General features: G+C 39.7%; 3 protein-coding genes and 1 non-coding gene across 5 annotated transcripts; 3 read left to right on the plus strand and 1 right to left on the minus strand.

Annotated features, from left to right (window-relative positions):
• Nucleotides 1-15,880: 15,880 nt before the first annotated feature.
• Nucleotides 15,881-16,026, plus strand: LOC122892728. The gene has a single exon (XR_006381453.1). It is a non-coding gene; the product is annotated as a U4 spliceosomal RNA (small nuclear RNA).
• Nucleotides 16,027-16,249: 223 nt separating this feature from the next.
• On the minus strand, nt 16,250-27,141 carry OLR1 (oxidized low density lipoprotein receptor 1). The gene is made up of 6 exons (XM_044226923.1): nt 26,984-27,141; nt 24,401-24,502; nt 22,381-22,626; nt 18,613-18,752; nt 18,192-18,307; nt 16,250-17,914 (listed from the first exon to the last, which is right to left on the minus strand). The coding sequence occupies exons 1-6, from the start codon at nt 27,069-27,071 to the stop codon at nt 17,770-17,772; spliced, it is 837 nt and encodes a 278-aa protein (XP_044082858.1). The 5' UTR covers nt 27,072-27,141; the 3' UTR covers nt 16,250-17,769.
• Nucleotides 27,142-34,226: 7,085 nt separating this feature from the next.
• Nucleotides 34,227-42,786, plus strand: TMEM52B (transmembrane protein 52B). Of its 2 annotated transcripts, XM_044226747.1 has the most exons (5): nt 34,227-34,851; nt 37,143-37,186; nt 38,923-38,961; nt 39,502-39,668; nt 41,183-42,786. In XM_044226747.1, the coding sequence occupies exons 1-5, from the start codon at nt 34,798-34,800 to the stop codon at nt 41,422-41,424; spliced, it is 546 nt and encodes a 181-aa protein (XP_044082682.1). In that variant the 5' UTR covers nt 34,227-34,797; the 3' UTR covers nt 41,425-42,786. The 2 variants fall into 2 exon arrangements, with proteins under 2 accessions (XP_044082682.1, XP_044082683.1); XM_044226748.1 differs by lacking the exon at nt 38,923-38,961.
• Nucleotides 42,787-61,812: 19,026 nt separating this feature from the next.
• On the plus strand, nt 61,813-70,912 carry GABARAPL1 (GABA type A receptor associated protein like 1). Its single transcript, XM_044226708.1, has 4 exons — nt 61,813-62,175; nt 67,461-67,539; nt 68,577-68,695; nt 69,565-70,912. The coding sequence occupies exons 1-4, from the start codon at nt 62,086-62,088 to the stop codon at nt 69,628-69,630; spliced, it is 354 nt and encodes a 117-aa protein (XP_044082643.1). The 5' UTR covers nt 61,813-62,085; the 3' UTR covers nt 69,631-70,912.
• The last annotated feature ends 854 nt before the right edge of the window (nt 70,913-71,766 follow it).

Below are 71,766 nucleotides of genomic sequence, written 5' to 3' on the forward strand. Positions count from 1 at the left end.
TGAGTTGAGGAAATGCGTCCTGCAGTGTGTCAGAATCTGGCTTTCTGTTCAGGGGGCCAAATGCTGGTCCTGGGCGTCTGCTTCCGACTTTTTGGGCGGCTGCGGCGCCCAAGGACGGGCTGGCCTCAGTGTGGGCACGTAGGTCTCTCTCGCTCAGAGGCTTCTCCACAGCTCCGAAAGGCACCGTTTGCCCTGGGTTGGTAGAGGGTGTCCAGGCGCGGGTCTCAAGTTTCCCCAGTTGGAGATCCCTGTAAAACGGAAGGCCGTGTAAGTGGGCAAGAGTTTCTGCCCAGGCCTCGGGGCTGTCCTGGCCCCATCTGCAAGAATCAGGAGGCCCCCTGGAGGCTAAGGAGCGGGAGTCATTTCCCTCGCCTGCACCTGACTCGCGGAGGGCTTTCTGGCGGGGTTCGGACAGGACCATTCGCGATCCCAGGACAGGCCCAGGGGGCGGCCCTGCAGACGTGTGGCGCCGGAATAAAATTCTCCAGGCGTTGTACGGCCATTTCTCACGAGCATTTTGCCCAAACCGGGATCGGTGTGGACAGAACGCTCGTGAGAATTGGCCGTCGTTGGGCAGCCCTACAGACCGCCCTGTCCTCCGTGGCTGAGGGCCCTTTCTTGCTCGGGGTAATGTTGCGGCCACTCGGAAAACGCCGAGACGACGCGGCCCCCCCCCCCGGGGGACGGCGCAGGGGAGCTCTATTGGGAACATTGGATGGTGACTCAGAATGGTACAGGATAACTAAAAAAATGAAAACAGATTCCATGGGGTGTGTGATATGAGCGAAGTCAGGACATACTAATCAAAAATATTTAGCAAAATTTGGCAGAATTGAACGTGGTGATAGTGCCATCTGCTGCTTTTATTAGGAATTTCAAGACAAGTTAGAGGAAATGAATCTATTTTATTCACTTGTTTGTAAGTAAAACTGAAGAATCTCTGCAGGTTGGACCCAATTCATAATAAAAATGTGACTTTCACTCTGCTTAAAGGCATCTGTATTATTGCCATGTATGCTTATTTAATTTTTTTTTTTTTTTTTTTTTTAGAGAGAGAGAGCATGAGGACATGAGAGCATTGCAGGGGGATGGAGGGTGGGCAGAGGTAGAGAATTCAGGCAGACTCCCAGCTGAGCAAGAAGCCCAACTCTCACAAACCATGAGTTCATGACCTGAGCTGAAATCAAGAGTGGGATGCTTAACCGACTGAGCTACCCAGGTGCCCCTAATTTTTAATTCTTAACTTCTGCCACTATATAATAAGTTCCCAGAGGGCAGGGACCTTGTCTTTTTCACTAATAATTCCCAACATCCAAAATAGTGCTTGCACATGTTAAATACAAGAATAAAATTGTATACATATAACTATTTTTAATTTGTTATCTTTCTTTAGCCACTCTAGACAGTAAGCAGCATGAGAATAGGCTCTATGTACATTCATTACTGTTTACACTGTTAGTATTAAAGAAAGAAGGCACTCAAGAGAGCTGTTAAATAAATGAATAACCAAAAAAAATGTAAATGAGAAAAATACTTAATCCACATCTCCCTGTGAAAGTAAATTAGAATAACTTGGAGAAAACAAAGTATCCTGATACTATTATTTTGGTATTTAAGATACTGAAATATATAATCAGCTATTTTAAAATTAAATATTAGGTATCCTACATTATTTCCAAAATGTAACACATGTGCTTAATATCATGGTCATAATATTTGGAAAAATTGCTCACTCAAATGTTTTTCATAATGTTTGAGATTTGTTGCAAACAAATAGAAGACTTGGTCCCATATAAGCATATCTCAGAAAAGAGCTTAGTGAAGGCAGATTATTTGACATTTATGAATGTATTGAGGTGGATTTCTGCCTTCAGTCTTATAGGTTACTTTACTGAACTTGAATAATTTATACTACTACTGGATTGTCTATTCTCTAATGGTAGAATTATAAATGAACTGTCAGCTGTGCTCTTAATGGAGTAAAAGAGCCAGGGAAGAGCTTAGCCATGTAACTGTTTACTGACTTATGATATGGACCATTAAGTTTAATTGTGTCCCAACTAAGAACCAATTCAATAATGTTCAAAGCCACTTAGATTTTCTTATGGTCCAGGTACAAGCCAAATGGCTAATACTCCTACTTAGAATTCTGAATTTCCCAACTATGCAAATGCTCGGAACCACTTACTTCTCTCATGTTTAAAATTTGTTCCCAGGAAACATGGTCCATCAAGTCTCTGGTCCATGGAATCCTTGGCAGATTAATACCATGCACACTGTGGGGATGAAGATAAATGATCATGGTGGGGCTGAAGTTGGAAATAAATGTAGGTGCAAAGAAGGTACATTTGGAGATACTAAGTTATGAAGATTGGATATTTAAAATTTGCTCATTTTACTCACTAAGATGTAAAAACTTGAGAGATAGATTCAGGAAAGTATACATATTCTGCTCATGTCTCCAAACCAGGATAGATAGCCTAACTCTGTGAAGTACTCTAAGGTAACCCAATATCTGAAATAATATTCACTTCTATACACCATCTACTCTCATACTGACCCAAATGCTTTGCAGAGCCCTGGTTAACTCAGAAAATCTCTACAAAGTAGAAAGAAAGAAAAGTTGAAAAGTAATTTTTAAATTTAATTAATTATTTTTTTTTATGGCTAAGGAAACAAGTGCCAAGTCAGGGTACATTCTACAGCACACTATTTCAAGAACAACAACAAATTCTAAGCAATGTTTACAAACACAATTAAACCTAGGTTAAGAAAGTCTTTAAGTTATTTTGCCAGAATTTATTGTAAGAGGTTGAGAACCTACTATTAGAAACACTTGTAGCACTTTATAAAGACAGGAAGAAAATGAATAATATAAATAACTAACATTTCTTGAACTATTGACAAATCTTGGGCATGATGTGAAGTTTTATGTAAACATTATCCCATTAAATTCTATCTATAAGCTACTAGATGTGATGTGAAGATCAATGAGTTACTAGCATGATATATCTTTCAATTAAGGAAATCAAAATAATAAGATATCAGTTAAAGATTTCAATTAAAGAAATCAAGGTACTAAGATAACAAGTAACTTGCCTTCGTTACAGAGATGGTAATAGACCAGGATTTGAACTCAGGTAGTCCAAATTCAGGATCCTTGTGCACATCTTTAATGAGAAATAAGGCATAAACATTAAGTTTATAACAGGAGTCAGCAAACTATTTTGTGCAAAGAATGAGAGTAAATATTTTAGACTTTGCGGATCCCTTACAGTCTTTGCTGTGTATTTTTTTTTAATAACACTTAAAAATGTAAAAACCAGCCTTTGATGTCAGGGTATATGTAAATATGCTACAGACCAAAGGTTGTAGTGGTTTAGCAATAACTTTATTGATTAACGTGGTTCAAAGGAAGCAAGAAGCAATCACTTAAACTAAGAAAGAGAGAGAGATCCCAAAATTGACCAGATTAGGTCAATTACCTCTAAATCTAAGGTTTAGGAAGACAAGCCACCAATGTCTGTAAGAACTGGAGACAGAAATAGCAGGTGTGACTGGACGGGTGACTCATAGGCACTGTCAGCTTGGCTGACAACGACAGCTCTGTCATCAACTTGGAAATAGAAACTCTACTAGACACAGAGGCAAGAAAGTCATGTTCTAGAATTTTTTTTTCCCCAGGGATTCTTTCTGCTCAAACTATGTTCTTTCAGAGATATCAGTAGCTCCAACAGAAAGAAAAATGTAAGTAATTAATTATGAAATCCTTCTCTTGGACTTTTGCTTAAAGCCAACACAGATTTACCTTTTCACTTGAAACACAAACAAAACCAGGCAAATCATAAAGCAGCAGTTCTCAAAACACTGCTTATGAGACAACAAGGGGCCGTGATTCATGGCAGATGGAAAACGAACAAGGTAAGCTCTGTTGCCTGTCATGTTTACAGTTTACAGGCCACACGCAGGGAAGGGGAAATGAGGAGGGTGCTGGAAATCTCCTGAATTGAGAAAGAGAAAGACAGGAGTTTGGAGAAGAGTGCAAGAGAAACAGCTGCCCAGAGAGAGAAGACATTTGCAGAGGGTCCCCTGTGAGCAATCAGCAGGAGACAGATCAGAGCATACCTGCGAGGGAACTGCCAGGAAACTGGGAGAAAGAACCCTCCAAGAAGAAGAGGGGGAATACTACACAGTGTTCAGTCAGGACAGGCAATAATGCCCTTTCTCAATAGCAAGGCTGAAAAAGAGCACAGTTCATAAACCACTGAGAAGAATCCTCAGAAAATCTTCCCTTGGTTATGGAGAATAGTTAACCCCAGGGTGAAAACTTCTTTGGTGCTGCCCAACAATCATAAAAAGGATAACTAGGAACATTGTACTCTTTCCATATAACTCAAATGCCTCTCACAATAAGATTTGGAAATGCTTACAGGAACACAAAAATATCTAGCATTGACCTAGGTAAAATTAATGATGCCTGGCTTTCAATTGAAGATTAAAAGTCATGCCAAGAGTCAGAAAAACATGACCCTTATGGGAGATGAGGTCAGAAGGAGAAAAATAATCAAGACCAACTCAGAGGTTAGAATTAAAAGGTCCAGACATTAAAATAGTTCTATGATCTTAATCATGTATTTAAAAAGCTGCATAATGACATGGAAGATATTTTTTAAAATGATAGGGGCACCTGACTGGCTCGGTCGATAGAGCACATGACAACGCTTCATCTCTAGGTTGTAAGCTTGAGCCTCACAATGGGTATAGAGATTACTTTAAAATAAAATCTTTAAAAATAACAACAAAGCACACTTCTAGAAATGAAAACTATGAAGTGTAAGAAGAAAACCACACTGGAAGGTATTAATGACACATTCAGCAGAAGAGATTAATGGATTTGAAGATATAACATTAAAAACTATCAAAGGTGCAACATGAGAGAAATAACTTTAAAAAGGAAGGAAGGAGAGAAAGAAGGAAGGCCACGGGGAGGAAGGGAAAGTGAAAGGAAAGAAGGAAGCATTAGGGTACTGTGAGATATCTTCTGGCCACCTAATATACATGTGATTGGAGTCCATGGCAGGCAAGAGGGGTTCAGGGTGAAGCATAATACATATTTGAATAGATAATAGCTTAATAGCTTCAATTTTGTCAAATGTGTTCAAACAGCAGAAAAAATTCCTCACAAACAGACCTTCTCAACAGGATATGATAAAGGAAGTACTTCAAGACAAATGAAAATGTCACATGCTGATAATGTAGATCTAGGGGGGAAATGAAGAGAATCAGAAATAGTAACTACATGGGTAAATATGTCTTTAAAAGATGATTTACTCCTGGGGTGCCTGGGTGGCTGAGTCAGTTGAGCAGCCAACTCTTGATTTTGGCTCAGGTCATGATCCCAGAGTTGTAGGATCAAGCTTTGCGTCTGCCAGGGATTCTCTCTCCTCCCCTTCTTTCCCCAGAGCATGTGCTCTCTCTCTCTCACAAATAAATAAAATCTTTTTTTTTTTTCAAAAAAAGATGACTCTTTAAGTAAAAATAGTAACTATGTATTTTAGTGTTCATATTATATATGAAAATGAAATATATGGTACCATTAGCATGACAGCTGGGAGAAGAGAAATAGAAGTATCCTGTTGTCGGGTTCTATTCCTATACATGAAGTTGCATAGTCATGATGGTATTATAAATCCTGAAACAACTACAGAAATAACATAATGAAGAGATAGCTGATAAGCCAAAAGGGAGATAAAATGGGATAGTTAATTAATACAAAAGTGGGTAGCAAGGGATGCCTGGGTAGCTTATCAGTTAAGCATTTGACATCGGCTCACGTCATGATCTCAGGATCCTGGGATGGAGCCCACATTGCCCTCCTCTCTCTGAGTTCAGCAGGGAGTCGTCTTCTTGCCCTCTCTCTCCTTCTGCCTCTTCCTCTGCTTATGTGCAGGCACACTCTCTCTCTCAAATAAAGGAATAAAATCTTTTTTTTTTTAAAGGAGACAGGAAAAGGAAAAGGGAACAAAGGTAAGTTGGAACAAATGGAAAACAAATATCAAAAAGATTTAAATCTCATTATATCAAAGTCATATTAAATGTAAACAGTTTAAACACCCAAAGGATAGAAATTGTCAAGTTATGTAAAATAACAAGACTCGGGGCACCTGGGTGGCTCAGTCCTTAAGCCTCTGCCATGGGCTTGGATCATGATCCCAGAGTGCTGGGATCCGGCCCCCCACGGACTCCTTGCTGGGCAGAAAGCCTGCTTCTCCCTCTCCCACCTCCCCCTTACCCCGCTGTGTTTCCTCTCTTGCTGTGTCTCTCACTGTCAAATAAAGAAATAAAATATTTATAAAATAAACAAATAAATAAATAAAATAACAAGACTCAACTATATGTCACCTAGAAGAAATACATCCTAAGTGTAAAGAGAAAAAATATGTTAAAAGTGAAAGGACTGGAGCACCTAAGTGTCTCAGTGGGTTAAGTGTCTGCCTTCAGCTCAGCTCATGATCTTAGGGTCCTGCCCTCAAGCCTTGCATCAGGCTCTTTGCTCAGCCGAGAGTCGGCTTCTCCCTTTCCCCCTATGCTCTCTCTCTCTCTCTCTTGCTCTCTCTCAAATAAATAAATAATAATCTTTAAAAAAAAAAAAAAAGTAAAAGGACTAAAATGGATACACCATGTTAACATTATTCAAAGAAAACCAGGAATGGCTATATGGCTACATCAATTTCAGACAGATAAATAGACAGCAAACATTATTAACAGAGATAATGAAGTTCATTTCATAATGACATAGGGGTTAACTCCTCAAGAGGGAATAACAGTCCACAATCCTTACGCCTCTATTACCAAAGCTTTAAAATATATGATACGAATACTGATTAAACTACAAGAGAAACAGGTAAGACTATAATTTATAGTCAGAGGTTTAGATATTTCTCTTTCAATGATTGATAGGATAATAAACCCCCCAAAATATCAAGGATGTGGTAGACTTGAACTAAGTTATCAACCACTTCCACCTGTTGCACATTTTAGAACACTCCACTGAACAACAGCAGAATATACATTCTCCTTAAGTAGACGTGAAAATTTTAACAATAGGCCTCAATACATTTAAAAGTAAAGTCATAGAAAGTTTGTTTTCTGCCTAGAATAGAATTAAATTAAAAACCTATAGCACATATGGTGAGTGCTGTGAAGTGTGTAAACCTGGCAAGTCACAGACCTGTACCCCTGGGGCTAAAAATACATTATGTGTTTATTTAAAAAAATTTAAAATTAAAAAAAAATTAAAAAAACCCTATGGCACAATGATCTCTGGAAAATCCCCAAATATTTGGAAACTGAATAAAACATTTCTAAATAACCAGTTGATCAAGGAAGTTGTTGGGGAAGGTTATTGGGGAAAAAAAATGTAACTCTTAATTGGCCTGTGAGCTCACCCCATGGGAAACTCCTCACCCCCTCCTCTGTTTCCAGATATGATTCCTCTTGCTTCTCCCACACCCAGAGGTTGCTCCAAGATCATAGGCTTGAGATAGTGTGTCTTGTTGAGAACACCTGCATAGTGTAGGTGACTGGACCTAATTAGAGTCTCTGCACAAACTTTTAAAGTGGTAGGCATGGGGATTCACTGTCTTATAACAGCCCAAGATGAGCTCTGTATCTAAGTTTCCTTTGCTTATTAAACCTGCCCCCTACCAATCTGGAAAGACCTGCCTCTTTCCTTCCTCTCTCTCTGCCCTTGGTGAATATGTGGCTGGTTTCAGGGTACACAGAGGAAACTCCCAAGAGGGTTGCAAACCAACCACTGGTGAACCAGCAAGGAGACTGAAGGAACAAGCCATGGGAATGAGTGATCTCGTGGGGATCCGTTGATTTTTATGTGGGGAGGGGTGGTCAGTATGTCAGATGCTTGTGGACCACTGCATGACTCCAGGGACACCCTCCCACCCCGCCCCGGGGAGTGCTGACTGCTGTAATGGACTTAGTAGAGAAAATGCGGACAGCGCGCTCTGGCAGAGAAGGGAAGCACATGGGTGCTGCATCAGACAGGTCTCTACACTGGGCAGCTCGGCTGGCCACCAATGCCCAACTGGTGAAGCTCGGGTTAGAAAGTTGGAAAAGCGGAAATTAGAGAAGGGTGTGTGGGTGTCCACTAGTCCAGCTAGCATGGGCCAGCTGCCAAAGTGGGAGAGCAGGATAATCAGTTGGAGTGCTTAGCATGGTCTTTTGCAAAGCTAGGAGGGTGCATGCAGCCTCTGATTAAGATCCAGGCAGTGGTGGGCACCTGGGTGGCCCAGTGGGTTAAAGTCTCTGCCTTCGGCTCAGGTCATGATCCCAGGATCCTGGGACCGAGTCCCGCATCTGGCTCTCTGCTCAGTGGGGAGCCTGCTTCCTCCTCTCTCTCTGCCTGCCTCTCTGCCTACTTGTGACCTCTGTCTGTCAAATAAATAAATAAAATCTTAAAAAAAAAAAAAAGGCAGTGGTGACACAGCTTGATTAAGAGGTGGAATTTCTGGGAAAGATGAGAATGAAGAGGAAGCTTTTATGGTGATTGATGAGAGAACAGACAAAATATCCCATGACTTGAGATCCTTTATACAAAGAACATTTTAAATAGCAAGCACCCCAAAAGCCCCAAGAGAAAACTTACATTCTTTCTGTGTCCTTTTGAGTTATAAACCTTATCATGTTTTTGAAATGTAAACAACCAGTAGATAACCTTTGCCCACAGAGACTGAAGGAAAAGGGGGGAGAAGGGTTTTTTAAAATATACAGTGCCGGAGAAGTTCCCTTGCTCCAAAATTAACCCCTAAAAGATCACAAATATCCATGAAAAGCTTAAGCCATGGGAGTGGGTACCCAATTCACAGCTGGAATTTTGGAATGACAGCTGAATGCGTTTAGAAAGTTGTGGAAGGTTTGTGGAAAAGGAATATTGAGAAAAGAATTTTACCTGTAGTCAGGCTAAGATTAGATTTGATTTCTGGAAGGTTTTTTTTGTCTGTTTTAGAAGAGAGTTTTGATTTCACAAATATACCATAGTAAAATTAAAGCTCGGTTTTCTCTCTGTTAGGAGGAAAAAGTTTTTGTAGATTAGTGGTCTGCTTTTAATAAGAAATTATAAACAAGTTTTTTCCTTTACTCGTAATGTAAACTGCCTAGAAAATAAAGATATATGTTTTGTCTTTACCAGGTTTTTTATTACTTAAGAAACTGAGTCTTATCTATTAAGAAAAGTTAAGGTTTTTTTTTTTAACAACTATTTAATTTTTTGTCTATGTTAAACTTGATGAGAAGCATTGCCGACTCAAAAGTGGTGCTAAACTTTCTTTAGGATATATTTGTATACAATTACTAATATCTGATATGTCCTAGTTTAATGTTACCAATCACAATTTTTTTAAGATTTTATTTATTTATTTGAGAAAGAGAGGGAGAACTCAGAGGGAGAGTGAGAGGGAGAAACAGGCTCCCCACTGAGCAGAGAGCCTTATAAGGGGCTTGATCCCAGGATCTTGAGTCATGACCTGAGCCAAAGGCAGATGCTTAACCTGCTGAGCCACCCAAGTGCTCACCAATCATAATTTTAAAATGTATGTCATAGAAATAACCAAGTCCTCTTGTCAATTTCATCATAATGACTTCTCCTCCAGTCTTTAAAGATGGCCATTTTTAAGTTTTTTATCATTTGCAGTTATTGTTTTACTCTGATGCTTGGTTAAAAAAATAAATAAATAAACTATGGTGAGTGCTGTGAAGTGTGTGAACCTGGCAATTCACAGACCTGTACCCCTGGTGCTAAAAATATATTATATGTTTATAAAAAATAAAAAATTTTTAAAAATAAATAAATAAATAAATAAAATTAAATTTAAAAATGTCTTGTAAAAGTGCTTCACCTTCAAGAAGATTCATGGGAAACACTTGGATAAGCATATATTTCTGATAACTAAGATCAATTTGTCTTCATGTGGGAGAGACAATGATGAACTTTTCAGTGCTCCCTCAAGTCTGCCTACACAGCACCACTATATATAGGATGGTAACTGGGACCTGTCCCTGTTGTCCTTCCCCACATCAATAAAATGGGCCCCTTAATGATGATGATACAATATTAATGTGGGAAGACTTGCTTCTGCTGCAGACACTCATAGCCTTTGCTAGAGCATCTGTAAGGGAGGAGATGGGCAATGGACCTACCGAAAATCCAAAGTCTAGGCACTGCTATACCATTTTGGATGTTGCTGGTGGGGTAAAACCCATGTTGCCCCAAAAGCTGTACTTAATAAGGTACAAGCCTTTGTAGGGATGATGGGGTTCTGGAAGACTTTTATTCTCCCCCTGGCCCAGCGCCTCCATTCCTTATACAACCTGGTAAAGAAAGGGTACATATGGGACTGGAGATCAGAGCAGCATTGAAAAAGCAAAAGTTCAAGTTAAGTAGAATAAATCTCTGGGCATCTCTCAAGCAGGGCTTCCATTTGAGTTACATGTGCATATGACTCCAGAAGGGATGAGTTGAACACTGTGGCAGAGGTAACAGAATAGGAAGTGCCCCTAGGATATTGGTCCTGGTTCTGTAAGGGGACAGAAACCCATTATACCCCAACAGAGCAACAACTCCTAGTGGTGTTCCCTGTGTTTCTCCAGGGAGAGCCTCTCACACAGCCAGTGCGCTGAGCTCAAAGCAGTTTGTCTGGTGATCACTCATGAGTCCTGGTCATTAACCCTTTGTACTAACAGTGGGGCTGTTTTCAGAGGGATAATCCTATGGCTTGGACAATAGGAAGCCAAGGGATGGATGATGATATATAAACCCTTGTGGGGGCTGGATATGTGGAAAGACATTTGGGTCCATCTGCAAGAGCCTGTGGCACTCTTTGCTGTCCTCCATGTCCCAGCTCACAAGGAACTCACACCCCCTGGCCAACAGAAAGCTGATACTCTAGTTCAGTTACAAACCCTAACTACTGACCCTTCAGTAGATTCAGCAAATGGGGTGCATAGAAAGAGGGACCACTGGGGCACCTGGGTGGCTCAGTCAGTTAAGTGTCAGCCTTCGGCTCAGGTCGTGATCCCAGCGTCCCAGGATCAAGCCCCGCCTCAGACTCCCTGCTCAGTGGGAAGTCTGCTTCTCCCTCTCCCTCTCCTGCCATTTCCCCTGCTTGTGTACTCTCTCTCTTTCTTGCTCTGTCAAATAAATAAATAAAATAAAATAAAAATGAAAGAGGGACCTCCACAGTGCCTGGTGGGATGGCATATTGCCAAGGATGCTGGATTGCCCTTGAAATACAGTGACTTGGTTAATGAAGTAACAGCATTTCCTGTGAATTCTTCAACAATGCCCAGGACAACTGCCGAAAGATTCTGGGACTGTCCACTGAAGTTTCCAAGCCGTAAGGGACTGACGAACTGATTATATTAGCCACCTTTCTCTGAGTGAGGGTTCTAAGTATGCCTTAGTTTGTGTGAACACTGAATCTGACCTAATCCAAGATTTCCCCTGTCAGTGGGAAACCAGACTACCACCATTAGGAGATGAGAGAAGCTGAGTATTAGGAGAGATGGTAGTGAGGGGTCACATTTCAAAGGTCATGATGTACAAGACTGGGCAAAAGAATTGACATTGGCTATTCCATGTCCTCTATAAATGGCAAGCAGCAGGGTTGGTAGAAAGGAAAAATGAAATATTAAAACAGCAGATTAAATTAACAGGTAAAACCACCTCGACTGAGTGGACTAAAGTACTGTCCCAGGCTTTAATAAATCTGAATGATCAACGAGTAGGGCCTGTCACCCCACATGCCAGACTGGGGACCCTGGCGGAGGCACAAATACCATAAAGGTATGGAAGTCCTGGGAAACAGCCATTGACCTGCTTCTCACTGAGGATCAATGTTCCATGCTGCTGAGACCACAAAGCCATGTTATGACTGGGGGAAAAAAAACTATGTTCTGGAATTTGCCATGGTACATCCCCCAAGATGAGTGAGCTATTTGCACCCTCTCAATGAGGGGAAATTATTCAATCTCCACTGAAATTCTGTTGTCCTGATGCAAGATGGACCTGTTGAAATATATACATGGAATAGAACACACATCACTGAAAGAAAGGAGAAGATAGGGGTTCTGGTCTGACATATCCTGTCCCCAGGCCATCTCCTCATGCCTGGCAGTGCTGCCTCCCGCAGAGGTATGTACAACCAGGTCAGGTTCCTAAAACTGCCAACCTTCCTTTCCTCAAGCCAGGTGGGCACATTCTGTTTTCTACTGGTTTCTTATTTGGCTGCTATCTTTGCTCCCCATTGGTTTAGAGGAGGTTATGGAACACAGAGAAGCCCTTACTAAATTCACCCAACAAGCCTTAAATGACAGTCAACACAGCCTGTTCTTACTGAATGCCAAGATGACTCTAATGAGAGTCTTCAAAAAAATAGAATGGCCTTAGACATTATCCCTATGTCTCAAGGAGGCACCCGTGCCATTATCCAAACAGAATCTTATGTGTTCATACCTGATACATCTGCTAATGTATTATCTTTATTAAGTCAAAGAATGATAAAGTAAATGCCCTAAATGATCCAAATCCCAGTGCAGGGGACTTAATAAACTGGTGGTTGGGATCTTGGTCCCTTAGTTTAAAAAAAAAAAAAAAAGTGTCACTGATTTTGGACTCATTGCTTTCTCTTACATGTACCTGTGTTACTGCTGTGGCATCTGCCTCCAGGACAGCCAGAGGGCCACCAAAGGAGCCACCTGCATGCTAGTGAAACCCCTTGCTGACTGCTCAGGGCACACTGTAGAAGAGGGAAGTACGTGAGATTATAAGATAAGAGACAGTCACAAAGGGTGGAGTTTTGGGGAAGGTCATGGAAAAGGCATGACCTTCAACTGACTTGTGAGCTGGACCAGCAATGTATAGTTCCTCATACCCTTCCCTATCTTTCAAATGTATGTTCTGGGGCACCTGGGTGGCTCAGTGAGTTAAGCCTCTGCCTTCAGCTCAGGTCATGATCTCAGGGTCCTGGGCTTGAGCCTGCATTGGGCTCTCTGTCCAGCAAAGAGTCTGCTTCCCCCTCTCTCTTTCTGCCTGCCTCTCTGCCTACTTGTGATCGCTATCAAAAAAAAAAAAAAAAAATCAAATGTGGATTCTGTTTGCCTTTCCTGCTCCCAGGAGCTGCTCCAAGGACATGGCCTTGAGACAGTGATATGATGAGAACACCTACCTAGTGTGCATGGTTGAGCCTAGTTAAGGCTTCTGTATAAATTTTTAATATTTGGAGGGTGGGTGGGTAGGAGATTAACTAGTCTTGCTGCCACCTGAGACAGGCCTTGTATTGTATGTAAGTTCCCTTTGCTTATTAAACCTTCCACCTAGTAGCCTGCCTGTCTTTGCTCTCCTCTTGTCCTCTCAGTAAGGGAGATGAGGCTGTTTCAGATTTCAACCAAAAACAGGAAGCTCCCAAGGGCATTATGAGACAACAGAAACTAAAGGGAAATTGGGAAGTATTTTGAACTGAATAAATATGAAAAATAAACCAGAATTTGTTGCATACCACTACAGTTAGTGCTAAAGGGGAAACATAAAGCACAGCACAGATGTATTAAAAAAAAAAAAAAAAAAGAAAAAATCCGAAATCAATGAACTGAGCTTTCATCTTAAGAAATTAGAACTAGAAGAGCAAACTAGAACATAATTAAGTAGAAGAAAGGAAAAAATCATTGAAGCTAAAGTTAATAAAATAGAAAACAAAAGTAATAGATTTTATTTTCTACAAGAAAGGTAATTTCAATGAAGAAAAGAGTCTCATCAAGAAGAAAAATGAACTTTTTCTTCTAAACCAAACTAATTTAAAAGACAAAAATGAACAGTGTCGGGAATGAGAGAAGTTGCATTAATACAAATTCTAGAGATATTAAAATAACAATAAGAAAATACAAAGAAAAAGGTAAGGTTAAGAAATTAAATATTTAATAAAGTGGACGAATTCTTTGAAAGACACTAATGCCCAACAAACCACACTCAAGAAAGAATTATTTAAATGGTATTACATCCATGAAACTGAATCTATTATTAAAAATCTTATAAAAAAAAGAAAACCTATGTCCAGATGACTTCAGTGATAAACTATATCAAACACTTAAAGAACAAATAGTACCAATTCCACAAAAACCTTCCAGAAAAGTGACATTGAGGAGTACTGCTCTAAAACATAAACCAGACAAAGCCACTACACAAAAAGCAAATTACAATCAATATCCTTCATTAACACACTTGCAAAAATCCTAAACCAAAGTTTAGCAAAATTAATGCACCAATACATTAAAATGATAATAAATTCCAAGAACCCAAGGTTGGTTTAACCTTTTATAATTATTCAATGTAATTCATCATGTTAAAAAAATTAAAAAGAAAAAAACTAAAATATCGATCATCTCAATAGATGTAGAAAAAGCAGATGTAGACAAATGAATACCCATTCCTGATAAAAATCTCTCAGCATTCTAGGAATAAAAGGAAACTTTTTCAAATGAATAAAGAGCATCTATGAAAAGTATACAGTTAACAGCATACTTAATGGTATTAACACGGATTTCTTCCAAGATCAAGAACAAAATAAGGATGTACACTCTCACCACATTCTTTCAATGCTTACTAGAGAGTCTATTTAGTATATGAAATCTAGCAAGGAAAAGAAATAAAAATCATCCAGGAAGGAAGAAATAAAAATGCTTTTATTTGCAGATGACATGATTATCTATGTAAAAATCCAATGGAATACACATACACACACACTACATACAAATTATTAGAAAAAGTAAGTGTTTCAAGATCTACAGTTGGTATAAAAAATTTTATTGTAATTCTATATACTATCAAGAGACATTTGGAGATTAAAATTACAAATGATGACAATGCCATCTCTAGTAGCATCAAAAATATGAAATATATGCTGATAATCTAAGAAAATATGTAAAACATCTATACAGAAAAAATTACAAAACCTTGCATAAAGAAATTAGAAGAATGCAAGTAAATGGAAAGCTATACCTTGTTTATGAGTTGAACAAATCAGTAATTTTAAAATTTCGGTTTTGCCCACATTTTTCTAATAGGTTCAATGCAATCACATTCAAAATTTCAACAGAATTTGTTTGTTTGTTAAGTTTAAGAAATTAAGCCAATTCAAAAGTTAACATGAAAATACAAAGCTGTAGATTAATTGAAACAGCTTTGAAAAAGAACAACATTGAAGGGTTACCATGAAGGGTTACATGATTTCGAGAAACTGATATTCATGGTGGTGTTGTAAAAATATATTAAGTAAGTCAACAGAACAGAATAGAGAGACAGAAGTCGACCCATCTACATATGGGTAACTAATTGTTGACAAAAGTGCAATGTAGTGAATGTAGTCTTTTCAACAAATGTTGCTAAATCAGTTGAGTATTTATCTGCAAATAATAATAATAGAGAGAGAGCACTTTAATATGTGACTCACAAACTAACCCAAAATAAGCTATAGATTTCCATGTAAAACCTGAAACTATAAAATGTCTAGGAGGAAACACAGGAGAAAATTTTGTCACTTTGAGTGTGGTAACAAGTTCTTAGAAACACCAGTAAAAACACAAAGATGGACTTCATCAAAATTTAAAACTGCTTTCCAGAGAATTAAAGTCAAGCCATAAACTGAAAAACAAACAAAAATGATCAAAACGAAATCTGATAAATTTAGGACTTTTACCCAGCATATACAAAGGGTTCTCAAAATGTAACAATAAAAAAGAAAAAGACCTCAAAACTTCTCTGAAGCTTTGTATTAACATTATCAAAGAAAATATGTAGATAAAAAATAAGCAATATAGCTTTGCGCAGTGGCAGTATCGTAGCCAATGAGGTTTATCCGAGGCGCGAATATTGCTAATTGAAAAAATAAGCAATATAAGCAAACAAAAAAACCTCAAAATGATTTTTCATTTAGGAAATGCAATTTAAACCACAGTAATATAGCACCAATTACAAGACTGACCATACCAAGTGTTACCAAGGGTAGCTGGAATTGGAACATTCATACATTGCTGGTATGAATACCAAATGGTACAACTTTGGTAAATAGCTTGGCAGTGTCTCAAACAGCTGAACATACACCTACTGAGTCATCCTGACATTAAACTCCTAAGCATTTACCCAAGAGAAGAGAAATTCTATGTGCAAACGAAGACTTGTACAGAAATGTTTATAGCACCTTTATTTGCTATAGACAAATACTGAAAACAACTCAAATGGACATCAACAGGTCATTTATCAATAGATTGAGGTATAATCATACAAGGGAGTAATACTCAACATTTAAAAAGAATGAAAAATTGATGCAGGCAACAAGAGGAATGAATCCCAAAATGGTTATGCTAAGTGAAAGGACCTAGACCAAAAATAAACAAAAAGGCATGCTGTTTGACTCCATTCATATAAAATGCTACAAAACACAATCTGAAAGGTAGCTGGTGGTTGTCTGAGGAGAAGGCATTGGGGAAGGGGATGATAAGAGCAGGAGGGATGATGGGAAATATTCACTATCTTAATTGTAGCAATGATTTCAAGGGAACATGTTCATATATACGAAGATTACTGTGTAATTCAAATATGTTCAGTTTGTTATATGCCTATTAAACATCAATAAATGTACTGAGAAAAGAAAATATCTGTCTTCTTAGGAATGATACAACTTTTTGGTTTTTTTATAAAGTTGGTGCTGGATTATGTACAGTAAAATGGAAAGGCTTCCTTTAAAAAGTAAAACAACCTGTGAAGGAAGGTAGCAAGGCAATAAAAACCCTGAAAATAGAAGGAATACTTCTGATTCCACCTGTTTCTATTCAGCTATATTTCCATACCTGGCTCAGTTTGTTTTTTAGTTGAGTATCTTCCTATTTTTGTCCTGTGTGTTTCTGCAGTAACACAACAGAGTGGAGAAGACCATTTACAAATGGTGTGTAGTTAAGGAAAAAAATGAATCTATTATTTTTACATCAGGCCCCATGTTTCTAACAAAATTATTCTGAAGGATTAAAGAGATTAAGCGGTCCTTTGATAAAGGATGAAAAAATAATTACAGATTTCGAAACCAATAATGAATTGTGATTAATTCGCTGAAAAGATCATTCACTTTGTAATTACCTCCTGGGACATCACAAATGCCCCCAAAATGTGATGACGGGGGTGGGGGGGAGTGTTGTGTGCGCATGTGTGTATTTAGTGGAATCCAGAGAAAGATCACAATTGAAAAGACCAACAAGTGGTAGATTTTAACATTGAGAACCCAAGTTTCTGGATTCCAGCATGGCCTTTTCCCCTTTTCTGTTTCTTCTCGGGCTGTGTTCGCATGCATTTTTCCATGCACCCACCAGTTGGGCAAGTTCTCCATGTTCCATCTTCTGTGTGGTTCAAGAGGGTGAGGGGAGGATGGTACTGGGTAGAGGATTGAAGAGGAGTAAGACTTTAAAATAAAAAAAGGTTAGGCAGGGAGACTTGGGACAAGCTAGGTGAAAAACACAGAAAGAGAGAAAGATGGAATTAAAATTTCTGATATCAAAGTGCTAGGCAGCCAAAAGCCCAGTCTCTGCTAAGGCGTTCTGCCGTCAGCTAATAACAAGCAGTTCTCGGGCCTCTCATAGTTTGCACCTCATTAATGAGGGACAACTTAAATTCCAGAAGAGAATTCTTCTTCTCTTCTTCTTCCAGAGTCTTTGAATTCACTGTGGTCTCAATAGATTCGCCTTCTTCTGACATATACTGAATGCCGTTAAAATGCAGTTGTCCGCAAAAACAGTTCCTCTTTGTAGATAGGCACAACTGCCTGAAGGATAGATCTGGGAAACAGGACCCTGGAGTCTGAACCTGCAGATGGAGAAGGGGTGGTGGGGGAAAAGGTAGATTTACTGCCGCCTTTTGTCAGAAATTTAGCCTTATCTTAAAGCTTCAGATCAGTAATGAATGTGGGAAGATAAACTGGAGAGAAGGTCTGAATGGCTAAACGGGCAAGTCCTTGTCTGACAGAAGTGGAGAAGGAGATGTTCCTGAATTTCCCCCAGGCTTCTCCCTGACCAGAAGAGGACATTATGTGGAATGTGGAAGCAACGTCACTAACGCGTTCAGCAAAAAATAGGAAACTTACAAGTGGGGCGTCAAAGGAGAGCCATCCTCCCAGACCCATGAGCTGCTGGGTTTCCTCAGAGACAAGCCCATCCAGAACGGAAAATTGGAATGGGCACTTGCTTGCCGGATGAATTCCTGTGGGGAGGAATGTTTATCTAAAGTGATGATAAAGTTAGTGTGGTCTTTTTAGATTAGATTCACAAAACCAAAGAATCAAAAGAGATCTTCGACATCTTTTCCATGGTTTTACAGAACTATTTACTGAAGCCTAGAGATACTATGTAGCCTCTTTTATCGGAGGTCATACAGTCATTAACCAGATGAGGCTAGAAAATAAGTAATTTGATTCTCAAACATGTGCTCCTCTGCCAAGGGCGTAAACCCGATTTATTTCCCTATAATGCACTACTTCAGCCCAACGTACCACCATAAAAACTCACCAAATCGTCTGTGCTATTAATTTTCAGCATCTGGGCATCCAAAGACAAGCAGTTCTCCCGGCTTTTTTCCCAATTAAATGGGCCAGAGGAAAATCGGTAACAGTTTTCTTCATGCCAGAGCCAGTCTTGGGGACAAGGACCTAGGAAGTGTAGCATATCTGATCAGTGAGTGATGTCTGAGTAAAAATATTTCTACAATTCTTAAATCAATTTTCCCCTCAGGACTGTCACGTGCAAATCATCTTTTCTTAATTAGAATTATGGGGGGGAGCCTGGGTGGCTCAGTCCTTAAGCATCTGCCTTTGGCTCAGGTCATGATCCTAGGATCCTGGAATCGAGCATGGCATTGGGCTTCCTGCTCCACGGGAAGTCTGCTTCTCCCTCTTCCACTCCCCGCCCCCCGCCGCTTGTTCTCCTTCTCTCTCTGTGTCTCTCTCTGTCAAATAAATTAATAAAATCTTTTAAAAAAATTAGAATTATGTCCAGTCTTCAAAGACCCTCAGTAGATCCATAGTCTTTATTTCTCTTAAAGTATTCTGATTTAAGTAAATTAAATGAAAAATAAGGCTGTTCCAAAGCAAAATTTGAGCTGAGATGTAACTATAGAATGTGACATATTTTTTATAATTATGTTTGGAAGAATGTAAGTAAGAGCTCAGGGAATGGATCCATTAATAGTTACACTGCTATTAAGAAGATGTGGGGCCAGGGTGGCTCAGGTCATGGTCCCAGGGTCCTGGGATCAAGCCCCACATCTGGCTCTCTGCTCAGCAGGGATCCTGCTTCCCTTCCTCGCTCTCTCTCTGCCTGCCTCTCTGCCTACTTGTGATCTCTGACATATAAATAAATAAATATATTAAAAACAAAAAGAAGATATGCTCTGGGTACTGAGGTGACTCACTCAGTGAAGCATGCAACTCTTAGCCTTGGTGTGGAGGCGCATATTGGGTGTAGAAGTTAATTAGAAATAAAATCCAGGGTGCCTGGATGGCTCAGTAGGTTAAATGACCAACTCTTGATTTTGGCTCAGGTCATGATCTCAGGGTGGTGGGATAGTGTCTCTTGGGGTCTGTGCTCGACACAGTCTGCTTCTGGATTCTCTTTCCCTCTTCCCTTCTCCCCCTCACAAAGTGTGTGCGCTTTCTCTCTTTAAAATAAAAAGAAAGAAAGAAAGAAAGAAAATATTTTTAAAAAGATACATTTATGCATTTTAATACTTCAGGTTTTCAAATAATGAATTTATGCTTCAATGTTGTGTTTCCTGTTCCTAGGCATGTGTTGTCCAATACATAGCATATGTGGTATTCAAACTACCTATGTTTCTTTTAATTAAAAAAAAAAAAAACAAAAAACTTGTTTTAAGTAAACACTACACCCAAGTCCCCAAGATGGGGCTCAAATTCATGTCCCCAAGATTAAGAATCACAACCTTTATAGACTGAACCAGCCTGGTGTCCTTTTTCAATTTTTTTTTTTTTTAAGGAACATAATATCACTAAGTTGGCAGTACTTTTCACACATTAACACATTTAATCCTCATAACAACAAGATGAAATAAATTCCATTCATTTTCTTCATTTGGCAGATAAAAGGGACCATGAACCTTGGCAGGCTTGCTCTCGTATCCACGTGTTTAATCACGACAGGCACTGCCTCTCAAACTTCCGAGTTTGAATCAATTGAGGAAATATCTTTTGGGGGCCTTCAAGATGTTTTGATACAGAATCTAGGGGTAAACCTGGAACCCGCCATTTTTAAGAAGCTGCCATAGTGATAATGTTGTCCACCGAAGACTGACAACCACCGCTAATTTCCGTCCTGAACATAAAGTCCCTGACTGAAGACTCCACGCCTTTCTACCTAGACGACCTTCTGCAAAACACTTGTTCGGTAACTTTTCAGAATCTCTCTCTCTCTTCATATCTACACTGTGGACCACAGACTTGTTAGTAAGAAAGACAAAACTTGTCTCAAACTTAAGGCAACCAGTCTTTTTTTTTTCCCATGTGGTATTGTATTATTAATATTTTTGAGAAACTTCTCAAAGCTGCTTGATGAAAAGCAGTACTTTATCTGCTATCTCTACTAATTGGCCTTTATCTGACACTGTCAAGGAAAGGAACATGTTACCTGGGACATCTACCAGTGAAAAACACGTTACTTAATATTTTTGATTGGCTGCCAATGCCTGGAATCTCTGGGAGATGGTTCTGGATGGTCCTGACGTAGATGTAATCTCATAAAATTGATAAAAAAAATTTTTTTTAAAAAAACCTGTCTAACAGCCCCATCAAGGGAATAAATCATTGGTTGGTATGTAGCTATGTCTGTTTATATAAAGATTCCTATTTTTGCTAGATTAGTCTCCTTTCTTTATACCTTCTTAAAGACGCTACATTCTTTGGTTTCCTCGATAGCTCTCTCCTTAATAAAGATGTTAAATAAAGGTTTGATACTTGCTAAAGATCAGTTTGTCTAAAAATCTCTGCTTATTTTGGAAATTGAAATAAACCCATAAATATTGAAGGGATTTATTAACTCCAATACTTTATTTAAAAAAGAAAAACTGGGACGCCTGGGTGGCGCAGTTGGTTGGACGACTGCCTTCGGCTCAGGGCGTGATCCTGGAGTCCCGGGATCGAGTCCCACATCAGGCTCCCAGCTCCATGGGGAGTCTGCTTCGCTCTCTGACTTTCTCCTCTCTCGTGCTCTCTCTCACTGTCTCTCTCTCTCTCAAATAAATAAATAAAATCTTTAAAAAAAAATAAATAAAAAAGAAAAAAGAAAAAAGAAAAACTACTTATCATTATTATCACCACTTACTTCTCTGGCTATCAATTTTTTTCCTCTATAAAATAAAGACCTGGGGTATTTGTGAACTGTTACTATATAATCCGTTTTCAAAGAAATTGCGTAGTTGAGATCAAGTGAGATGTGCAAGCAAGAAATTGGAGAAATCTCTGTTTATTAGTAGCAATTAGTTAGTAATGCTGAGAATAGGGTACTTATTAATACACTGCCAAGAAAACAATGTATCTTTGAGAATAATTCCATCTCATATCCCTTAAATCTCCCTGTGATGAAAAGTATATACCTGATTTAATCACATGTTGTCCAAGACTAAATGACACAGATAACACTGTAATAACATCAAAGTTCACATCATCATCCCCTTCTTATAGATGCTAGTATTTCTACCTGCCTTCTAGATTCCGAGATTAACTTAATTCTTATATAAACGGACTTCCTGAGCTCTTTATATTTTTTTCTTACCTTAAGTATCTACCCAACACTTCCAAGTCAGCCTACCTCCATTCATTTTATTTAAATTGATTGTTGTATACTTTTAAGAAATAGGGTTACAGAATAAAATTAATGTAGACCTTCCCAGAGACAAAAGAGACCCCATAGGGAAAGAAATCAATGATTAAGATATATTGGAAGAGAAAGAAATAAGAATTGATGGCAAAGGGTAAGGGCAGGAGAACTCTTCCAGAAAAGTATCAAATCTAGATTTTAAAAATAAAGAAGAGGTTCTTATGAGAAAAGAAAATTTAAATCTTCCAAAAAACTGCATTTAATTAAATCAGGTATCTCAAGAGTTTAGTAGAGGGAAGGGTGGGGATGATAAAAATAGAGAACTTCTGGTGTCATACATTATGAATATATATCGATATGTCAATTTTGTACCTAGAGACATTTTCAAAACATAGTTAGGTTAAACAGAGCAGTTTCTACTACTTCTTTTCACCTCTTCATCCCCCATACCTGAAAAGTTTGCTGCTTTCCTCAGAGCCTCTTGGAGATTCAGGTTCTGCTGATGAAGTTCCATCTGTTTTTTGGAATTTTCATCCAGCTTCTGGGTAAGGGTTTCTATCTTTTTTTTGAGTTCCCTCTCTGACTCCTGGGAAGCTTTTTCTGTCTGGCGCTGTGCTAAGATCTGTCCCTCCAGGATAATTTCCTGATTAGTGAGGTTTGCTTGCTGTTGCTTTAGGAGATCAGACACCTGTAAAACTAAATCACAAGTGAAATAAGAACTCCATTACCAATCCTGAATAAAAATCCCTCCGCTGGATTTTGAGGAAATTAAAGAATCAAATAAAATAATCCATTTTGACAATGATAAACTGCTGGAAAATTACTCAAAAATTATGGATTTAAAAGTTATTTGATATTCCTATACTATATTTTTTTTAATGTCAGGAACTGTCACAGACACATTTGATTAAAACAACAACAACAATAACAACAGGATTTTACTTGTTACTGATGGCTCCAGACAACTTTAAAAGCAATCATAAAATAAAGGTATATCAATGGCATAAATAAAATGCAGACAATCTGAAATAGATGCCAACCAGACTCAGGGATTATTAATAGTTGTCATCAATGACTTACTCTATTTGTGTCTTTATTCCTCTGCTAACTCTCTGCAACTCCAGACTTCCTAATTTTATTTAAAAACTGTGACACCCCTTTTTTGAGACACCCTCCCACAGAATTATTTGAAGTTGCTATGTCATAACAATTTCAAGAATTTTTTGTTTCTTTCTTTTTTTTTTTTTTATCCACAGTACATTTTAGGAAGAGTGGGGAGGAAATGAAGTTTGTGAAACCCGGCAGGCAACTAATGTTAAGGGTCAAATGTCTCAGTTCTAGAATGTGTATATATATATATATATATATATATATATATATACACACATATATATATGATGGTTGAGTACAAAACAGACCCCTTGGCTTGAAGGCTGGATCTGAGACTGTTTTAAAGTGATTCTTCTCATGGGAAGACTCGTCCAATCACCACCACTGAGTCAAATGCACTTCTTCTAGTTGTTAGGGAAGGCCCTAAGTGTTAACAGATTGAAAAAATAAGTGGTTGGTGACTTTAGCCAACAACTGAGAATCAAATAGCACTTCAAAGGCCTTAATCATCTAGATTCTAGAGGGACAAATGAACTCAGATCTACAACCTGAATACACAGGCAGATTATATGGATGATCAATATCATTTTCAGATCTACAACCTGAATACACAGGCAGATTATATGGATGATCAATATCATTTTCATTCCTTCTTGGCCACTCTCCTTCTTCTTATCACTTCTTTTCCTCTCAACATCCTCTTTTCTAAGTGGCCATATTATAAATTTGAATTATAGGTATCTTAAATGTCTCATTTATTGATATGTATTTCTGATTCTTAACTTTAAATTGGTATTTAATAATCTCTATTAAAATTCAATGTAGGGGTGCTGGGTGGCTCAGTAGGCTAAGTAACTGACTCTTGATTTCAGCTCAGTCATGATCTCAGGGTGGTCAGATCAAGGCCTATGTCAGGCTCTGTGCTCAACACAGAGTCTGCTTGAGATCCTCTCTCTCCTTCTCCCTCTGCTCCTCCCCCCATGGGTGCTCTCTCTCTTAACACAACAACAAGAACAAAAACAACTTCAATGTGAACTATATAACATTTCTTTTCCTTTTGGGTCTCTCAGGGGATCTTGTGGCTTAGGACTTTCAAATTATTTTCTTTTTCATCATTCTAGGATTTAAACAGACTTTGTCCATTAAGTTATAACAACAAAACAGAACAAAACCTACCATTAATAATCTTAAGTCTGTGTCCCAGTCAATTTGAGGGACAAGCACAATGTACATATTCATGTTCCCATTCATTCTAAAAAGTTTATCTAAAATGTAACTTAATCAATTTTGTTTATATTTATTACGAAACCAATTAATAAACCATGTTTGTAAGTTCTCACTCCCCCCTTCCAGTACTTACATTGCATTGTCAGTATTATAAGGGTTACCAGTAATCCCAAGCAAAGGATCCCCAGGGTCACAGCAGTAGGGCACCACCACCGAGAAGAAAGAAAATGAAGACCTAGAGTGACAGAGGATAGAATCATAAAGACATAAAAGATGGAAGCAAGTCATCAAACAATTCTTTGGAAACTATACCTTGTACTTTGCATTTCTTACATTAGAAGTCCTCTCAAGGGTTCTGCATATAATTCATTATCCATATTTAAAGATGAAAAATACAGAGAGAATTTAAGTAATTTGCTCTTGGTCATGCAACTGACACAACTTAAGAGCCAGAATTCAGTACCAGATATGTGATGTTAAGTATCTGATTCTCAAGCTTATACTTTATCTATTTCCACCATAATGACTCTCTAAGAAACTCTCAGTCCGGCTTGGCTGGATCAACTTCATCCAAAGAACAGACAGCCTGGTACTTTTAATATAGACCATATCAATGCACACACACACACACACATGTCCCTCATACACAGTGTATTTTATAAGCAGTATACCATAGAAGAATGTCAGACACCAAGAAAATAAGCTTTAGTTAGTTAATCAACAGATCACATCAAAGAATTTAATTTTGTGCTTTCAGATTTTATTCCACTACAGTTACGTCTTAGAATTGAGGTTATTGACTGAAGAAAAATAGGGATTAAACTTCAATATTCATTTGACTCATTTTAATGTCATGTCCTATACTTAACACCAGCTATGGCTCTTGTTGTTATAAAAGTTCACCATTATTATAGAAACAATAAGTCCTATAGCTCACAGCTCCACCACTACAAAAGCACAGATATTTTGGTTCACTAGGAAAATATTTTGTTGGGGTCAATTCCACGTTAAAACATGTTAAACTCCTAGGGCCTGCCTGGGTCTACTTAGCCATAGTGACTCCATGTTGCCTAGGTAGACATTTTGTTGTTTAATAAATGCCTCAACAGTTATTGATATCAGTTCCAGGTAACTGTTACTAAAACACACACCTAAAACAAGGCCATTTTGTTTATATTGGTTCCAGGTAACTATTACTAAAACACATACCTAAAACAAGGCCATTTTATTGTTTAATAAATGCCTCAAGGGTTACTAGTATCGGTTCCAGGTAACCGTTACTAAAATACACAGGTAGGAGACATCCAATCAGCCAAAGCCACATATGTAGATGTCTGTGATTTTGCCCTATAAAAACTAGTCTGTAAGACCAAGGGGCATCGCTCTCTTCGGAGGCGGCCCTGGCCAGTCAGTCTGACTTCTAATGCTTGGCATAGAATAAAGCTTTACATAACTTTCACTTTGTCTCAGCCTCATTTCCCTGTCCGGTCAGCCTAACTTCTAATGCTTGGCATAGAATAAGGCTTTGCATAACTTTGTCTCAGTCTCGTTCCTTTGATAACGGACCCAACAATTTCATATAATCTATGTGAACTCCTCACCCTGTACAATACACAAATAGAGTACTGGTAGTGTTATCCTCTAAATGCAGATAAGGAAACCCCAAAGTCTCAGCGAATTGTATAAGATGACACAGATGTTAATATCCAAACACAGGTCTTTAATCCAACTTTGATCGCTACATAGCTTGGAATGTTACATCACAAACTTTCTAGTGCAAATGTGTAATGATCTAAATCAATCAATGGTCAAATATATTCACAGAGTCAAAGGCCTTTCTGTTAGACTCTAGAAAGGAGACAGACAAAATAGAAATTTTAACAGGAAGAAACACAGTTCATTCACTGATTTAAAAGTCATTAAGCTTCTGGAGTGTATGTAGCAAGCTGGCAGAAAAGTAGAGGATAATTGTGTCTCTTTCTTAGAATTCTGGCTTGGGGGTAGGTATTTGTGTAAATCTGTCAACCGATATTTCCTTCTGGTCAATATTCATTCTATACTGTAAGTGTATGCCTACCACTCCTGAGTAAAGAAACTCTCCTGAATTTTTAGAAGCAAATCACAATATCCACACCTGTGCAGGAAAGGTGCAACCCCCATTTTCTAAGGACACCCTTTGTCCCATTTCTTCCATAAGTAGAGACCATTAATCCAACATGTTCCCATTAGTGATTTTCTGATCAGAAAGCAATTGGATTATTTTCAGTAGGTGACTGATCTAATCAGGTTCTGAGAGATTTAGCTTCATAATTGTAGTGAAATTCGGGCACTCAATATTTACAACATGAAGAATGAATGAATGAACAAACAAATGACTCCTGTTAACTTGGATGTCTGCCTGTAAATGCTGATTCAGAGAAATAATGCACGTAAGGTGAATAGCATAGAACCTAACCTACGGTAATGTTTAATAAAAGCTATCTGAATCTATACATCATCATTCATACTAAGTTCATTCACAGAATCATCATCATTATCATCGTCATCATCATCACCATTATATATGAATTGTTTTTCTTTTAAGTAAATGTTATTAATTCTACAATATTTTTCCATCCTTGGACGTTTCAACTTTCTAATCCTATATTCAGTTAATTTACATTTTTGGGCTAATCTTAGAATTCTGTTGCTGTGCTCATTCACCCACCCCTAGTACCTTTAGCTTTCTTTCCTTTTGGCTCCTGGTCAGGTTGATCCTCCGTCGTCTTGTTCTTGAAGTCATCAAAAGTCATTTCTGAATTCATTCCAAGAAGGAGAGAGTGAAGCAGTCAAGGACTTCTGCAAAGTAAAAATTTGTGAGCTCCTGCTGGAGTATTTAAATAGCTACTGCTATCTAATAGAAGAGTGACTCAATTATGGGTAGGAGGAAGGAGAGGTTTTGCTTCATACTGGGAAGTTGGCTGACGCAAATTCTTGGGTTATGCCTATTGCAGGTGGGGAAAGTGGTGATTCTGCTAGTATTTCAGGATGTTTCACTAGGTAATTTATGAAAGGGAAAACTGTATTTTCTGTGAATACTAGAGGAGAGGCATTTGTATTCACTCTTCAGATAGGGAAACTGAAACTCAAAAGAATAAGTCACATTAAATTTGTGGAGGACTATGCAATTAAACCAGATTACTTAATTCCATTGTCCCTATTTTTTTTTTTTACTGCGCTGTAGCAGATCCTCTATACTGTGGCTTTTGTGAGCCTCACATTTTCCTTTTTAATTTTGACTGTTTAAATCATCAATAGATTAGAAATTTTGGAGTTAATCACATGTGACTCATCTCCAGCCATGGTGATGTGGGTAATTTTAGAAGTTAATTAGGAGTGCTGTTTCATCTAGTAGCAGTATAACATAGCAGGAGTATAACAAAGCAGCAGAAATTTGAAGCCAGATGGAGCTGGTTTCGAATCTTTCCTTTCCTAGTACCTTAGTCTATAATCTTGGAGAATTACTTAATACTCTTAACTTATGTCTTTGTCCATAAATTGGGACACTGGAATTTCCACTGGATAATGTTGATAATGTTGCTATCAGGATTCATATGAAATAGTGCATGAAAATGCTAATACTATACTTCAAACATAAGAACTCAATAAATGATAGTTATTAATATTAGTAGTAGTAATACTCAGCACAATTGAATTGCCCATCAAAGGATACATTTTACACATAAATAACTGGAGTCTCAAAGACTCTTCAGCGAGCTCCCCATAAGGCTGCCTATATGAATTCATTGATAGAATTCTCACCTATTTTCCCTCCATAACCTACTAACCAGAGAAGAAACATCTTATTGTAGTTATACATGCTTTAAAAAAATTGTGTATTAAAGATATTTTCTGAAGTATTTACAGCCAAAATGATATGATATCTGGAATTTGTTTTAAACTACATGACGGGGGATGCCTGGGTGGCTCAGTCGGTTAAGCCGCTGCCTTCGGCTCAGGTCATAATCCCAGGGTTCTGGGATAGAGTCCTGCATCGGGCTCCTTGCTCCGCAGGGAGTCTGCTTCTCTCTCTGCCTCTGCCTGCCTGCCACTCTGCCAGCTGGTGTGCGCTGTCTCTCTCTCTGTGACAAATAAGTAAATAAATAATATCTTTTAAAAATAAAATAAAATAAACTACATGACAAAAAAATTAAAGGAGGGGATCCATAAAAGAACATTGGAGAAAAACATACAAATAAAATATCTAGGAAACTATTTAGAAAAATCACTGATATTGACAGCCTACTTATTAAGATTCCATTTCCCTCCTCTTTCCTGGATTACTTGTATTACCTTTTTCTGTGCAAGTATCTGAGACCAAATGGAAAATAGGTCACCTGTCATTTAAAGTTTTACTCTATGGGGTGTTTGGGTGCTTCCGCCTGTTAAGTGTTATTTTCTTAATTTCAGTTCAGGTCATTATCTTAGGGTCATAATCTCAGGGTCGTGAAACCAAGTCTCATATCAGGCTGTGCACTGAGTGTGGAACCTGCTTAAAGATTCTCTCTCTCCTGGGGTGTCTGGGTGGCTCAGTGGGTTAAAGCCTCTGCCTTCAGCTCAGATCATGATCCCAAGGTCCAGGGATTGAGTCCCGCATCAGGCTCTCTGCTCAGTGGGGAGCCTGCTTCCTCCTCTCTCTCTCTGCCTGCCTCTCTGCCTACTTGTAATCTCTGTCTGTCAAATAAATAAATAAATAAATAAATCTTTAAAAATATATATATATATTCTCTCTCTCCTCCCTCTGCCCCTTTGCTATCTTGCTCTCTCTATTTAAAAATAAATAAATAAATAGATAGATAAGTAAATAAATATTTTTAAAGATTAGATAGTTTTACTCCATGATACAGTTCACTAAAAAAAGCTCAGCCTATAGCAAGTATATCCTAGTCAAACCAGCTTGTAACAAATAAGTGCTACTTACCTTTATCACTCAAGCCCCACAACACCTCCCTTGATCTTGAGTGCCAGAAATCAAGATTGCTAACTGCATTCACCATGCTGACGTTCACATAAGTAGAATCTCAGGGAAGTGTTTTTATTTTTTATTTATTTATTTTTAAAGATTTTATATATTTGTTTGTCATAAAAAGAGAGAGAGAGCACAAGCAGGGGGCACGACCGGCAGAGGGAGAAACAGGTCCTATACGAGGACCCCAATGCAGGACTTGATCCCAGGACTCTGGGATCATGACCTGAGCTGAAGGCAGATGCTTAACCAACTGAGCCACCCAGGGAATCCCAGGAAAGTGTTTTTGATAATGAATTAATACTGAAACCATGTCACAGTGAAGAGAACACTTTTTGATTCCTCAATGACTCAATTGTTTTGCATGCCATTAGTATTCTAGTGGATTAAGATGTGATATGGAAGCACACTTGTTGATCTGACACATTTTTTCCTTGCAAGCTCGTCACTTCCTAGTAACCTTTTATGGATTGTCCTAGGAAGAACTGTCTTGGAAGGACATATATGACTATATACCTAAAACATCCAAGGATACACACAACACTAGAAATAACTACATTCTTTAGAGAAGGTCTAAGATTGAGCTAGATCTCTCAGACTTCAGTTATTCACGTTCATACCCCACCCATGAAACCCAGGAGAGAATAATCATCCATTGTGTTTTTGGGTCCACACTGATAAAAACACCACTAAGCGATCCAGGACCTGGTGATGAGGTCTACAAATCCTGTACTCCCTTCAAATACAATTCATTGTTTTTTCTTTAAAAAATCCTCTGTATTCAAAATCTCGAGGTAGGATTGCAAGCGTTTTTTACTCTCTCATTTTATAAACTCTGATAGTGCACTCTATTGATTTTCAATTCCATTACAATTATTCCCTCTCTAAAACCAAATTACAAGTTCTTTAGAAGTAGATAGATCTCCTTCTATCAATAAAAACTCATTCTTTCCTATCACCTTGGTATACCATATAAATTGTAATATTCTGTAATATTCAGAAAGCAGTAAATAGTTAACACTTGGATTCTTAGTGATTAAGACATCACCCAAGTAAGCTGGGTTTTAAAAATACAAAGAAATTTAAGGAAAATATATCTCAGTTCTTATTTTGAGAAGGTGGAGATGAAGCCCCCCAAAATGTAAATGATTTGCTGAACATCTCTTTTCTATCTGATGCCAATTAAGAACTCAGCTTACTATTCTTCTTCTCCAACTAAAAACTCTGTATTCATTAAATAATAATTCCTGGATGTTTATTTTTATGTGTCAACTTGTCTGGGTCATGGGGTGCCCAGTTATTTGGTCAAATATTTTTCTGAGTTTCTCTGAGAATGTTTTTGGGTGAGATTAACATTTTAATCAGTAGGGTAATGATTTCCCTCCATAATGAGAGTGGGTCTTATTTAATCAGTTGAAGACCTGAATAGAACAAAGACACTGATCTTCCTCCAAATAAGAAAACATTCTCCAGCAGACAGCCTATGGGCTGGCACTTCATCATTGGTTCTCTTGGGACTTGTGCTGGCTGATCCACATAACAGGTTTGGATTTGCCAGTCTCTATAATTGTATGAGTCAGTTCCTTATAGGTCTTTCTCTATAAATATTCACATCCTTTTGGTTCTGTTTTTTCTGGAGGACCTGACTAATATAGCTCTCCATTCTTTCTTTCTCCTAGTTCCTGGAAACCACCGTTCTATTTTCTGTGTCTATGAATTTAACTAAGTACCTCATATAAGTGGAAACATACAGTATTTGTTCTTTTGCATCTGGCTTATTTCACTTAGCATAGTGTCTTCAAGGTTTATCCGTGGTGTAGCACGTATTAGAATTCTCTTTATTTTTAAGGCTAAATAATATTCCATTGTATGTATATACCACATTTTGTTTATCCATTCATTCATTGAGGGACATTTGTATTTCTTCTGTTTTTAAAGATCCATGGGATAATTTCTATAATCCTGATGTAGCAGATAGTTGTACAGGTTTTACAGACTAAGTGGTTCTCATTATCCCTGCCCCATGATGTTCATGCCCTTGTGTAATCTTCTCCCCTTGAGTGTGGGTGGTATCTGTGGCTTGGAATGTAGCAAAGGAGATAGAACATATATGATCATGTATATCTGATTACCTAAGGTATAGTGCCTATCTTGCTAAAGGTGCTCTCACTCCTTTCTTCCTCTCTGGCCAGATTTAAAGAAACAAGCTTACACAAATCAATAGCCATAAAGAAATGAATTCCTGCCTGACATAGCTTGGAAGTATATCCTTCCCCAGTTGAGCCGTCTGATGAGAACACAACCCAACAGCCATCTTTATGGCAGCCCGTGAGATCCTATACAGAGGACCCAACTAAACTGTTTTTATACTTCTGATCCACAGACACAGTGAGATCAACAAAAATGTGTGTTGTTTTACATTATTACTCAGATAATTTGTGGTAATGTGTTAGATGGCATATAAAACTAATAATCTTGTGATAAACTTAATCCTTCTGTTTTGTTGAATTTCATATCTAACCCTGATGGTCAACACCTCTGAAGTTGTCACTTAGTGCTTACACTGCAATCTTGATTCATAAGCTAGAGGGACTTCCTAGTGGAGAAGTTGCAAAATGGAACTGATCTCTTCTGCTTTATTATCTATTTTTGAAGCCATGGATATGGCCTAACTTATTGCTCAACACTCCATAACTCGTGCTTGATGACTCACAGTGAGGGTAGTCCTGACCTCTATTTCACTGAGGCACAGAAATAAAAGAAATTCTTAGTTGGTCACCAGATATAGACAAGGTCAAAAGGAGAATAATCAAAGGCGCCAGAAATGAGTAATTTTTTAGCTTCACTTGTTACAGCTTTTGTCTAACAATTTCCTGAGACATAGGTGAAAAGGTCTATGTACATGCACCCTCCATTGGTTCCACTCCAACTCCTTAACAACCTGGGTATAAGGTAATGATTCACTAACTTAATGGAAGTACAACAAGATTGTGTAGGATTGAAATGAGGTCATTCCCCTCTCCCTCAGCTACTTGCCCTTCCAGTGCGTACACTCTTCAGTCTTCCCACAGGGACATTTCCTCTGTCATCATTCCTGACATGGAGGCTTTGGCAGGGACTGAACTCAGCATTAAAATTGACACAAGGCATGATCACTTGAATTAGGATAAATAGGAAGTTCTCCTCCTTCAAGGAATAATTCAGTGAGAACAACAACAACAAAATGGCAGTAATAATTCTAAGAAAGAAAAGTAACAAGGAGGTCATTAACAGAATCCCATTTTGTTCAAACCTGTTAGAAAGCTAGAGGGCAAAACGATTATGGCAATCACATGCAGGAAAGTGTAACGGGTAAAAATCATGTTAATTGGCAAACCTGTTCATGCAGGTTCGGTTGATATGATTGGGAGAAGATATGACCAGAACAGCAAGGGGAAATACTTAAGAACTGGAATACCAGGAAAGTTAAAACATGGTCACGGTTATAATACACTAAGAGGACTTCAATTATTCAGCATATTGAAGGTGAAGGTCATTGGCAAAACTGAATGGAAATCAAGATAATGCTGGCTAACGCTTATAAAAACACTTGTTGCCTCAGGACAATTGTACCCATTTCACACACATTAATTTACTTAGTATCTATAAGTCTATGAAGTAACATTATTATTACTATCCCATTTTGAAAGAATGAAACTGACACAACAGAGATAAGATAACTTGCTCAAGACTGCACAGCGAATAAGTGACAGAGCAAAAAAAATAAATAAATAAAAATAAGTGACAAAACAAGTATTTAATCCCAGATAAGCTAGCTGGATTCTTAGCCACGATGCTTTCCTGTCACTCTGAGAAGAGAAAGAGCAGGGAGAGATTAGTGATGCTACCATGGACAGGCCAATCTAAGTAGAAAGATTCTAATCAAAATGACTTCATATCTCTGATAGTATTTTTTCTTTGAAACAACTCCTAGGGCAGGTCAAGGGAGCATTCCCCTCCTGTTTCATAAATGGGACAATGAAGGCTTGGAGAAACCACAGAGAATTTAGTGGAGGGCCAGGATTTTTCTCCCCTGCTTGTCCTAAGAAATACCTCCCACCTTGTCAAGTTTTCTGCTGAAATTTGGAAAGTACTCTTCATCCTATCTCTGTCTTATTTACATTAAAAAGAAAAATAATGTAGTGCTCATTTAATTTTGGAACTTAATGATATCCAATCACCAGTATCATAGCGGGTTTTTCTGTTAATATTTGACTCCCTTAGCTAAGAGGAAAAAACCATTATATTCGCCATGCTGATATCATATTTTAATGCTGTGTGAGGACTCTTTGAATCAGTCACACACAACAGTTGTCTTCAACAACTCAGTAAAATTAGAATTGCAGAATTATATATGATCTGAAAGATGGTTTTATTCAGTTCCTCTGAGATAGATCAATCTTTGTAAACTGATATCTAATATTAAATAAATACTAATATAAATACTAATATTATAATATTTTAATTTAATACAAATAATACTAATATAAATGAAATACTTTGGATCTAAAAAAATTTTAAATACTTTGCATTAAGCAAAAACCTACTGACTTAAGTATAAATCATTTATACAGTATTCACTCATTCCTGTAGGGATGTGTCTTTACAAATATTCTCTTTCCATGTGTGCTTATTTTTACTCTGACCTTAGATTTTATTTGAGAGAGAAATCTAGAGACCCATAGATCTTGGAACCCAGTTTATTCGTTATTTTTTGGAACCCAGTTTAAAAAAATATGTGTGTCTGTCTGACTAATGTGTTTCAAAGGAAACTAAAGTCAGGGTAGAGGGGACCTGCTTTCCTCAAAGATGGGAGTGCTTTCCAGTCCATTTGTCAACCTCAGGGCTACTGCAATGGTTAAAATAAATGACCCAGAACCAGGAGAGTTGATTATCAACATAGCGAAGGGAAGGATTTCAAAGGAGGAGGGAACCAAGAGAGGAGGGCTAATCACATGGAGAGGGGAGGGAATGGAGATTGGCAGTTACTCAGTGGTCCCCCGTGAACTGCCGCAGTGAAGGACCAAAAGTTTTACTCCTTTATTTGATGGAGACAAGAGAGCTTGTTCCGTCACCAGCTATTTCCCTTTGAGCTTCCTCAAGTCAAGTTTCTCACCACTGTCTATAAAAATACCTAATTCTGAGGACTGATGTGTCCTCCCTGAATGTTTTCCTTTGGGGGACAGTTGGGAGAAAGTAAAAGACAAATAGAAAGAATTACTAGTAGAAAGCAGAGAGAAGTCAATGTGGAGATCGTAACAGCAGAATAGACGTAGAGAAAGAAGCCAGGATGAAAGGGGAGAGAAAGACCACAGAAAATAAAAGCCCAAAGGAGTAAGAGGCGAGAGAGAGCAAAAGATTTATTGCTGAGAGAAGTTTGTCTCCTTAAGTCCTCCAGGTCAAGAAGATAGACCGACACAGAGCATGGCAAGGAGGCAACAGACGTCGACACCCTGCACCTGATCCTGGAGAAGCCGTTCGGCCCCATGGGGGTGCGAGCCCAGGCCGTGATAGCCTCTGCCCTGGTGTCCTGCATCCAGGTGAGTTGAGAAAATGCAAAAATAAAACTTTTGTTTGTTTCTCAGACAAATCAACTCTCAGAAGGACCATGGGGGAAATGAGTGGGGGGAAGGACATAGACTGAACCAAAGAGGTAGTGGGGAAAAGAATTTCTAGCATGTTTCCTTAGTGTGATAAGGATTCATGGCCCCTGTGTGGCTGATGGCATCGGTGAAATGGAGGAACAGAAATTAGGGTAAACATAGATACATGCAGGATAGCTATGGTAATTTAGAAGTGCCACCTATCTATATTTCTCTCTTCTATAGGGATTTTATTCATTTATTTGACAGAGAGAGAGAGATCATAAGTAGGCAGAGAGGCAGGTAGAGGCAGAGGGGGGAGCAGGTCCCCTGCTGAGCAGACAGCCTGATGCGGGGCTCGATCCCAGAACCCTGGGATCATGACCTGAGCAAAGGCAGAGAGGCCCAACCCACTGAGCCACCCAGGCATCCCCATTTCTCTCTTTTAGCATCTTACCATTCATCCCTCAAGATCCCAAATAAATGATCAAAATGAACACATAATTCCCCTAAACAGAGTTTCCACATCAGCCCTGATACAATTCTATCAACTTACATGCTTCCAGATCATGTAACTCTTAAAACTCTTAAAAAATACTTCTGACCTTTTATTTCTCCCCACCAAAAATAAGAAGGCCCTAGGTAACTCATAAAAAAGGTCAGTAGGGTGAGGATTCTGGACAATTGTCAAGGGGAAGTTTACACAGTGATGAACACTAGTAAATAGGAAAAGCGGGGACACCTGGGAGGCTCAGTCAGTTAAGCATCTAACTCTTGATCAGGGCTGTGAGTTCAAGCCCAGAGTGTTGAGCTCCATGCTGAGTGTGGAGCCTACTTTAAAAGAAAGAGAGAGAGAGAAAAAGCAAATGAAGCACTGGCTTGTATCAGATTCCTGTACATCTCCTAGAGGAGAATGGACCGACTGTTTTGCTTTCTATATCCCAGTTAAATTATTGTCTGTAAATCCATTTCTTCTTGTATTTTCCTTTTGCTTCCTCTTCTTTTCCTTGCCCTGAACTTTCTTTCTTTTTAATTTTCTTTATTTTTTTCTTTTTTGGCAATAGTCACAAAAAGAAGTATTTTCTCTGTTTAGCACTTTAAGCTTCTCTTAACTTTAGCCACAAAAGAGAAACAAAGAACCAGAGGTGGGTTAGAGGAAGTACACACTTTGTCATCCTTAGTGGCCAACCATTTTACATTAAAAGAAATAAAAAGGAGCTTCTCAAATGCTGTCTGCAGAGGACAGCTCTTAAGTCCTTTTACAAATCCTTTTCACCTGGTATGTCTTGAGTTTGTATGTCCCCTCTTCCTCCCATAAACTCTCAATAAGTACAAATATCTTTCCCTTGTTGCTGATTTCCTGAGAATACTAAGTCATTCGATTTACTGGAAGAGAGATGCAGTTTCTAAACAAAAGTTCCTCTATGTGAGGGAAAAAGTCAACTGAAATACAAGGTAAAAGAAGGAGAAGAAGCTTTCATCATCAGTAGCAGGAGGGGTTTGATAGCAATATCAAGGTGTTGTCAGAGCAGATTTAGCCCTTGTTCTACTAATTCATTCAGCACACATATATAATAGAGTTGGATTTGAATTCTGGCTACATCAATAGGAGCGTGTGGTTGCTCACGTTAACTTAAACCCCTTTGCCTCTGTCATGTAACCTTTCAAAATAAGGTTAAATATACCCATTTACATGATTATTGTGATGAAATGTTATGACATACTGAAACTTCTTAGTAGCCTGACTGGCATAAAGTGGGTATTCAATAAATAAAATTGTTCCCCTCCTTTTTCTCCTTTTTTGGGGGGAAGGGGTGGGTTATTGATGAACTAAGGGAATAGAACAGAGGAGTGGGGTAGAATTCAATTTGTAACTGGGAAAGATTTAGGAAGGTGATAACAATATCCTGAGGGATAGATTAGGACATTTCTAGGACAAATTGATTTAAATGTTGCCTCTGCCTCTCATTCACAAAAGTTGTAATGCTTACCCACCGAAACAAACAAACAAATGGAAAACCCCCGACAGATTAGATATTTGCTCTTCTAGTTTCTCCCACTTCAGTTATAATAATACACATGCATGGGAGCTATGAAAAGAAACAGGGCTGACCCTATGACCTTGTCCTCATATTTTCCCGGCTCTCACCAAGTAAACTAACAGAGCAGAGTCATGGGGAAGCGATGGCAGCCTGCTGAGCAGAACAGATGAGACATTTCCCTGTCTGAGACTATTTCCCTTCCTGCAGCTTCCCCTGGCAAGATGTGAGGAGAACTGCGTGAATCCTGAACAGTAAGTATCTGAGAGCAAACTGGGAAGAAGGAGAAACAGACAAAAACATTAGTACCCAAAACAGGAGGTCAAGAGGTCGTTAAATATCTCTGACTTCCCTTTATCTTTACTTATGGGCATCAACCCACCAGTCTGGTAGACGGATCATGCAAAAATAAAGACATGCCTTTGTGTCATCCTAAGTACTTAAAATAACATCACTGAAAGCATTTTTTCCAAAGCCTATCTTCCCATTAAAACAGCACAATTAATCTCAATTCATACAGCCACAGAAATTTGTGAATGGCTTTCCTTCCCATGCTTCTCGGTGACTCATCAGGACCCATTGGATTTAAAATCTCATCCCCGGCATATATGTTTGGGTAATTCCAAAGTAACCTCACCATCTGAACTATGATGAGCATTTTCTGTATTTTAGGGCGTGTCAATACTTCCTGCAGACTTCATGCAGCTATCACCTTGAGGTTGTAATCCCTTAATCTAAACCTGTCACTATTAGGTCTTACACAGATACAGAGGACATAAAAGGGGAAGAGATTCATTCCACTTGGAGGTAAATTATTAAGAAAGCAGGGGCAGTTGGAACAAAACACTTGCCCAGCCTGAAAGAAAACAAATATTTAGCCATGGGAAGGGTTTCTCAACAGCCAAGACTGTTAAACCCAGGGGAAATGGTGGTGACCTGGGTTGCTTGTCACACTGAGGTTTTAGACACCTACCACTTGGGAAGAATCACTTTTAACAGACTCAGAATCATAACTCTAGAACTAGAAGAGGCTTTAAATAAATGGAGAATGCAAGAAACCTACAGGAGACATTGTTAATTGAAAAACAAACTGTATGTTCTACAACTGTGCAACCAAAGAGAGGATGTAAAAGAGAATTTCAATAGATGTCATCAGTTCAATATATCAGAAACTAGTATTAAGTTTGTTCATCTTCAAAGATAAATATTTCCTTCCTCTCTCCTTCCCACTCCTGAGCTTATCCCATATTCCTTCTTCCATGCAATCCATAAAATTGTGTCGCCTCTATAGAGAAAATTCAGTTAGTTAACTTTTAACATGGTGAAACTGGTTTCTACATTTTTCCTCCTTCCTGTTTGGCTTAAGTGGGTGTGCATATCAGTTTTGATAATGGAAGTGAAAGTTTAGGGGTTTTTTCATGGTGAGAATTTTTATGGTATACTGGGGACCCTTTTTGCAGCAATTTGCAAGACACAAATTATAAACTTCATTGTATTGCTTTCCTGCTTATAACTGAAATTTTCTTTATGTTTAAATTTTACAAATTTATCTCAAATATAAAAACAAACCTTAACTTTCATACCCATTTTTTCAAACTTTGTAATTTTACATTCCAAATTCTTTCCTGGTAATTGTCATCATAACTGTTTATAGTAGTCATGGTTATATTTTCTATTAGCACCATTGTCATCATCACTAGTCTACCTTAAAATGATTTACAAAATATTTACACAATGCCATCTATAGTATTAAACACTTAAGGCATCCCATTTTGCAATAGATTCTGCTGGTTCTATTGAAGTTAGTATAACTTGTTGTATGTTAACTAATGGGAATTAAAATGCAAACTTAAAAATATATATATAAGTTTTAATGCTATTATTATAACAAGGTAGCATACTATATTGTAACTCATATTCCAGATTATGGAACTACAATAGGCACCAACTATGTTTTTATTGCAAAAAATCCTTTATTCTTTCTCCATAGTTGCATGACCACAGATTGGGTACATCTCTGGTATATATGGTAAGTTTCAGCTTTCATACCCAGAAAGACATTTCAAAGGAACTTTATTTTTCTCAGGAGCATTCATTTTTACTTTTTTAGCTTTTAAATATATTGACATCAGAAAAAAAAAGACATCAGGCTGGTAAGAATCCAGCCTTCTTACCTAGCATCTCATGGAGTCAAATTTCTTTACCTCATTTTTAACTGTGTGACAATATGCCAGGATTTCCTATTTCAATACCATCTCCCCAGCCAACATCAAAAAGTTATTATGTATTTTCTCATTTCTAGAAATGTCTATAGAAAGGAGAATATAGAGTAGAAAGCAGATCCTCCAAACCATATTAGATCTCTTATTGTTTTAATGAACTGATTAAGTCTTACTGACAAAATAAGTATGCCTGTGAAGTGAAAGTGTTGGAATTAAAATCTTATGATTACTGTGTAAAATGGTCAAACAAAGTCAAAATGTAGACACTGAAGACCAGTTAGGGCTAGGACTGGGAAACACACCAGATCACCGAGCTTTCATGGGGAGGACGGGGGGTCTTCCTGCAGGCTGCTGGTGGTCATTGGGGCACTGCTTCTCCTGTGCGGCCTGACTTCCGCGTGCTTCCGCTGCTGTCTGAGCCACCAGCAAAATGGGGAAGATGAGGGCCGGTCTCCCTATGAAGTGACAGTTATAGCTTTCGACCATGACAGCACTCTCCAGAGCACAATCACTTGTGAGTACTCTGACATGATAACCTGAGAGGGGGTTTGGAAGGATGATCAAGGAGGTGCATGTTTGGCAGTCGATTAAGTGTCTGCCTTCCACTCCGTCATGACCCTGGAGTCCTGGGATGGAGTCCCTGGTCAGGCTCCCTGCTCAACGGGGAGCCTGCTTCTTCCTCTCCCTCTGCCTGTGCTCTTTCTTGCTGTCTCTCTCTCTGTCAAATAAATAAATAAAGTTTTTTTAAAAAGGGTATGATTGGGGGCACTTGGGTGACTCAGCTAAGAGTCAGACACTTGATCTCATCCCAGGACTGTGAGTTCAAGCTCCTTACTGGGCCCCATGCTGGGTGAGGAGCCTACTTAAAAAAAAAAAAAAAAAAGACAAATAAAAAGAATGATCAGGACGATGAAACAATATAGAAACATGGATTGAATTGCATTAAAGATTCTAGAACTCAGGGTTATTTTAATTTCCAGAAGCCTGATGGTATGGTGACCTGGACTCTCACTGATGCTGTGTTCTCAAATATTGGTCTAATGATAGAGTGAAGAAAAAAGTAGAATGTTGAAGGAAATATTGGAAATGTCTTACAGGAAGAATTACCCAGTTCATAAAGTTATTTTGATAAAACTATTTTAAGCTCTGAGTGTATCCCTTTTTCAAAAATGTCTTGGATTTTGTGAGAATCTGTATTGTTTTTAAGATTTTATTTATTTATTTGACAGAGATAGACATAACGAGAGAGGAACACAAGCAGGGGGAAGGGGAGAGGGGGAAGCAGGCTCCCCACTGAGCAAGGAGCCCGATGCGGGGCTCGATCCAGTACCCTGGGATCATGACCTGAGCTGAAGGCTGATGCTTAACCAACTGGCCGCCCAGGCGCCCCAAGAACCTGTATTTTTTATTACCTATATATTATTTTGGATCTTTGAAGAAATTAATCATGTGTACTTTCCATTCTTTGTTCTGTAGTGGATCTGTTGATACATTTAAATGTTAGCTTAACATCACCTTGATGATTATAAAACACCTTCCTTTATGTCCTTCTGTTCTCTTCTTCATATTATATTCTTTCCTGAAATGGGAGAAGAGAGACCAGTCAGAACAGCAGTGGCACAACATTGTGAAATTTCTTTTGAAAAGAGGATACATTGCTGTCCACCTTTCCTGCTTCACTAACTGCCCTTTGGGAAAAGATAAATAAGACAGAAATAAATATTTCTAAGGAGTCTGCGTTATCAGTGGGTTGGCATAAAGGGCCCCGATTCTGTAAAAGGGAAGGACCAGGTTGTGAGATATGGGGTCACAATTTAGATTAGCTGAGGACCCCAAAGAAGACAGGATCTCTCAGCAGAGTGAAGCTGGTTTCCAAACAAGCTTCACAGCATTTTCATAACATTTGTGGCTGAGAGTGACAATGGTTTGGACACTCGCTAAAAATGAAGGGGAATTAAGTGTGTTGAAAGTCCCTGATTTCTGAGGATGTCACAGTTACTCTAGCTCTATTCCTTCTTTCCTCGCTAGCCCTGCAGTCAATATTTGGCCCTGCAGCTCGAAGAATCCTGGCTGTGGCTCACCCGCACAGCCCCCTCAGCCAATCGCCCTCCTCTTTGGACACCCTCCCAGGGTACGAAGAAGCTCTCCACATGAGTCGCTTCACCGTGGCCAGGTGTGGACAGAAAGCACCTGACCTCCCCCCCGTGCCAGAGGAGAAGCAGCTGCCTCCAATGGATGAGTTTCCTCGGGCAGAACACCCTTCAAACTGATGGCAACTCTGGTTTTATAAATGGGGTGGGGGTTTCTCCGCCTTTGCTACAGACAGACAAATTTCACTTTTTTTCCCCCCCTAACTTTTGGAAGATTTAGGATGACAACTAAACATTATTCAGTGAAAAGGATGGGTTCCAACTCTTCATTTCCAGCCACATCTATTTTCTAAGATGGAATTGCTCTAATTGGAAACTCTTATTCTTTATTCAGTGGCCAAAGTTTGCAACTAAGCTCTAGCAATGCTGATTACTACTGAACCAAGAAAGCATCAAAAGTGTCTTGAATTCCTTTAGCAGTTGAGTTCCTTCACCCATAGGATACTGCAAGTGTTTTTTCCTCCTACCAGCTATAGCACAATAATAGATCGTAATACACAATAGTGTAGGCACAGCCACAGACAGGAATGCACCAAAGTCATGAATTCTTCCTCTTGAGAAAACATTCCCTTTTATGCTGAGTGACAATGATACTCTTGGACATCATACAATACCTTTGTGGACGTCCATGATCCATCCTTACAGATATGGGCTAAGAGAACACAGTATAGTATCAAAGAGCCAAATAATCAAGGTCTTTCTTTCACTTTGGTCCTACCCACTAGCAGTGTGAGAAACCACATAGGGGGCAGTGAGAGTTTCTATTCATTTTTCAGTTCCTCTGCCTAGCAAACACATGTGCGCGCGCGCACACACACACACACACACACACACACACACACACATGCACAAGCGTGCAGGCTTGCGCATGCACACACAATCTTTTCCTAAGTCTGAAAGAATGGCATTGTTTTGCTTTTCTCTTTAGTGACACATTAGAGCGGGGTGGCCTTCACTGCCACCTAGTGGAAACATGGTAGAAATGGCTGTCCGTGCCGCTCTCCAGTCCCTAGAGCAACTGAGTTCTTGGAACTCAGCCTGGAGGGGATCCTTCCTGGCCAGGACACATTCCTGCTGTGTAGTGCTAAGCATGTAGTGCTAAGCTGTGCACCCCATGTAATACTGGACATACGAGGATTTAATGTATTTTACTGGGCAATTGAGGAAGTGATGTGTATCGGGGAAAAATGACTTGCCAGTGACCTTAGATAAATCACTTATAATCTCTAAAGCAGTTTTCCCACCTGTAAAACAGGATTGTTGTGCAAATCAAGTGAACTAAATATAAATGACAAGATTTGTAAAATATTATGCACACGTATTTGGTACTCTTACTAGTGACATCGAATTTTCCCCTTTCTGCTAAGATTCTACTGAGTTTTGGTCTTATTTTTCCTTTCGCCAGTCAGCCTGTTATGTTATCACTAAGTCGCACCGAAAGTCACATTATTTCATCAATAAAGATTTGTCGATAGAGGTTAACAACTGAAGATATGTGATTCCTTTGAAAATGGTCTGTGTAGAGGTAAGGGATATTTGAAAAAACACGTTTATTCGGCAATTAGCTTCAGCACTCATAGAGACATAGACCTAGGGAATGGCTGGTTAGTATAACACCTCATTAAATGTGTTCTTGGAATGTTCCCTCAGCCCAAGGGGGGAAATGTTCTGAGTATAAGCTGCTGGTGAGCTGAATTTATCCTGAGTCATTTATCAAATTGCCTGTGGAAATTGTTAAGATGCTTGAATTGTCGAATGACCCTGTGGTGGCCTTGTTTTGCTCTGGCCATATGAATCACTTCATTATCACACATTCCATAAAATATTCTAGGCTCTTTTGTCCCTCAAGACTGGTTGTCTTGAAGTTAAAACCTCATTTGGTAGAAAAAGATCTTGGAAGAAATCCTCCGGTAGGTATCTTATTCTGAAGAGATCTCTCAGCCCCACCTCACTCCTCGACCTCGCCCTCTCCTCAGACACCTGGATACTTGCATTCCTGTAACCCTCTCATTTGGCAGAATATTAGCAGCCGTTTGGTTTCACCTCTTTCTCTCTACTCCATCTAAGATCTCTGTTAATCAGTGCCATCACTTTCACCACTGTTCTCAATTTTTTAAAATGCCTTTTTACTCCCTTTCCACCTATCTTTCAAACTTTAAACATTGGGTCAGTGAAGCTGATTTCTCCCCAAAGCCTATGCTGTGAGCAATGCTGCAGAAACTCTCACCTCGACTAAAAGAGGTCATGCCAAGATCATGGTCCCCAACACCACCTGTTGAACCACCTGTCATTTCTTCTAGAGTTTCTTTTGTAATTCTCCTACTCTTTTTATTAGTTATTCAAACCTCAGTGGCTCTCAGGATACTTGGGTGGGTCAGTTGGTTAAGCAACTGCCTCTTGATTTTGGCTCAGGTCATGATCTCAGGGTAGTGATACTGAGCCCCGCCCCGGGCTCTGTGCAGAGTCGGCTTGTCCCTCTCCCTCCCTCCACTTGTATTTTCTCATTCTCTCTCAAATAAATAAATAAAATCTTTTTAAATTTTTTCAGGGGCTCCCTTCAAACCTCATACCCCCTCTTCTACTCATTAATTCTAGGCAGGGAGCTTGTTCTCATTCAGAAAGGAAATCAAGCCTTCCCTTTGATAACTTCCTACACCAAAGCTATAGGCCCGTAAGACCTTTTCTTTCCTCCTTCTTTCCAGTCTCATTAAAATAAATGTCCTTCCTTCTCCCCACTACAACACTTCCAATTAGGTTTTGCATCACAGTGATTCAAAGTTTCTGTGTTCAAAAGGTACTGTTTAAAAAAATTATCTGCCGGAATAGTGCAGAGGCAGCTGGGGGTAAAAGAGTGGGCGAGACAGTCAGGGACTCTGACTCATGATCCTCACAGAGCTTAAGAAAAAGTCAGAAATTAAATGATAGCATCGTGAATAGTGCAGAGAACGCTTGGAAAAGGCAGAATGAGGAAAGGACCTTTTCAAAGATGAGGGAAAGTCTGATTAGTTTGAGGAACTGAACAAAGAGTAGCTGATTCTGGTAAACTAAAGAGAGAACTCCCCAAATGGAGTCAGAGGGGAAAGGAATCTTAGGAGCAAGGAGTCTACACTGTATTTTACACTGAGAAGCTCCCGGAAATTTTTAAATATAAGTCACTTAATACAATTTGAATTTTGTTGTTGTTGTTTTTTAAGATTTTACTTATTCATTTGACAGAGGGAGAGAGAGAGAGAGAGAGAGCAAGCATGCATAAGCGGGGCAGTGGCAGGCAGAGGGACAGGGAGAAGCAGGGTCCCCACCAAGCCGAGAGCTCACCATGGGGCCAGATCCTAGGACCATGGGATCATGACCTAAGCCAAAGGCAGATGCTTAACTGATTGAGCCACCCTGGCATCCCCAATGCAATTTGAATTTTGAGGCAAAGATTCTTGAATCTATAGAAGAATGAACTGGAATAGGACAAGTATGAAAGCATGAGGACTAGATGGGAGTATTAAGGAAGAGTAGACAAGAGGTGATTGTGGCTAGGGATTGCAATTGTGGATAGTCCATGATTGTGGACTAACATGGTGCTGTTAGAAGTGGAACTAGAGATAAATGTAGGAATTTTTTAAATTTATTTATTTATTTTTAAAGATTTTGTTTATTTATTTGACAGAGATCACAAGTAGGCAGAGAGGCAGGCAGAAAGAGAGAGGAGGAAGCAGGCTCCCGGCTGAGCAGAGAGCCAGATGCAGGGCTCGAACCCAGGACCATGATGAGATCATGACCTAAACCAAAGGCAGAGGCTTTAACCCACTGAACCACCCAGGTGCCCCAAATGTAGGAATTTTAATGATATGTTGGGGATAGGATCATCCACATTTGCTGATGGGTTGAGTAAAGTATGTAGTAAGGGAAAGGAGTGAAAAATGACTCCTTGATAATTGACCTGAGCCAACACATGGAAGGTGAAGCTGTTGATTAGGGTTAGGGAAGGGGTAGCTATCTGTTGATTAGGGAAGATTGCACAAGACCAGATTTAGGGGAAAATTCAAGGTAGTGATTTCTAAAATGGGGAAAAGGCATTTCATGACAAAACATAATCTTAGGTAAAGAAAACATTAATCTAAGGTAATGCCTACTTCACTAAAGCAGCAAAAAACGTTCAGATGTTCCAGTGGGAAAAATCAAAATTTTCCTTGAGATTAAATGGGGAAAGTTTCAATTTGTGAAAAAGAAATTTCATATTAGGCCTTCATAATTTCAATATTTATAAAATAATCCACTGGAAATGGCAGAGATTATTGGATATGCCTATCTGGGACAGTGGGGTCTGGATAGGAAGGTGCAAGTTTAGAAGCCCATCAAGTTAAAATGTCCATTTATATTGTGGAAATAATTCCAAATGGAATTGGGAAGTCCTGAAATGGGAGCTCTCAAGCACGTACCCTTCATTATAGCCTACAGAACCAGCAGGAAAAAGGAAGATAAGAATTATTTTCACAAGGGAGGACATTACATCTCCTGATTTTTAAGATTTTTTTTTTTTTTTATTTGACAGAGAGAAATCACAAGTAGATGGAGAGGCAAGCAGAGAGAGAAGGAAGCAGGCTCCCTGCTGAGCAGAGAGCCCGATGCGGGACTCGATCCCAGGACCCTGAGATCATGACCTGAGCCGAAGGCAGTGACTCAACCCACTGAGCCACCCAGGTGCCCCATCTCCTGATTTTTAAAAAAGGAATGGAGATCCCTCCCTGCCCCAGCAACAACACAGTAACAACCACTTGTGGACAATGAGACATCATGGCAACCTCAAACTCTTATTCTTCTATAAACTTGTTCAAACAACTATTCCCAGATTCCTCCTAAAACCTAATAAAAGCTAACCTTCCCTTTGTCTCTTCAGACCTCCCTACAGTTCACCATAGCTTCCTGTTCTGAATTGTAATTCCTCCTCTGTTCCCAGATAATCTCGTATTTTTTTTAACTTAAATAAAATCATCTTTGTTATGTTTAAGCTTAATAATACACAGTTGACCCTTGAACATCAGTTGGGATTGTGTGGATCTGCTTATGTGTGAATTTTTTTTTTTTTGATACAGTGTAATACTATAAATGTATTTTTGCTTCCTTATGATTTTCTTTTTTTTTTTTAAGATTTTATTTATTTATTTGACAGAGAGAGAGAGAAAGAGATCACAAGTAGGGAGAGAAGCAGGTAGAGAGGGAAGGGAAAGCAGGCCCCCAGCTAAGCAGAGAGCCTGATGTGGGACTTGATCCCAGGACCCTGGGGTCATGAGCTGAGCGAAGGCAGAGGCTTAACTCACTGAGCCACCCAGGCACCCCATTCCTTACGATGTTCTTAATAATATTATTTTTTTCTCAAGCTCACTTTATTGTAAGAATACAGCATATTAGATATATATTAGATAGAAACATAGAAAATACATGTTAATCAACTATTTGTGTTATTGATAAGGCTTCCAGTCAATAATGGGCTATTAGTAATTAAGTTTTGAAGAAGTCAAAAGTTAAACATGGATTTTTGACTGCTTGGGGACCAGCACCCCTAACCCTTCCCCCTTCGTTTTTCAAGGATCACCTGTTTATGGTATAAATGAGGTAATTAGTTCCCCATCTTTATCATCCTCCTTCTTCTCTCTTTTTCTTATCCTATAATTATTTACTTACTACTGGCTTCCTTCCTTTGTTATACAGTAGTTTAGAATAAATTACATATTGCAATACATGGGTGCATGGAGTTAAAGAAAGGTGTCATATTGTTAAGGCTTAAATTAAGGAATTCAGATACTGAACTTGAAGACAATGAGGACTACTTAATGTTTTATTAATGGGAGAGTTTTATAACATGATCAATATTTAGAAAGATACTCCAGTGAAAGTCTGAGGTCTTGGGTGAAGTGTAAGGAATTCAGGTCTTCATTTCAGCTAGGAACATAGTGTAAAAATCCTAGTTAAAGATGGTGAGAGTCTGAAAAGGAGCATTGCAGGTGGTGATGAAAAGGACTACAGTTATTTCTTTTCGTCAGCAGAATTCTAGGTTCTTTTGGTCTTTCTTTAGATCTTTCCTCTGATTTTATTTTATCTTTTTAAAGATTTTATTCATTTATTTATTTAAGAGATAGAGAGTGTGAACTGGGTGAGAAGCAGAGGGAGAGGGACAACCACACTCTACATTGAGTGCAGAGTCCAATGCTTGGTTCCATCTCACAACTCTAAGATCATGACCTGAGCTGAAATCAAGAGTTGGATGCTCAACCAACTGAGACACCCAGGTGCCCCTTTCTTCTGATTTTAAGCAGTAGAGATCCTCTCCTACCTCTTTCTTAGCCCAAATGACACAAATATGTATGAAACCTTCTGTAGCCTGGCAGTGAAACTGCAGTATCCACCCTCTACTGGTTACTTTGGACTTGTTGGGGTGATTACACTGGACAAACCACCCCTGCCCCCATATTTTCCACAGTTTTTTTTTACTTGGTCCAACTACAATTCTTGTAAGGGGTAGTGTCTAGTGGGATATCACTATCTCAGAGAAGGTGTCTGTACCTACACAATGGAAGGAGTTGACTCTGATAGCACAAAGCTTCCAATACAAGAGGGAGACCTGAAAGATGGACATGTGTTGATTTACAGAAGAGCAATACAGATTCTCCTTCCTGGGCCAGGCGGATGGGTCTGAGAAATGATTGACTGTGCTATGTTGACTAGTTTATCTGTGGTTTGGAGGCAAATAAAACTGTACAGGTTGCTTTGCAGTGGCTTGTGTAGAGAAGGACAAATAATTTTGCCTCTATGTTTCTAGGTTCTTGGCTGAGACACCCCAGGGGTTAAAAAAAAGTCAGATTACCAAGAGAAAAGTAGAAGTTTAATAATATGTATACCAACTGTATACATGGGAGAGACCTAAGAAAATTGAGTCACTCCCTGAAATGGCCCAAGCCATCATCTTGAATACCATCTCCAGCTAAAGATAAAAGAAGATTGGGTGGGGTAGGGGGTGTATGAAGGTTACCTGGAAAAGCGCAGTAATCAAAAGTATGGTTGTTATGCAGATTTAAATCAGGGTCTTCTCCGTTGTTAAGAGTTTCTAGAAATTTAGTCATCCTCCTTTTCTTGGGAAAGGGGAGACACCCTTACAAATGGAGATTTCCCTTATAAATGCAAATGTCTCTTACAAAGTTTTTAGAATTTCTCCTGTCTGTTGTTTTTAAAAATAACCAGTTTAGGATAATCCTTATGCCAAAGAAACTTGTATTTTGAGGTGGCAGTTCTGCTACCCTTCATCTGTCAGGAACTACAGTATTGAATCTTATTGAGTTAGTTTATTAAGTGTGGTCTGTAAGAGTTTACACATTAAGAGTATACTTGATTATGAGAGTAAGGAAATAAAGCAAAAATGGGATTTATGTAACGAATTTAAGAGGTTGAGGAGAAAAATTGCAGAGACAGAAAACAGCAAGTTTTGTTTTCTTTTCCTTGGGTAAGCAGATTGTCTGGAAGACAATAAGGAGGCCCGAATAGGAAATTTGCCCTTGAGCTGGCAGACTGACTGGGAAAACAATTACAGTGATTTATGGACTGTCCAAGATACACTGAGAGTTCAGTTGTGGGAAATATTTTACATGCTGTCTCTGAAGGATGTTGGCCAGTGTCTCTCTTGGCACCTTCACCTTAGTTAACCCATAATTGCACTATATGCCCCCTCGGAATTCCTCATAACATTAAAAGTTTGGAAAGGGCATTGTGAACGTGGTAATACTTGAGTTGAACCCTACAGGATGATAACATTTTAAACGTCGAATATATAGTATAAGAGCATTTTTTTTTCTTTTTGTCTGTGAATAAAGAGGAAAAATGAGAATGTGAAGCATGGAGAATGTTAAAAATACCAGGAGTGATATAATGGGAATGAATCTGGAAGGACAGGTTAGCATCTTTGTGTGGAAGGCATTACATGGGAGCTGAAGCACTTTGATCTTTATCATGCATTCTGTGAAAGCCATTGTAAAGTTCTGAAGAGAGAAAAGAGATCCTGTAACTTGTAAAATGGTTTGGCTGTGGATAGAGCATAAGTAAGAAGGAAGATCTGTAAAACAAGGAGACCATTATAGTCCCGAACTACCCCAAAGACAATACTTCTTCCCTGTGTTTCATAAAAGGTTAGTTATAAGCAAAATTATGAAATAAGGCCAACTAAATATTCTGCCTCTTCTCTATATTTCAGCATCTCAGTACTTTTTCTTCTTCTTTTTCTTTTTTCCTGTTCTTATTCTTTAATTGTTTCTGTTGCCCTTTGGTTATTGTGGTCCTTATTTGACAAATGTTATCAGTGTTCCACGTGTCTGGACCTTTCTTGAGTCCCAGTTTGTATGTCAGTGGGTCATCTCCTGTACCCCTTCTTACACTAACCTTAGAACCTGCTGTCTCCCCATGATGTTAATACTAATTACTATAGTTAGTAAAGCTGGCCATTGCCCTTTCCCTCCTCCAAAAGGGTCAAAAATTCAAGTAAATAAATACCAAAGTAGATCATAGAAATTCAATTTAAAGGGGACAAAAGTCCATCGGGAGTCAAATAACCGGTAAGTAATCATAACTACTTGACTGCCTGAAGTGCAGCATTTAATTCATTAATCATCAGCTTTGGAGGCTGAATGCCAGAGAAGGGGTACACCCTGCAGAGAGCTGAGTTGACTGGACTGGTTTTATACGCAAATTACTTAGACCTCAAACTCCAAACTGAAAAATCTACTGCTCTTCTTTAATTTAATTAAAGATTTATTCCTTGTAATCAAATTTAGCCTTTCATACAGATTAAATTAAGGATTTCCTTTCTGAAGTCTGTTATTGGTCATTTGTCACTCTTCTTTTTTAGACTCTAAAATGGTTTTCTATTTTCTCTCTCTCTCTCTCTTTTGACTTTTTGAATTTTGACTTCTTTTTCCTTGTACAGCCTTTACAGTCTGTGTTTGTTTCCTCTGGCTGTAGGATGCTGACACCAGCTCCCATGCTTGGGTTTTTCCCCCATACCAAGCAATTCTCTGACACCAACAGTGTGTCTTGAAATTCAATTCAATTCAGATACTATAGTCATCTGAGAAGAGTGGCAAAACTGAAAAAGAACAAAGGTCTTTATTTGAGGCCTCTGAATTGATTTGGGCAGCAAACCCTCAGGTAGAATCCCAAGTACTGTCCCACTGAAGGTGTGAAATTGTCACTGGCGAGTTCCCAAGATCTTACTGACATTCAATGCCCACCCGCTTGTACTCATTAACCTGTGTTTTCCTTTAGCTCTCCTTTCCAGCTCACCTCTTAACTCAGGCAAACGAAATGTGAAGCCATCCCTCAGGTGATGTTGCCTGCCCTGACAAGACCTCCCCTGGCCCAGACCTTTTGAGCTAAACTTGTGCTGCACAGATGGACCATGGGGTAACCCCGGAATGACTAGAAATTGCCTTTACGTCATTATAATACTAAAAATAATAATAATAAAATAAAAAATGAAAAAATAAAAATCTCCATACAAGGAGGAGCCTCAGCCTCATTTACATAACATACAATGTTTATACAGGCATGTTTCCTTAAGGCACACATGAGACCTTATGCCCACCTCTACATATGGTGACAAGGCTTCCTTATCTAAATATTCATCCTAGCCTTAAATAAAAGGAATCCATTCACCCTTGTGAGGGAGTCGCAGTCTTTGGAAATTATTCCTTGCGATCTCCTTATTTGTTGCAAGTCAAGTTTGTTTTGTGGGACCACTTGTCTGATGTATCCGACTCACTGAAGAGCAAACTCACATTGGTCTGGTTATAAAAGCAAGGGGTTGGGGCACCTGGGTGGCTCAGTGGGTTAAAGCCTCTGCCTTTGGCTCAGGTCATGACCTCAGGGTCCTGGAATCAAGCCCCGCATCTGACTCCTGCTCAGCAGGGAGCCTGCTTCCCGGCCTGTCTTTGCCTGCCTCTCTGCCTACTTGTGATCTCTGTCAAATAAATAAATAAAAATCTTTAAAAAAATAAAAATAAAATTAAAATTAAAAGCAAGGGGTTTTTATCAGAAAAAGGAAAGAGGGCAATTATATGACCTAGATTAAAAAAGAAAAAATAAGTCATTTGGCACCAACAGGGTGAGCTGCTTTTGTTTGCACATTGATGGACTATTCTGTTGGTGCTAAACAAAATTATTCCTGGTATGCATTAGCTAACTATCTTCTCTTCAGAAAGTCTGCAATCAAATCTTACCATCAAGATAACTCTGGTCCTGTTGACTTTTAAAAACAATTCCTTGTAAAAGAATTGTTGCTTCTGGCCCAGTTCAAGAGTCTTTTGGCCCAGTTCAAGAATTCATTAGTTTTGGAAAGGACAACGGAGCTTTTCCCAAAATGGAGTCTCTCATGTCCCCAAGTCTCATACAGTTTTATTCTATCTGCCTGGAAATGGTGTGAGAACATATAGGTTAAGGACTCAGTCATGTAAGACTGCTCTCCTCAACTCCAACTTCAGATGCCAGTTGCAAATCCAGATTGTCACCTGAGCTCCTGTAGTTTGGAGGTTCTGAAGACCTCCTCCTTGGGTGATTAATTTGCTCCAGTGGGTCACACACGTTCGAGAAAAATTTTACTTATGGAATTGATGCAAGGGGAAGGTATGTGGGAAGAGGTGCTGAATTTCCGTGTTCTTTCCAAGCACGCCCCCCTCATCCAGGACCTCCAGGAGCTCAGCCAACCCAGAGGCTCTGAGAACCCTGTCCTTTTGCGTTTTTATGGAATCTTCATTATCTAAGCACAACTGATTAAATAAGTCATTGGCTGTTGGTGACTGAACTCAATTTCCAGCCCCTTTCCTCTCTTCGGAGGTGGGGGGGTAGGGTGGCACTGAAAGTTCCAATTCTTTAATCCCTTAGTTGGTTCCTCGGGTGACCAGCCCCATTCTTATGTTGCCTAGGGGCATTCCAAAAGTCATTTATTAACACAACGAAATACACCTTTATTGCTTTCCTCATTTAAGAAATTCTAAAGGCTTTGGGGCACCTGGGTGGCTCAGTGGGTTAAAGCCTCTGCCTGCGGCTCAGGTCATGATCCCAGGGTCCTGGGATCGAGCCCCACATTAGGCTCTTTTCTCAGCAGGGAGCCTGCTTCCCCCTCTCTCTGTGTCTGCCTCTCTATCTACTTCTGATCTCTCACTCAAAAAAAAAAAAAAAAAAGAAAAGAAAAGAAAAAGAAATTCTAAAGGTTTTTAGGAGCTCTGACAGGAGCTAGTTAAAAGACCAAATATATATTTATTATTATAAATCATATTATCACAGACTTCCATAACTAAGTACCACAAACTGGATGGCTTAAACAACAGAAAGATAATCTCTCAGTTCTGGAGGCCAGACATCTGAAATCAGGGTATAAGTACAGCTGGTTCCTTTTGAGGGCTATGAGAAAAACTATCTCCTGCCTCTCTCCTACCTCCTGGTAGACTCCTGCATTTTGGCTTGCAGATGGCATTATTCCTGTGACTTCACATACTTTTTTCCCTTATGTGTGTCTGTCCCTATATCTAAATTTTTCTCTTTAAGAATGACATCAGTGGGGGCGCCTGGGTGGCTTAGGGGGTTAAGCCTTTGTCTTTGGCTCAGGTCATGATCCCAGGGTCCTGGGATTGAGCCCCACATCGGGCTCTCTGCTCATCAAGGAGCCTGCTCCCCCCTCCCCATCACCTACCTCTCTGCCTACTTGTGATCTCTGTCTGTCAAATAAATAAATAAAATATTTTTTTAAAAAATGACATCACTCATAATGGTTTAAGGCCTACCTTAACAGCCTCATCTTAATTTTATCTTCTACAAAGACCATTATTTCCAAAGTTACATTCACAGATACTGGGGCTTAGAAATTCAGCATCTTCTGAGGGGATACAGTTCAATCCATGACACTGTTACTTTAGGAGACTTTCAAGAGACAGGAAAAGCAAATATATCATTTTTCATCCGCTATCTTAAATTTAAAAATCTACCCTTTGTTCTCTTGACTATGACACGCTCCACATTTTTCGTCTTTATTTTGTACCCAAAGCACTCAGGATATAAACACAAGTAACGTTAGAGTAGGTGGCAGTTAGTTCAGGTCTAACAGGATAACTGGAGGGCAGCGTAGTGGAAGCCAGGACCAGGTATCAGGAAAGTCAGAGCCTGTCCTGGCAACACTCTGCAAGGACCCAGATCAAACTAGACAGGTCCAAGATGGCGGGTGCCATGATAGGAAACCCTTGACCAAATGAGGGAGAAAAGGTGCAAAACCCTTCTTTCAAGAACTCCCTGCCCCAAGTAATGAGTATTACACCCCTCTGTTAACACTACCAATAAAAGATAGAAACCCAAACATGGGGGTACTCAGCTTTCTCTCTCTCTCTCTCTCTCTCGAACTTCCCTATTCTTGAATCTCAAGAGTGTACCTTTGCTTTAATAAATTTTATTACTTTTGTTGCTTGTTAACTGTGCCGTGTCTGTTCTTGAATTCTTTCTTGTGACATGACCAAGAACATTCCATGACATCTTTGGGATAGGGGGGTCATAGCCCCAAGGCCTGGCATCTCCCTAGTTCACTGGACAGCAGTAATATGCCATCAGATAGCACAAAGTGGGGCACCTGGGTGGCTCAGTGGGTTAAGCCGCTGCCTTCAGCTCATGTCGTGATCTCGGGGTCCTGGGATCGGGTCTTGCATCTGGCTCTCTGCTCTGCAGGGAACCTGCTTCCCCTCTCTCTCTCTCTCTGCCTGCCTCTCTGCCTACTTGTGATCTCTGTCTGTCAAATAAATAAATAAATAATCTTAAAAAAAACAACAACAAACAAATAGCACAAAGTCTACTGGGAAAGACAACCTGGAGCTAAGGATTTAGATGCCATTAGGACTCCCTCTAACTCTGTATTTATCTCTCTATCTCCCTTGAGTCTCTGAATGTCACTTTCTTTGTCTTATCTCTGACTGGTGCATTTGGACTGCATGAAACTAAAACAATGCCTATTGTAAGCCTCTGATCTTATAACGTCCAATTTCATCACCAGAGAAGAAGCTTATTTTGTTAAAAAAGAGATAAGCCCCAGATGCCTTGGTGGCTCAGTTGGTTAAATGCCTGCCTTTCGTTTAGGTCATGATCCCAGGGTCCTGGGATCGAGTCCCATATCGGTCTCCTTGCTCAGCAGGGTATCTGCTTTTCCCTCTGTCTGCCACTCCCCCTGCTTGTGCTCTCTCTCTCTCTCTGACAAATAAAATCTTAAAAAAAAAAAAAAAAAAAAAAGACAGAGAGAGAGAGAAAGAGAGAGATAGAGATAAGGCCCAAATGGTGTGACTTATACTAAGCCCACATCACCATACACTTAATGCCTAACCTAATTGCAGTTTCACCTTCTCTCAGGAATATGACCTTTCACCAGGCAATCTGGAACTACCTGGTTAGCACTAGTCACGTAATCTGCCTAACTTTCTCCCAAAGGAAGGCGACCTTGCCAACACTAACCCCTCTTTGCAAAAAACTTTTTCTTCCTCCTTCTGCCGTAAAAACTTTCTACTTTATACAGCTCCTTGGAGCTCCGTTCTATCTGCTAAGATGGGATGGGATACAGCCTGGCTCAAAAATCATCAAATAAAGTCAATTATATCTTCAAAGTTATTCTTCTGAATTTTTCTTAACATGTTCCTTAGTTCATATGTGAGAAACTTTAAGGAAAGATTCTGATTAGTCTTGTTTAAGTCATGGGGCTTTCTAAATAGTCAAGGCTATCAAGTTTAGTGGGCCCCACAGGGAACTATGTGTTTTCAGTGTGGGAGGTGGAGTCCCTTGAAATCCTGTATATGGCGCCCCCCCAATGAGGAGTAATGGGCATTGTATTAGCTAATGTACATCATTATAAATACTAAGACAAGATAAGAACACAGAGCTTTGGAAGTGCTCTGAAGAGTTAGAGAACCCAGGTAAGCGAGATGAAAAAGTTTCCTGGGGAAGGTGATGCTTGAACTAAACCTTGAATGATTTACAGGAATTAGACAGAAAAAAATGGGAAGAACTTTGAGAATATCCAATGGCCAGAAACAAAGGCAGTATAGGGGAAGGGGTCGCTTCAGTCAGGCAATCTGCATGCCTGGAATGCAGAGGGCAAAATAGGCCATGGGTGAACGCAAGGCCAGAGGGAGAAACAGCAACTAGATCATAAATAGTCGATTTTTTCTAAGGATTTCCACTTTTCCCAAAGACTATGGAGAGTCTCTGGCCACTGAATTATATTAAGAAGAGAACTGATACAATGAATATGGTTTTAATGCATTTATTCTGGTCAGTGAGCTTTCTCTCTCTGTCTCTTTCTCTCTCTCTCTCTCGGATGATATTAAAGACCAATTAAAAATGGGTTTAAGCAATATTAGTGGTTTGAAAATATGTCCATAAATTTTTTAACACTTTTCCATCGGAGGAGGTACGATTGTCCTCTCCCTCTGACTCTGGGCAGGACACTGTGACTGCCTTGAGGAATAGGATGAGGCAGAAGGGTCACTTCAGAGCTTAAAAGATGAGGTTTCAACTGCCATGCTTTCTGCCGATTGTTAGGGGGGAAATTTGCTCAGAGAGCCTTCATCTGCTCTGGGAAAAGCCTACCTAACTTGCAGCCACTATGTGAAAGACGTGCGGTGAGACTCCATGAAGAAAAAAGGATTGGTCCACCAACAGATGAGTAATACATTCTGCAGTCTCACCTCCCTGAAACCTGCTTCTGTGGCCCTAGGGAGTGGGGAGTACGTGCTGGCAGGCCATCCTGGAGGAAAAGGCTTGTGAATAGTTCATCTCCAAAGCAGATCAAGGGATGTTATGCCCCAAGGCTGTACTTTAAAGTGTGGTTAAGCAGAAGGAAAAAGAGAAGGGGCAGGCTCAAGAAGGTTGTGAGTCACAGAGCATCATCAGGCAGATTTGTCCAAGATAGCTGTAGTCTGGGTCATACACACCTCTTAAAGGAAGTGACCCTGCCACAAACAATCCACTCTCTCTAATAACTTTTTTGTCCCACCCTTTTATGCCTATAAAAGTCTTTCTTTCAAGGGATGCCAGGGCGGTGAAGTAGGCTAAGCTTCCAATTCTTGGTTTCAGCTCAAGTCATGCTATCAGGGTCATGAGATCAAGCCCCATGGTGGACACCACGCTCATTGTGGAGTCTGTTTGAGATTCTCTCTCCTTCTCCCTCTGCCCCTTCTACTTATGCATGCTATCTCTCTTTTTTCTCTCTAAAATAAAAAAGTAAATCTTAAAAAAAAAAAAAAAGTCTTTCATTTCGTATAGATCTTTAGAGCTCCTTTCTATCTGGTAGATAAGATACTGCTCAATTCAGGAATCATTGAAAAAAGCCAATAAGATCTTTATTATTATTATTTTTAAAAGGTGTTACTTATCTATTTGTCAGAGAGAGAGAGAGCACAAGCAGGAGGAGTGGCAGGTAGAGGGAGGCTCCCCACTGAACAAGGAGCCTGATGTGGGACTCAAACCCAGGACCCTGGGATCAGGCCTGAGCTCAGGCAGACGCTTAACTGACTGAGCCACCCAGATGTCCCACAAATAAGATCCTTAAAACATATTCAGATGAGTTTTGTTTTTTAATAAAACTAAACTAGCATAGTGACACTTGGGACAGGACAAAGTGAGCACATTCAAATTATTAAGAAGGAAGATCCACCTGTGCAGAGTCCTGGGGCAAGAAAGTTTCCTGATCTTAGAGCCAACCAGGCTCATCCTGATGGTAGCTGGCACTGTTTTGCCGATGGCAGTTTATCTGAAAATTCAAATTAACTAACTGCTTTGTTTAAATTCCAAGCTTATCAAATAAATTTGACAAATGGTTATGAGTTACTGAACTTCGTTATTATGTTTCTCATTTGAGATGAATACATTGAAATTCTGGTTTTATACATGAGTTCCATTTTATTAATTTATTTTTTATTAAAGTTCAGTTGACATAGAATGTTATATTAGTGTCAGGGGTACAACATAGTGATTTGGCAATTTTATGCTTTACAGCCTGTTCATCATATTAAGTAGTCACCACCGGTCATCATACAACATTATTACAATATTATTGTCATTATTATTATTATTATTATTTTGAAGAAGAGAGAGAGTGAGGAGACATCAGAAGAAGGGAGAAACTCTTAAGCAGGCTCCATGCCCAGCATGGAGTCCGACATGGGGGTCAGTCTCACGAACCCGAGATCGTTATCTGAGCTGAAATCAAGGTCCAGATACTTAACCAACTGAACCACCCAGGCACCCCATAATAACCATTATTACAATATTATTGATTCTATTCCTTCTGCTGTATTTCTCATCCCTGTGACTTATTTATTTTATAACTGGAAGTTTCTATCTCTTAATCCCTTTTACCTAATTTTTCTATCTTTCCAACCCCTCCCTGCTGGCAACCACTAGTTTGTTCTCTGTTATTTATAATTCTGTTTCTGTTCTTGTTTGCTTATTTGTTCTGGATTTTTGATTCCATATAAATCTAAATTCCAAAATCACATGATATTTGTCTTTCTCTCTCTGATTTATTCCTTTTAGCATAATACTTTCTAGGTCTATCCATGTTGTCATAAATGGCAAGATCTCATTCTTTTTTATAGCTGAATAATATTATGTTGTATGTACATATACCTCCTCTTCTTTACCCATTTATCTCTTGATAGACACTTATGTTACTTCTGTAACTTGGCTATTATAAATAATGCTGCCATAAATAGGGGTACATATATTTTTTCAAATTAGTGTTTTCATTTTCTTGGGATAAATGGTCAGTAGGGGAATTATTGGATCACATGGTATTTCTATTTTTAATTTTTGAGAAAACTCAGTATCATTTTCCATAGTGGCTGCACCAGTTGACATTCCCACTAATGATGCACCAGGTCCCTTTCTCCACATTCTCACCAACACCTATCTCTCATCTTTTTGATACTAGCCCTTCTGATGGGGTATAAGGTGCTATGCATTTCCCTAATGATTAGTGATATTGAGCATCTTTTCATGTGCTTTTTGGTACACATTAGTTTAAATGTGATAATATAAAAATATCCTGAATAAAAAAGAAATCTGACCTACCTATATGGTCAATTCCAGCTGTTTCCATATTTTGATGACTGTGTGAGGGGAAAATATAAAAAGGTATTTTAAGAGTAATTGAGAAAATGTGAGTATTAATTTTGGAAAATATTGTTAATTTTTTTAGGTGTAATAGTCATATATCAATATGTCAATAGTCAACATAATCATGATTATGTTGGAGCATTTCTTATTCTTAGCAAGATTATATTGACTATTTTGAGGTAAAGAGTCATGAAGTTTGTATTTACTTTCAAGAAAAAAAATCAAGGTGATGGGTATATAGGTGTTCATCATACTATTTTTTGAAACTTTTCACCTATTTGAAAATGTTCATAAAAGATCAAAAAAATTCTAACACTTGAGAATATAAAAAAAATTAGATTACAAGAAAAAATTGAATTGTATATTTGAGAAAATTGTGACTTAATCAAAAGACATTATTATTTATTTATTTTCTTTTAAAGATTTTATTTATTTGAGAGAGAGAGATCAAAAGCAGAGGGAAGGGGCAGAGAGAGAAACGGGCTCCCTGCTAAGCAGGAGCCAGATGCAGCTCCATGGGGGGCTTGATGCTGAGCTGGATACAGGCCTGGATGCGGGGCTGGAAGTGGGGTTGGATGCGGGGCTCTATGCGGGGCTCAATCCTGGGATCCCCGGATAACCACTTGAGCTAAAGGCAGACACTTAACTGACTGAGCCACCCAGACGCCCCAGGACCTTATTATTTTCGGAGCAGTTTTAGGTTCACAGCAAAATTAGGAGGAAGATAGATTTCCCATATACCTACTCCCCCCATAACCTCTCCTATAATTAGTATTCTCCACCAGAATGATATATTTGTTACAACTGAGGAACCTACACTGACACATTATAATCATCCCAAATCCAAAGTTTATATTAGGATTCAGTTTTGGTGTCATACATTATACTGGTTTGGACAAATGTTTAATGACATGTATCCATCATTATAGGATGACCATTGTAGGAGAATGTTCACTGTTTTCCACTGAGTCACCCACCTGACCCCCAACCCCTGGCAACCGCTGAACTTTTTATTGTCTCCATAATTTTGCCTTTTTCAGAAGGTCATATATGGTTGGAATCATACACTATTTAGCCTTTCATATTGACTTCTTTCACTTAGATATATGTATTTAGATATTTTCATGTCTTGATAGTTCATTCCCTTTTGGTACTGATACTATTACATTGTCTGGATGAACTACAGTTTATACATTCACTTAGCAAAAAGCATCTTGATCGCTTCCAAATTTTGGCAATTATGAATAAAGCTGCAATAAACATTTGTGTGTAGGTTTTCATGTGGACATAGTTTCAAGTTTCTTTGCATAAATACTAAGGAGGGTGATTGTTGGATCATATTGTAAGAGTATGTTTAGTTTTCTAAGAAATCACCAAACTGTCTTCCAAAGTGGCTATGCCATTTTTCTATTCCTCTCAGTAATGAATGAGAATTCCTGAAATGTGAGCTTTTTTTTTTAATTTTATTTTTTATTATTTATTTATTTATTTAAATGTGAGCTTTTTAATATAGTATTTTATCTCTGGTAAAAAATGAATGTTGGATATTTTATCTGATTAAATGTGTTAATTTGTAAAATTACTGTTTGCATAGTATTTTAAATGTTATGCTGATAATAAAGGGAGAAAGCAAACTTTGGAAGATACCAAATTGTGTATTCTAAGATTAGCTTGTTTAAAACTTAGAGTTAATAATACTAATTCAATTTTATCTTCAAATTATCTTTCATATGTAAGTTGCCTTGTGCTTAGGATTTTTTTTGAAATGAAAGTTAAAATCAGCATTTTTTACGAGCTATGATTTGATCAGAGAACCACACCCTCAAAATATTAATCTCCATCATGATTACCTTTCTCAGTTAGTTGTGAAGTACTTCCTTTACAAGATCTTGGCTATATTGGGTTAAAACTGAAATGAGCTAACTTCAACTTGAAAATAAGGACTAAAAATGATAAATATACAATATTTATCATAAATATACAATATTTATCATAAATATACAATAGTTCCTGGATTTTAATGCAAAAAAAGACTGAAAAATGCCATAGAGAAAAATAATTAACATCAAGAAGCAAGGCTATGTTTTTCATTTTCCTTTTGTCAATGGTGAAACTTATATATACATATAATGATTAAAAATACATATATGTAAGCATATTAAATATATAGTATATATGTGTGTGTGTATATATATGTATATATGTGTGTGTGTGTGTATATATATATATATATATATATATTTTTTTTTTTTGACTTTTTGGGTTTGTTTTTCAAACCAGACACTGACGCCGTTGATAAAAGAAGATAGGTGACTGGGACTACCATTGTATATTTCAGAGCTCCCGGGATTCAAACAGAGTAAAGCTGTCCTTCCTGTCTGTTCTGTATCTATTACCGTCTTTGCTGCCCTCGCCCTACAAGTCCCTGGAATCACTGCAATGTGGTCGGAAAGGCCTTAGATTCTTAGGAAAGGAGAGGGTCAGAGGGAGGCAACGATATCACCTAGCCCACCAGTTTTCCACCAGCTCTTTGGGTGGCACTTTATTTTCACCTTAGGGACACTTCACAAATAGTACTATCCTTTGGTGAATTTTTGCAGAAAACAGAAATGTTTAAGGAGTATCGAGTTAACCTTGATATTTTCTTTTACAGGAGACGGGCCCAACTTCCGAGTTAAGAGGAGAAAGTGAATCATTTCTATATTGGAACATGAGCGAAGCCCTTAGCAGTCAAGACTGACATCATTTCTCCAGACCTTGATTACATCGCTTGCCCTTCACCTTGTGCATCTCCTCAAATTCCTGAGTCATGCTTTGTTTTTGCTGCTACTCTAAGAGCAAACTGCAGCAAGGACCCAAACAAAATGACGCCAGCGTGGTGAAGGAGGGGTCAGGGTCGAAGGGAGCCAGCCCGGCATCCCGGGAGCTGGCGGCGCGACGGGAGCCCAGGACAAAATGCAAGCACCCGGCAGTTCCGTACTGGCCGAAGGAATTACAGGACCCCCATCCCCTCCTTCCCTACACTCCAGATCCCAATAAGCAGGAAAAAGCTGGATTTTCGCCCTCTGTGTTTGTTTTTTGGATCAAACCAAGAACAGCGAGAAGGAGGGAAGAACATATCTTTATAACGTATTTTTTGCACTCAAGCCCTTTTTAATAGCACAGTCACAACAAGAATTCGAGATAAATTTTTTTTCATGCTTGCAACAAACTGGACACAGGAAAGTTTAGATTGAAAGAGAACCCCTCGAAAATAGATCGCGTTCGTTCCTTCCCCCCACCCGGCGCGGTCCAAACGCTGGGGGCGGGGTGGGGAGGCGGGACGTCATGACGTCACAATGCCAACGCGCCGCCGCGTTGTTTTTGTGCTCCGGGCTCTCGGGAAAAGCCGCCGGGATTTCTCTACCTGAGCCAGTCCGTCCTGCGTCCGAGGGGCCCCGACATCCCTTCTGAGAGCTCTGCCAAGCAGCGTTTCGACGGGAGCTGACGTTTCTGAGGCGGTTCTCATACCTCCCGAAATTTGGCGGAGGGGAGGGAGACGGGAGACACGCAACCATCAGCGAGGAAGGCAGGCCCCGTCCGGGGATCTTAGAAACCCTGCGGTCCATCATGAAGTTCCAGTATAAGGAGGACCATCCCTTTGAGTATCGGAAAAAGGAAGGAGAAAAGATCCGGAAGAAATATCCGGACAGGGTCCCTGTGAGTGCAAGGGGGAACGGGGAGAGGGAGGGAAGAGGAAGAGCGGGGGTTGTGGGGATGGGGGAGTCATGATGGCTGCCCTTAGGCACAGGAAGAAGGGTAGTCTCTGTGATGACTGAGCCCTGAACGCCCTTCACTGCTAGGAGAGCCCGTGGAATGGATGTTCTCACTGCACATTTTTCAAAACGCATCTCCCCAGGACCCGTCATCGTTAGAGCTGACCGCATCTTCAGAGCGGAGCCTACGTTTGAGTGACTCAGCAGTCTTCAGAGGATGTGCAGGTTGAGATGTGTTCAAAATGTGGCCCTTTTCTGAGAGAAGGATCAGGTTGGGACCCTATATTTGTTCGCTTTAAGACCCCAGGGAAAATCTGGAAATAACTTGATGCGATGAGGATTGCGTCCATCCGTTTCTGCCTTAGGGGCTTCTCCCTTAAGTTGACTTTGGCCCTCATAACATTGGGTTTGGGAGGGAAAGATTCAGAAACCAGAGGATCCTTTCTTTTATTCCATAAGAATTAGAAAAGTATGTGTTGGGGGGGGGCGACGCAAGACAGGCCTGGCCCAGAAAACAAGGTCACGTTCTCTGCGCAACAGCCCGATTGCCTCATCATTCTTGGCTTCGGGGGCATTTGTGGATACAGCCAGCCTCTCTCCGGTACTCATTCTATCAGATTATACCTGGACGCAATAACGAGGACTGAGGCCTTTTTCTTGACGTTTTGGAGGCCAGTTTTTGTGGTTAAAATGAGTGCTGGCAGTCAGGAGGAACAGAGGAAACATTAAGGTAGCATTCTGCATCCGGGCGCTTTTCCCGTCACCCCTCCCCCACCAGTTGCCTGGTTTTCTGTAATGTAGGCTACGCACCGGGATTGGAAGGCAGAAGACTTTTTTAACTGTGGTGGGAGGAACAACCACCCTTAGGTTTTGAAGATGGAGGAGCAGAGAGTTTTCAGACTGTGATATATTCAGGCGGGGATATTAGGATACAGATTACATATTACGTACAGGTAAAGTAATTGTGATTATTTGGTGTCAGTTCTTGACCTGCGGGGGCGGGGGGGTACTCTTGGGGACTCTTCTCCAATCCTTACCTGATTCTCACGGTATTACAACTGTGATATATTCAGGCGGGGATATTAGGATACAGATTACATATTACGTACAGGTAAAGTAATTGTGATTATCTGGTGTCAGTTCTTGACCTGCGGGGGCGGGGGGGTACTCTTGGGGACTCTTCTCCAATCCTTACCTGATTCTCACGGTATTACAGCTACTGGAAGCCACTTGGGCCTTCTGCCAGCAGTAGAAATCCCCTGCAGTGCTTTATAAGGAAGCCAGACCTTAGGGCTGTTCCATTCACCAGAAATTGCACACAAGGGTGTTCCGGTAAAAAGCAGAGCTAGCCCAGTTACCCACTGACTAAATGATCCTTCTACTTGTTTAATCTCTGGACCTAGGGTGGCTGCTTCAGAAGTTCCCCGGATTGTAGGATAGCAATCCTACTTTCTTAAAATGTTTAAAAATGATAGCTTTCATACTCTGTACCTGGCAGTATTGTACGTGCTCTGACTTTATTCAGTTCAATCCTCACACCATTATAATCCCATTCTACAAATGAAGGATCTGTAGCTCAGAGAAATCAAGTATTCCGAAAGGTTTCCTGTGGGCTGGTGTGTGGCAGAGCTGAGATTCCAGCTCTGGTTGTTGGATTCTCCATGCTGTATCGTTTCTCAATTTCTAATACAGTTCTATCAAACAAGGAGGCGCTGTGTACCTCACACTGTTAAGTATTGGCAGTCAAGGAAAAAACATCACAGTCCTCAAAACGTGAGAGTCATATGATGCCAGAAAACATCACAGACTACCCTTGACTCAGAATTCTCTTAAATATGAGGCTCTGTTCCAGTAGCTCTGCCTAAGTCACAGACTTTGAAATGTACCTGTTCCTAAATCTAGTTAGAATTCCCATGTGTTTCTTCACAACTGAGACCTTCCCATCTCAGTCATTTACAGAATTCACCTAGAATATTTCAACTCATCCTCCCTATTTTCCTGCTTATTGTTTGATGTAAAAAGTGTTTTACCTGTGCGATAATTTGTAAGCTGTTAGAATAATCACTCAGATCGCATGGTTCCTCCAGTTGGATTTTAATTTATAAGTCTCCCAGCTGCTGCTTGGGTGCTCACCCTGTGACCACCGTTGTAGTTGTGATGGAGGAAGAAGAGCTCTCTGCTCTGAGTTGGGAGATTTTTGTTCTAGTTCTGGACAGGATCCTTAACCTTGCTGTACTAAAGTGTCCAGTATACAGAAAAGAGGCTTAAGCCTAAGTGATTTCTAAAGCTCCTTCCAGCTAGACCATTGGTGTTACCAAAGCAGTCAAGTACCCTGACTGTTCACGTAACTCAATTTCATTTGGCCTCAACTTACCTCTTAGCTATCATGGAAAGAACAGAGGGCTCATAACTTGGGAGGTTTTCTTGAGATCTTAAAGTATCTTAATAGCTACAATGTATTGAAAACCTGGAACACTGCAGGAAATTTAGGAACAGATTGTCTAGCCTTTAAACTTTGTCGAAGGCCCTGTGGAATACTGACCACATTGCAGAGAAGAAAAACCTTAGAACCAAAGAGGAAATGGATCTAGCCAAGGGCCCACAGGTAGAGGTGGGATTCCTGGAAACCTCAAATATCTTCTGGTAAGCCAAGGCCTTAATGATTACCCAACGCCCTCCTGTTCCTCTCCAAATCCTGCCCTCCTGTCTGGATGTCTTTCTTGCTGTATATTTGATCCCCCCACTCCTTTTTTTTTTGCTCTCTTTTTGTTGTTTCCATTGCTTCCTACTGATGGGAGCTGGCAGCACTCAGGGTTCCTTTGAGACAGTGCTAGGCTCCCTCTCTTTTCCCTTTGATTTTAGTAACCTGCTGCCTTTTGTCCATCCTCATTGTTGGGCCTTCACTGGTCTCTCCCTGAACCTCTTCTTACTTTTCCTTTTACATTTCTTATTAATGTATTTTTTTCTCCAGTTTTCATTTTTAAATTTTTAGTAGGATCATGTCCCTCGGGTCTTCCTGGTTCAGTATTCCTTTTCTCCAGAAACAAAATAATATTTTTTACTATTTTAATGTGTTTCACTTAAGAGCTTCAAGCCCCAAGTCCCTCCCTTTAAGTCAATTCATATATTAAGATAATTCTTTATAATTTACAAGTCATTTTTACATAAAATTTCATGGATCAAGGTTATTGTAGCCGTACCATGACTGTAAAATGCCAGGAGTAGCCCACAATCCCTGTACTGACAAGAGGAACGCTTGTTCCAGACTTTGCTGTGAAAGAGAAGAGAAGGCAAAGGGGTCAGTACTCCAAGAGGAAGACCCTTTGCTCTTCTTTGCTCCCAATTTTATTGGTCCTTCAGGATAGTCACAAATCCTTATCACTGTTTCTCAAGCACAGGATGTGTGACTAGGGGTCTTACTGAATCTTAGGAGGATCTGTTTACTGGAAAGATACGCTATGCTAATCTGCATGTTCTACGAGTTTTGCTAAATTTAGCCTAAGGGACAGTACGTACATCTGTTCGATCTCAGGGTGGCTGTTGGGACTAAGAAAGCTTCAGGGAACTCCCAGCGGCATTCTAGTGGCAGAGTGTCCCAGGCCCGGCATTCCAAAGGCAAGGCCTATGCCCTCAGAAACTACCTATGCCCTCAGCAGCCTCCATGTTAACATTTTAGCAAGCCAGGTATTATGGCTGATTCCATCCTCTACATTAACCCCAACAATAAAAGATGTGTTGGAGAGTTACTGTCTTACTGGAATGCTGTGGCTCAGAGAAGTTAAGTGACCTGTTGAAGCTCACACAGTTCCTCAGGATATTTGCCTAGTGTTACTTCTACTTCTGTAACTCTCCATGTGTTTGATCAGGAATGATTGTATTTTCTAAACTAAAAATCTAAAGCTAATGGTTTTATAAAACATTTTAAATATTTATGATTTCCATTATGTAAGCTATAAATACTAAGCATATTTTTGTAATTATTCCATAAATGTTATTAAATGAATATTTAAAATTTTATGCTTAAAATCTTTAATTTTTGTATGTATTCTTTTTTGTTAACAGAAATATATGATCTGTAAAATTTGAAGTAATCTAGAAATATTTAATGTAGACATTGAAATCCCTTTAAAATACACCTAATCAATGTTGATAAATGGGTTATTGGAAGTGACATAATACAGGGTCTCATACTCTTAAGTATGATTTGGTACTTTCTTTCACATAAAATGTACCTAGAACCTTTTTTGGCAGTCATTCTTGAAAATTTTAATAAAGTATAAAATTGAAACCACATTTTATCTATACCTTTAATAAGCAGCATTCATTAGTATAAAACTAGTAGGTACTTGGGAGCCTCGGAGGAAATGCACAGTCCTCTTTTTTTTTTCTTTTTCCCTTTTTTTCCCTACCTTCCCCCCCCTTTTTTACTGTGTTATGTTAGTCACCATACAGTACATCGTTAGTTTTTGATGTATTGTTCTGTGATTCATTGTTTGCGTATAACACCCAGTGCTTCATGCAGTCCATCCCTCCTTAATACCCATCACCAGATTTACCCATTCCCCCACCCTCCTCCCCTCTGCAACCCTCATTTGGTTTCCTGAAGTCCATAGTGTCTCATGGTTCATCTCCCCCTGATTCCTCCCCTTCATTTTTCCCTTCCTGCTTCTAATGTCCTTTATGCTATTCCTGACCATTGCACAGTCCTCTTTATGCTCTCATTAAATACCGGGAAGTACAGATCTGTACCTGACAGGTAGCTTGTAATTACTTAAACTCAAGGTTCTGTTTACATTTTGGCATTCTCCTATTCTCTTTTTTTTTTTTTTTTAAAGATTTTATTTATTTATTTGACAGAGAGAAATCACTAGTAGACGGAGAGGCAGGCAGAGAGAGAGAGAGAAGCAGGCTCCCTTCTGAGCAGAGAGCCCGATGCGGGACTCGATCCCAGGACCCTGAGATCATGACCCGAGCTGAAGGCAGCGGCTTAACCCACTGAGCCACCCAGGCTCCCCTCTCCTATTCTCTTCTTATTGCAGTAATAGAACTATAACCTTACTATGGAAGCCCTTGTTCCCATAGGTTTTCTAAGAGGTAAAGGGGGATGAAAAATGGGAACATTTTATTGGGTCTAGACAAACATACCTCAATAGGGTAACTGTAGAATGTGGAAGGAAAAATATTAGATTGAGTCCTGTATTTTTCATTCTCCCCCTTCCTCTCTCCCAGGTGATTGTGGAGAAGGCTCCCAAGGCCAGGGTGCCTGATCTGGACAAAAGGAAGTACCTGGTGCCCTCTGACCTCACCGGTAATGCTTTTTTCCCTCCTCAGACCTTCCTTCCCATGGAAGAGCCTCTTTGGTCCCTCCTGTGTGCGTGAAATTGTGAGATTGAGAAGAAGTAGAGTTGAAGAAAGTGGGTGGGATTCACCCGAGAGAGGGGACTCAAACAGGAGTGACTCAGCCATTCTCCTTTGCCAGTTACCTTACTCATTTCCCATCATAGTGTCTTGTGTGATTTAGATACAGCAGAATGCGCAACATTGAAAGCAATGACCAGGTGCCTGTGTTTTAGAATCTTCTTTGTTACTGTGCTAACAATTTACTCCAAAGGGAAAGTCAGAGGGAGGATCACATTTTAGAGTTTCTCAGCTAAGTACTTTGTCTCCTTAAACTACTGTTTGTGAGAATATGTTTTGTAGATACTGTTGGGGGTTACAAAGACTGCATTCTTCACCTTAAGGATCCTTAATGGAATAACCAGTGAATCCAGAAAACCCTGGAAAGATTTTGAAGATGTGTTTGCCCCAGAGTTGTTAGATTTGAATGTCAGTCTTCGAGAATTTTTTCATTGTGTTCGATAGAAGGTGCAGTGTTGAACCCAGCCCCACTTACTGCCCAGACTTTGGGATGAGTGACCATGCTGAGATTACTGGAGTCCAGTAGAGCTCTCCCCATAACTTGTTTGTCATAAGGTGGGAATGGGGATGGAAGTGCCTTTCAGATCCCATTTAGACAATGATGGTCTGGATGTACATAGGATTCCCTCAGAGTCTCCTCGGGCTTTGAGTGGAGGTGCTGGCATGATGTCTGAAATTGAGTAAAGCGGGAAAGGATTGAAGGGTAAACTGCTTGGTGGTACATCAGGGAATATAGAGGCTTCTTTGAGCTGTAATTCCATTTCTGAAGTTACAAGACAGTATTTGATTCTGCTGAGATTCTGTTTATTACTTTAAAGTTGCTACTTTTAAGGGTGCAGGTGCAGTAGAGTCCTGTGACCGTCCCATCCTTCCCCCCAACCCTTCCCCTTACGTAATCCTTTTCTGAAACCTTCTTCCTTTTTCCAGTTGGCCAGTTCTACTTCTTAATCCGGAAGAGGATCCACCTGAGGCCCGAGGACGCCTTATTCTTCTTTGTCAACAACACTATCCCTCCCACTAGCGCTACCATGGGCCAGCTGTATGAGGTAAGTGTCCTGGTCACAGCAATACCATGCAGGCTTGTGTTCTCCAGCCTTTGTTCCAGGGTCTGCTGATAACACGCCTAGGAAGTAGGGCAAGAGGTGTTACTTCCCTGTATCCTCTTACACACCACAGTGTACGGCTGTGGGCGGTTAGATGTCACTTGTCCTCTAGGGATTGAACAGCCTACTGGATTTATTCTTTTTAAATTCTCAGTTTTGCCTTATTCTAGGGTTCTCATCTTGCATCGTCTTTATTGAAACAGCAAGAAATTGTTTCCGATTGCAAATTCCAAATAAAATGAGATTTTAAAGTACAAGGTGAAGCCTTTAAATTGTTTCATTTGTCTTAACAGATAGACTGAGTTGGAGACAATAATTTGCTGACTTCATTTGGTTTAATTGGTACACTATTCAGAATCTAATGAAAAAACTATTGTAAAGGACTTGTTCATGCTGTATTACCCAATTTTGTGGCTGTATTATTCCTTAAAGGATTTCATATGGTACTTCCTTCTTATTGGGCCCTGTGAGTTGTGTAAACTTGTTCTAATAATTTCTTAATCTCATTTTTGTTCTGTAGCATATATCTCCATTAGTGTATATTGTAGTATATATATATTTTAGTATCTTTGTTCCCTTGCTGGAATGAGCTTTCTCAAGGGTCATGTTCTTATCTCTGATAATCTGTATGTACTGATGTTCTCCTTGAAGATTCTTTGTGAACTCAAAAGTTGAATTCCAGTCACTTCTGTGTATTCTTTATTCTTTTCTCAGTGGAGGCTAATGATGCCCTGCATACCTACCTACTTTGTGTGAGGCTCAGAATCCTGAAGCTAATGAATGTAATGTTTTCCTCTTGTCTCTTCCCTCAGGACAACCACGAGGAAGACTATTTTCTGTATGTGGCCTACAGTGACGAGAGTGTCTATGGGAAGTGAGTGGTGGAAGCCCAGCAGATGGGAGCACCTGGACTTGGGGGTAGGGGGAGGGGTGTGTGTGGGACTTGGGGAAAGAGAGGGAGGGCTCCCACCGTGGAGGAGACAGAGGGGAAGACATCTGGAAACACAACACCGCACACACCGTCATCATATTTTCACACGCTCAGTTGATATTTTTTGCTGCTTCCTCAGCCCAGGGAGAAAGCTTGTCAGGACAGAGGTGTCGAATTGGCTTTGATAGAGGAATGAAGACGATTTAATTTCACAACCTTCCTGTGAATTAATTTTTGCGTGACTTCACAGAAGAGGCAGGAGGCGGGCAAGTTGGGGCCAGAGATGATTGTGGACCACCAGTAACTTCCTGCTCTCCTTCCTCTTTGGGCAGAGATTCTATTTTTGACATTTGCACAAGATAGGTAGGGAAAGGGGATGAGGATGTTTTAGGACTACTGGTAGTAGATCATTCCTAGGGACCAAAAGAAGCCCATTGTAATTAGAGCATTGTGACCCTGACCTGTCTCCACACCCCCACCCCATCCCATTCATAATCCCACAGCCAGACATCACGGCGCCACCCAGTGATGCTGATAGACATTAGGCAGACATTGAGATGGCGCTCTCAGCACTGGAAGATGGGGGCCAGGCATGAGGGACGCTACGGTTTTGAAGATAGTTTTGGTAACATTAAACTGGAATTGACTAAGTTGAGCATCTCTGTCTAACCTGCTCTCTCTCTGGTGCCCCTTATCCCACACCTCTGTGGGACTGCAGTGAGCCACAACCATTTCCCGTTGCGGGCTAAAACCACTCCTTCAGCATTTCCCAAACTTCGCTCCATGTATAGGGACAGAGATGTCTTAGGTGTGGAAGGGGCAGGTATGAGGTGAGACAGGTTGTCTGTGCCTCTCACTCAGCCAGGATTCTTGCTCCCTTGTTGCTGTCCCTCAGTCCCAGGCACACAGAACTGCTAAGTGATGGCCAGCTGCCTCCTGATTTAGGTTTTCATGTCCTGCAGCTGCTAGTTAGACAGGTGTGAGGGGGTGATGTAATACTTCACAGGGATTCTAAGGATTCTGATTATTTTCACTTTTGGGGTTGTGTGGGTGGGGGTGGGGAGCAGGAATCACACTCAAGACATGACATTTCAGTTCATCTCTGCTAATGAAAAGGGTCCTTCCTGTGGGAGAAATCTGTGTCCGTTCTGTCAGCTGCAGATTTTTGTGTAATGAAGTTTATGCTGTCAGGCAAGGAAATAAAATAATTGCATACCTTGAAAACCAAACGTGTGTTCAGAAATTGTTGCTTTATTGGACTGTACATGTGAGTAGATGGTGTGTGGACTAGGAGCAGAAAGCTTTGAGTGAGGGCAGCTGTTAGAAATGAATGCTCCCGTGTGGTCAGACACAGACAAGTTTACTCAGCTTTTCAAGTTCAGAGGTGAGTATGGTGGGGCAGTGTGCCTGGTGCCTGGGTGATGTGTTTGTGATTCTCTGCTCCACAGATAATGCCTTGTCATTGCTTTCTGTGTTTCTCCAAGCTGAGGCTGGAACACTGCCTGGGTGAGACTATAAAAGGGGTAAGGCGGGGGTGTGCTCATTGAAGTGCAGATATCTGGGCCTCATTCCAGGTTTAGCGGACTCAGAATCTCAGCGGAGGCATCTGTGCTGTTAACCAGCTCCTGATTTCTGCTGCACGTTCAAGGTGGAGAGGCTTTGCTCTTTCTACCTGGTTTTAGTCTGAGTCTCAGCCAAACCTGTTCTGTCACATCTTGGTCATGAGGCCACCATCACCCAGAGGAATAAATGCCACAGAGGTAAGGCTTCTGGGATTAGAACAAGCTTGATGTCTTCTGACCATATGAGTCTCTCATTTATTCATTTGGGACCAAAATGTAGGTGGGCACGAGGGTGCAAGTTATGAGACAATGAAAAACCAAAGAAGTCGTAGAAACTCCTTTTTTAATCTTAAAAGCTATCTCTAATCCTCTTTCATCTCTTGCAAGCCATGTGTCCAAGCGGTGTCTGTCTCTGCAGACTTTTATGGACAGTATCACAGTCACCAGATGGATAGAAACAGGTGGTTACAAAAGACTCATGACGCAATTCCACCCACCACCAAACCATGCCCAGTGCACTG

This window comes from Neovison vison, chromosome 12 (genome assembly GCF_020171115.1).
Source record: "Neovison vison isolate M4711 chromosome 12, ASM_NN_V1, whole genome shotgun sequence".
Taxonomy (NCBI): Eukaryota; Metazoa; Chordata; class Mammalia; order Carnivora; family Mustelidae; genus Neogale; species Neogale vison.

Coding starts and splice junctions, on each gene's coding strand:
- OLR1 (XM_044226923.1), bottom strand. CDS start 27,071: ATGAATTCAGAAATGACTTTTGATGACTTCAAGAACAAGACGACGGAG. Junction 22,627..24,400: donor TATAATACTGACAATGCAAT/GTAAGTACTGGA, acceptor CTTGTGATTTAG/TTTTACAGGTGTCTGATCTC. Junction 18,308..18,612: donor TTAATAGCACAGACGATTTG/GTGAGTTTTTAT, acceptor TCCTCCCCACAG/GAATTCATCCGGCAAGCAAG.
- TMEM52B (XM_044226747.1), top strand. CDS start 34,798: ATGGGGGTGCGAGCCCAGGCCGTGATAGCCTCTGCCCTGGTGTCCTGC. Junction 34,852..37,142: donor CCCTGGTGTCCTGCATCCAG/GTGAGTTGAGAA, acceptor CCCTTCCTGCAG/CTTCCCCTGGCAAGATGTGA. Junction 37,187..38,922: donor AACTGCGTGAATCCTGAACA/GTAAGTATCTGA, acceptor CTTTCTCCATAG/TTGCATGACCACAGATTGGG.
- GABARAPL1 (XM_044226708.1), top strand. CDS start 62,086: ATGAAGTTCCAGTATAAGGAGGACCATCCCTTTGAGTATCGGAAAAAG. Junction 62,176..67,460: donor AATATCCGGACAGGGTCCCT/GTGAGTGCAAGG, acceptor CCTCTCTCCCAG/GTGATTGTGGAGAAGGCTCC. Junction 68,696..69,564: donor CCATGGGCCAGCTGTATGAG/GTAAGTGTCCTG, acceptor CTCTTCCCTCAG/GACAACCACGAGGAAGACTA.